We start from the raw sequence: 72,089 nt of genomic DNA on the forward strand, positions 1-72,089 counted from the left end.
ATACAGTAAAATATGGAGGAAAATAAAAATGAATATATCCAAATGTGCCATAGAAGATTTTTTTACACAATCTACCTGCACATTTTAATTTCACAGCTCAAAAGAACACATTTCAAGAATATTTTAATGTTTGCAGCTCAACATGGGTACACAGTTCCCACTGTAACGAAAGAGAGAATAGATGAATGATTGACAACAGCGGTCAGAATGGAATATTAGGTGAAAGAGTATCTGTTAAAGGGGACAGTTGAGAGCGGAGGATATGCCGAAGCAGTAACATCTGCATGAGAGGATCAAACTCTACAAGATGGCATCTGCAATGTTGCAATCCAAGCCTTTGCAATTTGTACATGCATTGATTTTGACTGCCCCTCTGCAGATGCTCCTGGGCTGAAGATAGAGAAGTTGTATTGTAGATGTTAACAATTTGTTAGTAAGGAAGTGCAGCTCTTTGGCTCTGAAGTTGAAAAGGTGCTTCACAACCTTCTTATGGAAGCTGCATATTTTTACGGGATTGGGCATCGTTTGAGTTAAGGAGACACAAAAGCACATATACTCTGCTTCAGAAAAAAAATTGGGGGTGAGGGGCTTTAGATTCCAAGTACTGCATATTTCTAATTATTACCAATAATTATATCATTTGCTTGTTTGCTTGCTTGCCTGCTCATGGAAAACCAGGCTGACTTTTAGCTCTTAGAAACTGTATTCACACAACACATTGACCCCCAAACTAGACTAACACATTACAGCCTAGTGTGTTGTGTGAACCCAAACCCATGTAGTTAGTTTATAGTTTAGTGTGTTGTGCAACTGCAAAAAATGTTTAAATAAATATATTTGTTTAATCATGAACAAATGTGTGCTATGAACATAGCCACAGTGAGACTATCAAAAGATCAGTGCTTCATGATATGCAAGATTATTAACAAATAAGCAAATTCCTCTAGTTAAATTGCAAAAACATAAATTTGTCAATAAGATATGTCTTTATAAAAGTATTTGCTTTTAAAAGTAATTATAAGGATGAAAACATAGTGTTAGACCTCCCCCTGCTGGTTCTGAAAAATAATTCTGCAGAGTGTTTGCAATATTTGTACAGGTAGTCCTTGTTCAGTAACCATTTGATGTCACTGAACAAGGGGACTTATGACTGCTCCTTATAATTGTCACTGTCGCAGCGTCCCTGTGGTCACATGATCACAATTTGGGTGCTTGGCATCCAGCTCACAATTATAACGGTCACAGCGTCCCACGTGATCGCCATTTGCAACCTTCACTGCTGGCTTCTGACAAGCAAAGTCAATGGGGAAGCCGGCAGGAGGTCGCAATTGTGCCTAATGACTGTCATAAGTTGGTGCGGTCATGTGGCATTGTGCTTTACAACTGTGACGGAGTTGCCAGTCCCAGTTACCATCGTTAAGCAAGGACTACCTGTATTGGTTTTGTTGGCTGGTTACTACAGTGGTACCTCTACTTACGAACTTAATCCGTTCTGTGACTCTGGTTGCAACTCGAGTTGGTATCAAGTCGAGGTAAAGTTTCCCATAAGGTTCAATGTAAATATGGTTAATCCGTTCCGCCCTCCGAATTTGGTCGCACCACGAGGCAAATTTCCCCATAAGGTTCAATGTAAATATGGCTAAACAGTTCTGAAACATAGGCATTTTATTTTTAAACCTCAAAAACCTTCCAAATGCCACAAAAACCTTCCAAACGCCACAAAACACACCACAAGCCTCACCGAACGTCTCCTTGCTACCGCGATCTCGCCCACAGGAAGCCGCGACCGCATGGCAGCAGGGAAAATGGCCGCGGATCCGGTTCGTAAGTAGAGGCGGAGTTCGCATGTCGAGGTAAATTTTTGGGGCCGGAGCTGGTCGTATCTTGAAAAATTCGTAAGGAGGGGTGTTCGTAACTAGAGGTACCACTGTAGTTGCATAAACTGTTTAAGAAGCCATTCCACAAAACACTGTATAATCTATTGGACAACTGTTTACAACTTCATTGGGCTCATTCATTTGTTTATACTGTATTAGTGGAAGAATTTGATGTTTTGTAGAAGTTTTGGAGTACAAATACCACAACACTTAAGTTCATGGGCAGAAATAGAGTAGTCAAAAATATCTAGAATGGCCTAGATGTATACCTCTGCTAGAGGTTGCACATACACTAGAACAGTTTTTTTCCCCTCAATTTCCTTAGTAAGAATTAATTATTTGAAGAAAATTGGAAATGTATTTCTTATATGTTCCCCATCAAGTTTGAGGGAAGTGTATACCAACACACAGGCTAGGTTCACACATTATCTAAGTCATATGATTTGTTTCATTTTGACTGAATGCAGTGTAGTATGTGAAGCCAGCAGTTGTGACTTATTCATGGCTTAACACAATGTGAGATTAACTCAGTTACAAAGCTCTGTCTCTGATTTTGACATGTCTGTTTTCTTTACATAATCTGGAGCCCTGAGCAAGAAGGAAAAGATAAGTCATTTTGTCTTAGTCTTGAACAATAAAATTAAAACATTTTTCTTTGCTTGCAAAATATTAAAAACAGAAACCAGATTAATTGGGAAAGGGCCAGCTACCATCCAAAGCAACTTGAAATGTGATATATTTTTACCTTATGTTTGTCCAAGACTTAGGTCCTATTTTGATGTCATTGATGTCCCTCGATGGTAAAAGAACGATTGCTAGAAACACACATAAGCTGCCAGACTTGGAATCTGCAATTATTACAGTAGCAATTGTAACTAACTTAACTAACTAGAAATTAGCCTTGCAGATGAACTTGGGGATTCTTCCAAATTGAATGAATTCCAAATTAATTCAAAGCAGCAGCATCTGCCAGGAGGATGGGGGAGGAACCGGCAAGATGGTAGTCAAAACTTTGCAACTGAAGCCTGCTCTTTTGTATGTGGACAGGTCCAAAAGGCTAGCGCTTTGATCATGCTGCTTGTCTCTACCTTGTCTATTTTGACCCCCCCCCCCCCCCCCGTGGACCCTGCTGATTCAAAGGCTTAATAAATTCTGATTTTTGTTCTTTCTGTGTCAAAACACTGATTACACTTCAGATTTAGTCACTTCCCTATTAGCTTTGGAAAACGTGTTAGGATGTGGTGGTATCAAATGTATCCTTTCTTTTCTGCAACTAATACATGGTTCATACCTAGCCCTGCTTTCATGAGATAATAGTACAAGTAATGTACAGAAAGATGTATTTATGTACATTACTTGTAGCTTTGCTGACAGCATCCTAAGTTCATGTCCAGACAGTTGTATGGCTGGCTAGCATTTCTGCTTAGCACATTCTTGGCAGTGTGGGTATTCCAACAAGGACAGCTTCTCCTCACTTCACCTTTGTTTTTCACAGTTGGATATTCTCTCTCTATAACACTCTTTGTGAATGGTAAGGAAAAAAAACTGGCTGAATTCATATAACACACTTAACACAAGCATTTGCAAATCTTGTGGTTTCATGACTCTCTAAAATGGCAAATGAATTTGTGAACCCCCTCCCTTCATGAATAAATAAAATAACAAGCACCTCCTTGGTAGCAGTGAGTGTGCCAACTATCTCTTTAGCACTGAATGGGTTCCTCATTATCAGTCATTATCCCCTTTCTGTATGAAGAGGTGGAACTCTTTCAGAACTTGGTCCTGTTGCTTCCTTCTGAGAACAGTACAGTACAATCTTGCACGTGCAAAATGAGAACTCTCACAGGGCTTTGACTTTGCAAGCATAAGGTTGAGCCAGCCAGGGAGCTACTCTCTGTTCTAGACAGAAACACACCTTCCCGTTCCCTGTTGATCTGATGTGTTTGCTGTTGGCTATTTGGCTGCCCCCACATAAGAGTAGTACATCCTTGCAACTCCTGCATGCCAAACAAGTGGGGAAGTGTGAATGCCAGTGTCTTCTGGACTTTAGCCTTACGGATGCAAAGATGGAGTTTTACAAGAACTTGGTCCTGTTCTTCCTAGTCAGTTTGTCCAGGCAAAGCAGGTCTGAGTTCTCACAGAATTTTGCTTTGCATACATGATACCTCCACCCCCACCTACAACTATCCTCAGATTTGGGGCTTATGACACAGAGTTTGAAAACTTTTACCTCAATGCATGGAGATTGAAATCCCCCAGTACCATATGCCCAGAATCCTTAATGCTAGCTTTGAGACAAGATCAAGAAGACTAGAAATGCTATCAGGTAGCAGGGTAAGCTATACGTGAGAAGCACCTCTAGCTTGTCCTTAATACCTTCAGCTTTAATTACAGGAGCCTGCACCTAATTGTTTGCAGAGCAGGACATCTGACCACCTTCAAGGTTTCCTATATTATAGAGGTATATAAAAAACCATGCACGGAATGAATAATGTTACATTGAAGTTTTTCTCCCTTTCCCCCAATTCTAGTACTTGAGGTCCATTAAACTAAATGCAGGGGACCAATAGAAATACCTTTTCACACAATGCATAGTTAAATTGTATATATTGCTAGCAACTTGCATGATTTAAAGATAACTGGAAATGTTCATGGAGGATACTGGTTACTGGAAGGTGACAGGAAGGGGCTATTTCTTCCTAGTCTTGTGAGTTTTGAAAATGAATGTAGCTGGCCACTCTTGTGACACTGAATGCTGGGACAGATGGATGTATGGGTTCAGTTCTTATGTTTTTATGAGAGAAAAGGATGCTGATTACTTCTGGTGAAAGGCAGGTCAAAACCCCCAACTATTCAGGGAAAACCTGAAAAGAAAATTCTATTTTCTAAGAGAGAATAAGCAGTGTTAATTACAGTTATTGAAACTAGGTCTTCTGCATTTTAGATTTAGGCAGTGGTGGAAAATTGTTTTTCAAATCCTGCAATTTATGTTTGATTCTTCCCTTTTTTCCATTCCCCTTTTGACAGCACTCATTCCAATTTTTTTTTTTTTTTACTTTCTTATTCTCACAGATACCATGTTGTATCTTGTTAGGGAAAAATGTTATTCAAGATGAAACTGAGTCTGTAAGGTCTGTGGAGGAGATAAACATACTGTATAGTTAGGAAGACTATCATGCTTAGCTTGTTCCCTAGATGTACAGTACTGGAATTCCACTTCCAGAATTCTTCACCAGGCTGCCTGTTGCCATGCTAGCTGAGAATTCTGAGAAGTAACAAGCATGCACTATTTTCCAAAAGCGACCCATCCCTGCATGACCTATCTCCAATTAGCCCTAGAAGATACAAAATTGGTGAATCAGACTTGGCTATATTTCTGAACAGTGTGTAGATGGGTTAGACATTCAATTTTTACTATAAATGTTTATAGTAGGCAGGCAGAATGTCAGAAACTAAAAACTGAATGATGTAGGCCATCAGAATGGATACCTCAAGTCAACTTTTGATGAAAGTGTAAAGTTCTTCAGCCAAAATAGGTATATAATTAAGCAATAAGGAATGGAGCGCCTATACAAGCAAAGGTGTAGAGGAGCAAACTATGCTAATGAGCCATAAACATTCTGCTGGTTTGTTATTTATTAACACTAATTACCGAAGTCAATACCAATTAAAGTATTTACAGACCTCACACCAAAAATGTCCATGTGACAACCGTAATATAGTTATATTGTAAAAACAACAGCCATGGTCACAACAGTAAAGGATGTTTTGTTAACCAATGTTTAGATTTACTAAAAAGCAAAGTTACACTAATATTTTAGTAAAATTACAAGTATTTGAAAAGTGCATGACATCTGAAACAAAGTTGAAAATAAGTCCACTTTTTAAATAAACAAACATTAGGGCATGGGACAAATTGTGATTGATATCCATTTGATTGCCACAACAAAAATAACTTTTCACTTTAATATTGATTGAAAAGTGAGAAGACTCCAATTCTAAAAGCTGTAATAAATTTTTCTTCATTTTAGGAAATAGGTCTTTACCAAAGTGTGGGAGTTTTTACCTCTCACCAGCTATGAGCAAATTCCTCTTACCTCTCACCAACTATGAGCTCATCTTTTAATATATACTGTGCTTACTATTATACTTTAGCAGTAACATAGATAGTTGTTTGAACGACAACAGAAATACTCCTTAAAGAATTAAAGATTCTATATGAATCTTGGATTTCCAACTATCCACAAGCAAAGAACTGTACTGAGGAAACACAAGACACACCTGACTGTACATTACTTTATGTTAAAGGTTTATCTTGTAAATGAAAGAATGCTGATTAGTAATTAAATTAGCAATTTCATCAGTTTAGCAATTGATTTGATGATCATGTGTACACAACACACTATGCAGAAAAGAAAAACAAAACCCTAGCCCTTTCAAAACAAGTTGTAGAAAAATTCATAGTCACAGTTGCTTTCATAAGCATTTTGAGAAAGGGCAGTGTGGAGCATCTAAATTGTACAATATAAAACATTGTAAGTAATGTGGCTGAAAACAGAAGCAGAGTTCTTTAAAAACAAACAGTGCTTCCTTTACAAGTGATTTCTTTTAAAATAGGTGAATACTCTAGTCAGAGAACTTCTGAAGATCACTGAAGCCATTGTGATACAACCCAATTCAAGCCTCTGATGAGCTGAATGCCATTTGCTACAAGATCTAGATCATTTTACTTTGTATGGACATTTCACTGTGGGCATTTGTAATGAGATCCATCTGTCAACAGTCTCCTGAACTGCAACAAAGTCTCAACCATTGCTAACAAAGGTAGAAAAAGTTCTGTCTACTGCTACCACCTGCATTCCCCCTTTTTGTACTGGATTGTGCAGGTTTTGGTAATGAGATCCATCCATTTTAATTTTATCTTTTGTTCAACTGGCTTGCTCACAAGATGCAATTTTTTTTTTCTGACAGGCTTTTGCAGTTGGAAAATATCCTACAGTTGTCACTGTCAGTCAAATTAAAACATCAGCTTTCTTTTTTTGCTGCTTCCTCCTGGGCTTCCCCGGTTTGTTCAGTGGGATTTCTCTGTGCATCTTCTTCTCCTTCTGCAAGAAAGAAAGGTAATTTTTTAGTGAAAATAGTATGCACCAATGCAATTGAAGTTTGTATATTCCACTGTGTTGATATCTGGCAGATAAGACAGTCTGGGGTGGTTTTAAGCAACACTAACTTGTTACCTAAATTATATATTATAAGGACAATGAGATCCGAACTGTAAAGGCACTCTGCCTCTTAAGTAATACAGAAATGCTGCAGAAGACATTAGATGGGGCTTTATTATGTTAGCAGTGACTGGAAGGCATTTATTCTATTCTTTTCTTTATGAGCCCCAAAGAATGTAGCATCCCTCACTTTCTATCTACAGAAACTGATTTTAGTATTAGAAATAGGTCAGCTTCTGTAGTATTCCAGGGCAGCAAATTTACAAATGGACATAAAACAATGTGTGGTGTAGCGTGTATGTATGTGTTTTTATATTCATTCTCCCATACTTCACTATTGTGCCATATACCTCAGCATATCAGTTTGTCTAATGGTTGACTCTGAGAGGTACAAAGGGGATAGGCTATCATCTGTACCACTGTTCTTGCCTTTTTTTAAAGTAGCTAAAGTAGCTACACACACACACACAGATAGATCGTTCAGAAGCATTTTATAAGACATAACCAGAGGGATCTGGCAGAACTCTAAGTAGGGAGAAGTTACTAATTCAAATTGTGCTATAGGATCTCCTGAGTTAGCCTTGGCTTACGATCATTGCCTGTTGACCCTACTTAGCTTATAAGTAAATTTGCCTATAATCTCCACCATAGCCATGAAGCCTATTCTGTATGAGACACTTTGTCCCCTCTTCTGGAAATATGGACTAAACTGCTCTCATACAGCTGGGAAACATTGCATCAATTCATCACTGGAAGTGCATTTTTTAAAAATTCAGCAGTAACCATACTTATTCTAATATTGGCCTGAACAGCTTGTGACCCATCATATCAGCCAAAATTTACCAGTAATGTAATAGGCTTAACAGCCCTTGTAAAGCCTTTACCCTCTCCTTCGGCCTCTACAACTATAAAAACAAAGGACTCCTGAGGATTTAGCAGATGGACCATAGGTACACCAATTTAAAAAGATTTTATCCTTTCTAAGCTATGAAGTTTATATATATGTCAAGTATAAATTTAATAGTGCATAGACATTAAAACCTAATACACTGTTTTCAAGAATGATGCCTCTTATATAGTTTTCTTTGTTAAGAGATGGATGCTTACCAGTTTTATTTATATCAAGTTCCGATAACTTCAGGGATAGTTCACTAGAATTCCCACTTGTTGAAGACACAAGTATATCATGAAGAGCATTTCTTCTCCCAGTTCTTCCTGAAGCAATGAAATCTGCATATGTAGATTCCACATCAGTCATTGCTAACAGGTATCCTCATAGCAGTGTCTTAAAAGAAAACATACAGAAACACAGTCTCTTTACTGGAAAGAAGAAGGGCATGCAGTTAAAAGATAAATACGGAAATCTTCAAATATTTCTTAATATAAAACTGATATACTTGATTTACAATGGAATTTCACATGAGATGAAGGGTTTAGAGGACTTCTCAAGGAGGAAACTGGACATGAAATGGATTGTCATGCCTAAGCAAGAACAGAGCAGAAACAAAAATTCTGATTCTACCATATACAATTACCCTCAATGCTCCTAGTGACTATACTATTATAATCTGCCCTTCAAAATAAAAGCTGAGACTATCACAAAATAAGTGTCAAATTAAACAACATACTGTAAATGGTACATAAACAGTACCAAAACACACCAAAATAGGGGAATGCTATATAACTTACAATTTCATTGCCCAATTGCCTTTTAAATAAATAGTCGTTATTAGTTTTTAGAACATGGAAGATTTTGGCAGACCTTTGTTGGAAAAGGTCCACACTGATGATGATGCCGCAGCTGAAAAGATTGTCAGCCTCTCTTCATAGAGCTCACCTGAGAGGTGAACAGCAGTGGAAACCAAATCCCCTCTACAAACTACACTGACAGTTGTCTATAGAGGACAACAGAGCAGCATTCCTTGAACTGTATTCTGTGGAATGCCAATGTTCCTGAATAACTAGACAGAGTTCCACAAATTGGTCCAAGTTCCAAATGAAGCATTTATTTATTTAAATGTATATAGCTGCCCAGCAACTCTGGGTGGTTCACAAGTAAAAATAAGGGGGGAAAATACAATAATAGACAAAAATGAATAAAAAATGGCAAGGATGACAGAAAACTGGACAGGAACAAAAATATGAACCCATACAATCCAAATAAAAGTTTTGTGGGTTTGGGATCTTTTCAGTTTCACCAGCTAAAGAAGTACAGACCCCTATCTACAAATGAAGAGATGTTTGCATCTCTCTTCCCAGATACCACACTGAAAGAACTTAAGGAAAATAATATAATAGCGTTGGATCAAAAGTCCACAGGAATATAAGCTTTTAAATGAAGGAGCACTGAAGGTCCTATTCTTTTTTCTTCAACATATCTTGATAAAATTAGATTTTCAGTGTTCAATAATTCAATACAAATATTGAAATAGGCTGAATGTTATCCTGATTCTAGCAAATCTCCAGACTTTGGTGAAATATGCTGTCATTAAGATTTATAAACATATTAGCATTACATCATGTTTTATTTCAATAATCTTCCTCCCCTCCTTTTTAAAAATGTACATATATATGTTGATGCAGTCATTAGTCAGGTACAATAGGAGGGAATTTAAAACTGTATAATTTCCCAATATTGTTTTAATTGATTTTTCTCTTTTTTTAAAAAAAAATCAATATTTTTTCTTTTCCCTTTACATGTTTATGTGCATTTATCCTTGGAACAATAACAAATAGTGATATCAATATTAATATAATGTGTAGAATTTTATAGGGATTTCTTAAGATGATATAGTGAACTTAGCTCTATACAATTAATTAATCAATCAATTACTGGAATAATGAATTTTAAATGTTATAATTGTTTATTTACTGATAGCTTATTCTTTAATCAGTATGTCTTTTTCTGTCTTCTTTTTAACGTAGTCTTGTTTCTTTAAATGTTTTAATAACATTACAACCAAAAAAAAAAAAGAGGAAAAAGTTTAAGAAATCCACCTGCAGGGCACTTAAGGCATTTGGTACCTAGAACTTTGCACTGTGTTTAAAAGTGAACAGCAGGTCAGGCTAAGATATTTTTGTTACCCAACCCCCCACCCGCCCTTCCCCCCACCCCCAAATTCCTGCAACTGCTCATACAGGCGTTTATCTCAGTGGTGGTAATAGTGGTGTCTAATAAGCATTTGTCTAACATGTTACAGCTGTCCCTCCTCAAATGAAGGACTGGTTGAATGAAAATAGTGGAAATGTTGGTCTGTTTGGTTCCTCTCACTCAGCTTCTATAACCCTACTGCTTTCAGATGAAAGAACACTCTTGAGGCAGACCTGCTCTTAACAAGTACTTGGCTATTTTTAGCTTAGCCTCTTTACTTGTGTGTTCCCCCCCTCTTCCTTTCCTTTGCTCTGAACACAGCCAAAACTAAATAACGGCAAGAGCCTTCCTGGAGCCACTAGAACAGTTGTTTGATAAGCAGGCGGATGGGGATTAGGCACAACATTTTATGCAAGCTAAATATAGCCATATTGAATATCTCCAAGCAACTTATACATGAATGGCATGTGACATGGCCATCTGCTCAAACACACTACTTTAATCTAGTAAAGAACCTAAACTGGGGCTCATGAATTCATTAAAGCTCTACACAAGAGAATTACCTCCAGAAATCTTAAAACTGACAAGAGCTTCTCTCATACATCCATAACTCATATCTGACATTTTTCTAGACAAGGATGAAATAAAATGTTCACAAACTGCAAAACTGTGATCCCAATGTGAGCCAAAATTCATCATCGTTAGAAGGAGCTAAGCTTAGAAATTATAGTTTTACTTTTACCAGCTCAGACTGTTTTATCCCTTACCAGACAGTTTGAGACTGGTTTTACTTGTTTGTTTGTTTACTGCATAAAATCCCACTGAAATCCAAATCAACCTCAGGGGATACATGCCATCCTGGTACAGAAAGCACCAGCAAGAACAGTATGGGCATTTTTTTCCAAGCACAATGTTGTTTCCAGGCCTAGAGCAGTTGGTGCGAAGGCGATGATAGCTCAACTTCACAAGATCCGTTCCTGCTGTTGCCTCTGCCGAAATAAATTGTGTCACAACAAAATAAAAAAGAACAGGAAAAGGATACTCAGGCAAACTATCTCTTAAATCTTATTCTTCTCCCACTAATTCAGGCATAGATTTTGCTCCCTCACTTTCAGCAATCATCAGGGCTATGCAGGGCTGGGATTTTGACTCCTTGGACATGAGTAAAATGCTGTTGTCTGCAAAGCTGGGAAATAATTAAAGAGAAGCACCTTCCAGCATACCTATTATTCACCTTCCCTATAACTTAGGTGCTTCTCCCTGGGTTGAGCAGCTGTGGCCTTCAACGTATTTCGGTCATCAATGAGGATGCTGAAAATTGAAGCTCACACTCTCAGAGTATTGTCATTCTTGCCTGCAGGCTATAAGTAGCCTCCCACCACTCATTATTTTTGCAGCCCCCAGAACATTTTGGAGAGGGTGCGCCAAAATGCTTGGAGATTTTGGTGGGAAAGGGAGGCGGGACAGGGATAGTTTAAGGAATCCAACCTGCCTCTTTAAAAACTCCACTACTACCTGCCCATCCAATGATGTGATTACAAGCTACATAGCCTACAGTCCTTGCAGGTAAAAAAAAAATGTTTTACTAAAATAGTGCACCTGTGACCACAAGGAGGTTGCACAGCCCTGGAGAACTACCCAGTAAGTGAAATGGTTAAAGTGTTGAACTTGGATTTGGAAGACCCAAGTTCAAGTTCTCACCACACCATATAGCTCCTTGGCTTGAGCTAAGCTCTTCAAGAAAAAAAGAGCAAGCTATACATGCAATAAACAAATAATAAATAGTTGGAAGCCAAATGATTGCACCAAGAGTGTTGCGAGGGGAAGAGAGATGGATGTAGCTATTTTATATGATTTCATTTCCTCCTATAACAGAAAGATCAACTCTTGACCATAGAATAAATATATATATACACACACACACACACACACACACACACACTTGAAGATGGATACCGTTTGGCTCTTTTCCTGCTGCTCACTGGAAAGCTTAAAAATGAAGAAAGATACCAAGTGAGGATTAAACAAAAGGGGATGGAGCAATTGTGATTGCAAGAGAATCCTTTGGCTCAAGGATTGGGTTTTGTGCAGCACATCAAAACCCACATTCAAAAAATGGGTAGGATTACTTTTATTCTTTACTTGACTTCATACTTTATTGTATTATTTTCATTTTATTATATTTTAGGGTAAGTTATAATAGCACTGTTTTTTAAAAAAGCTGCAGCTAGAGGGCAGTATGATAGTAAGACTGTTTCATGGCCTCTATAAACTTAAAACAGTTTTTTAAAAAATTTTCTTCTTAAAAGCAAGTTGTACGAAGTGGGTGTGAAACAGCATCATGCTGTTATGGCCTTCTACTAAAGAACTAAATGCTGCAGATACTTTTCTCCTTTTGTGAAGCAGCAGAGAAAATACAGCTTCAACAGGTGTGGGTGATGAGGTAGGAAAGGCAGTGAAGGAGGCTGGGGAGAATGGGTGGGTGGGCAGGCGGACAGCAGATGGGCTGGGATTGATGGGGGTGGGTAGGTAGGGGGGAGCATAAGGTGGCAGAAAAGTAGAAAAGCCAAGAGGATAGGCAGAGAGAAGAGATGTGGAGGGTGATAAGCAGATAGAGAGTAGCCACAAGAGTAGAACTAGAGAAAAGGAGAAAAAGGCAGAGTTTGGTGGAAAAAACCAACCACCGAGAAAATACAGTGGGCACAGCGGGAGGGGTATCCTGCCAGGTGGCAAAAGGCCACATGTCTTCACTCGCGTCTTTGAACAAGGAGCTGCAGCTGTGCTACAGGTATCTATCTGAATTGAACCTCAGGGAGCTACAGTCTCCAAGGCCAAACAAATAAGCAAAGCAACAGGAGAAGGAGAAAACAGTATAGTCAATGGCAGATGGAAGGCCCAGAACTAAGACAAGGCAAAATCTTCATTGCTTAGGTTCTGGATAGCAGCTGGGGAGAGGATTAAGTTAAGTTGCACCCTAAGCTGTCCAAAGCTGCTTCTAGAGTTTTAAATTAATTTTGCTAAAATGGTAAAATACAAAACAAGAGTCCATATTAAATAGTGATTATACAGTGAAGAAAAAAAATATAGTAATTAAAATGAGCTAAACATAAAAACCCTAATTAACAGACATGTCCATATAGTAAATATGAATAGCTGTATCAAATTAATTCGGTTAATCTTATCTTTAAATTTAGACCATAGCAACTTCTCATTTTTAGAACATGGAGACTTTTCAAAAATAAGTAACAAACTCATATCCTGGATTGTTTGCTTAAAATCAGAAGAATGACTTTAGTTCTAATTATATACCCTGTGGTATATTGTGGTATATACACCTGGTTCAACAGATCCAAAGCTTATCATGAGATCACAAATTCCATGTTTTAGGAATAGTTGAATATCACATGGAGATCCTTAACTAATATAGTAAAAAATTCTCAACATTATATTAACATATGTAGTAATTTTAAGACAAAACAGAACAAGACCAAATCATATGAGTTAAAGAACCTTTACATTTCTCACATAGCCAATATAAGAAATTTAACATCCATCCCTTTTTAAATATTTTAAGGGGTCCATCAGATCAGAAATATTTTCCTATAAATAAGGAGTGCATTTTATTTTTTTAACACCTGAATTTTCCAAATTTGGATGTTCCAGTTCTTCCTTCCACAGATCTAATATTTAACAGCTAAATTTCATTTTATATTTTATACCTTATCAAATTTATTTTTTTTGTTTCCATTCAAGTGCAGCATCTCTTAAAGAAGCTAGAATTGCAGGTCTGAAACATCTGGACATACTGTTGTTAATACATGTTTCAGTTGTATGTAGTGCCAAATGTATATGGAACATAAGTAAACGTAACTTCTCAAAATCTTTAAATTAAGAATAAAAAAATCAAATGATTTAAAGTATTCATTCTTTCTTTAACCCAAGCATTCCAACAGAACATCTTCCCCATTATGTTCATATTTGAGTTTTACCATAGTGTCAATTTCTCATGTTCTAGATATAATGATTCTGATAGACCATTCCACTACAGGACATTTGGCAAGGAAAGGAAGTAGCAGAAGAAAGGGTGGGGAGGAAAGGAAAGGAAGATTTTTCAAGGATTGTTTAAGAGATTTTGAACTTACCAGAAAAGAGACAAAGTAATAATTCTTACTCAATTTGTCCTCTCTTAAATTAAAAGTAACACAAAAAGGTGTGAGTTTCCCAAATTAAAAACCAAGATACAAGTCAAACACAAAGAGCTTAACATATAACAGTAAAACTGGGAGCAAGTATTTTATTTATTTATTTATTTATTTGTCACATTTATATAGCCACCCATCTCACAAAGTGAGTCTGGGCGGCATACAACAATCAAGAAAACAGCAAATAGATAAAAAACGATCATTTTAAAAAGATAAAAAGTAATTATTAAAATGGAAATATTATCAAAAATTTAAAATTTCCTGGATCAAAATCTTATGCTCTGATCCTTTATATATAAAGATGTATTATTCACATTGTTACTGTTAGATTTACATCCCACCTTTTCTCCAGGAACCCAAGGAGCCTTTTTTAATTCTTTTTTCCAGAGCTGAGTTCTGAGATGAAATGCAAAAGCACTGGGTAACTCAGCAAGTAACTAGAGCAAACAACTCCTTTGAAGTAAACAACACTGGGACTCTTGATACTTATTTAGTCCAATGTTACATACTAATTATCCCTATCAGGCTGTTGATTTACAGCAATCCGTTAAGGTGGAAGCTTACAATAAACCTTGTTTTCATGCCCTACATAAAATTGTAATCACTAGGTGGCAATGAATAAACTATTCCATATTTAACAGTTAAACATCCTTTAAAGACTGTTTCTTTTCATGCTAGCTGCATTTTTTTTTTTTTTGCTTTCCATACCTACATGACAATGTTAATTAAATAATAGTCATTTAAACAAATAACAATGATAAATCCTAATCTAATATTAAAGCAGTGGGCACAGTGAGTCTTGAGTATATGAATTTCTATAAGCACATACAGAAATCAGGAATCATAACCCTATGGATTGTGAAGATGTCCTACTTCCCTACCCCAACTACAGATTAGCCACTTTTTGTCTGGATGGCAAGCTGTAATTAATAAAAAAGCAAGTGAAAACTTCTTCCCCTGTTGTGACAAACTGTGGGAAGTGGGGAGGGAGTTCGATTGGTACAAGAAGATGTAGCCTAGACCGCTCATGGGGGACATGGAAGTGACCTTCCCTTAACTGGCGTGCTATAAGTGTGTCTGGGAATTTACTCTTGCAGTTTTCAAGATTATGTTTTTACCCTGCCCCGCATTAAAGATGCCTCTCTGAAATCTATGTGGTATTCACTTCTTGGTGTTGTAAGCTACTGGGAGCTTGATACCTCTGACTTCTGAACAAGTTCTGTAATAGACTCCAGATAACATACTACTGAGGACAGACATTAACTGCATGTTAAATCTTTAAACATGGAGAGAAAAGGAAACAATCAGAACTATCTTTACCTAAGAAATAGAGCTTATTTTTTGCTGGTTCTTCAAAACACGGGTAAGATTTAGAAAAGTATAGTTCCATTAGGAAGAATACAATTAACAAGAAGAATATAACAATAACAAAAATACAATCCTTGAAAAGACAGAAGGGGAAGCTGTAATTGGGAACATTCTAAATAATGAAGATAATTCCTCCTCTACTTCTAATATTATACTGATATTTGCTTCTGTATTCATGATGCATTTCCCTATGTATATTGACTATGTATATCAATGTGTGCCTTGTATGTCTGAGAAATGGTATGGTACCAATAAGTAAATATATTCACAGTATATAGCAATAGTTAAGACACTAGTTACAAATCAGTAGACACAGCAGCATTATCAAGCACAAGATAGACTTTAGCAAGAAATAACTATGCTGTAACCTGTTCACACACATCCCTGCTAGGTAACCCTTTTCCACTCTGTCTTTGAGCAAAGAGCAACAGAATGTCAAACAGCAGTATAGTAACAGTGCAGGTAGATCAATCTCCAGTATTATTCTGCTTCAAATAATATTATCTTGTGGAAAGAATTTATCTTCTATATAGTGATTGAGAAGATATTCATCAGTACTTTGGGATCCATTGTTTCTTATCAGGAAACATATATTATAGGAAAGGTCTGAATTAAAAAATCCCTGCATTAATGGTATATTGAGAGCCATCCAGTTAAAGGTATTGGGATAGAAACCAGACCATGAGTTGTAGTCTTGTATTAGGCACAAAGCCAGCTAGGTGACTGTGGGCCAGTCACTCTCTCTCAGCCATAAGAAGAAGGCAATGGCAAGCCACTTTCCAAAAAAAAATGTTGCCAAGAAATCTGCATGGACTTGTCCATGTGGTGGCCAGGAATCAAGACTGACTTGAAGGTACCCCTCCACACCCCTGAAAAAAAAGCTTCATGCTGCAGACTCAGTGATAAGAACTGTTAGGTATATATGAAACTATTTAGACAATTTTTAATCCCCTTGAACTCTTGTTCAAGGCAGCTATGGGGCTACATATGAAAACTGAAATCTCACTTGCTGAAAGTTCAGTGACACCAGCAATTTTGTACCTGACTGCTATCATAGCATCTGGCATCAACGATTCAAGAGGTGATACATGCCACGTATTAGACAAAAAGACAATTCAGTATCATGAAATTTAGGGAGAAAAGCATTCTAAGTAATATGTGAATTAAAGGACTCAGAGAGTTCTAGCTCATTTGCTAAAATGCTTAGCATAATTTCAATCTGTTTCTGTTTCAGAGAAAGCACAGCTAGAGTCCTGTTGATAGTTACTTGGAAAAGGCCTACTTGAGGTCATTAGGAGTTATGCCTGAGGCATGTTTAGAACTGTGCTGCAAATATTCTCTTTGTGCAAGGAAAAGGCTATTTCTGAAAAAGAGTTTCTGACTTTCATTTAATGCAAATGTTTGCATATTCAAACCAAAAGAAGAGAAAAAAGACAAAATGAAAATAATACTATTAAAAACCTGAATGCTTACAAATAGGTTCAGTATCCACAATATGATCTGTTCTCATTAGCAATTTGTCACTGCACCTCTCATTCACATATTTTTGAAATAAAACTAGGATCATCAGATATGGATCACTATTTTAATTCTAACATTTGAAAACATCTGCTGTACAGAGGATTAATCTGCAAATATTTTCCTAGTACAACATACTAAAAATTGGTCCAATCTGGTTTTACTGATCCAAACTGACATATTACAATATCTGCAAAAGGAAGCAGATGCATTTAAAAAACCGGCACTCTGTACAGCAGGCATTTTTATATCAGGCTCATCTTTCAAAGCAGCAATAAAGAACCAAAGCTTTGCTTCAAAGGGAAAGTTAATATACCAAAAGCTTAAAACAGAACCATTAAGGAAACAGTTTTCCAATTATTTCCAGAGACCATCTCATTAGAACAATAAAGTGGATTTCAGCAAGGATATGGAACAGCAATTTAACTTTCTAATATGACCCACCTCTTTCACTTATTCGGAATTATTTAGCAAGCTAGTTTCAGAGAAATATAATTCATATTCAATTATTGAATGCAAAGGACTGCCTAAAGCTTGATACATAAAACTAACTGGTTTGCTGCAGTTTTATGTTAGTTTTCCAACTATGGTAAATATACACAAAATTAGGAGAAAAAAATTCTGAAAAGGCTACCTAAAATTATTTAAAATGGATATAATTTATAAGTTTAATAAATATATTAGAACTGTATGAATTACTTTAAATATGGAGCCCTTGCATATGTATCTACAATTTTTCCCAGCATTTCCATGTCTTTCCAGAAACACATACTAATTCTTCATACCATCCCGAAGGCTTCCCAATTTCTAGAAATGTTACTTTTTGGTATGCATTCAAACCCAAGGGAGACCAAACGCTGTACTCACCAACAGTGTTTCTGCTTTGGCTGGACTCAGTTTCAATTTATTCTGGTCCACCTAGTCATTTGCAGTTGATTACAGCAGAATTTCTTAAAAATCAGTGTATCAGAGAACTGCAGAGCCTTTAGAGGAGTTCAGATATGCTAGCATTCCGTTCATATATTGTTTAGCACCTTGGATTTTGCTTAGACACCATCCAAAAGATTTCCATAACTTTCTGGAGAGCTTTGCAAAACTGCCAGAATCAAAAGGAAAGAATAGCCTATTTCTAAAATGTTGATATCTTTCTGAAATATCTTCATAACAACTCCCCCCCCCCCGTTTTAAAGAACTATAATGGAACTCCAAATATTGTTAAGTCAGGATGCATCACATACACTGACCCACCCTAAAGACTGTTAAGTTCTTTCCAGCCTTTATCTGAAACTTATCCAAGAATCCTGGAACCAGATGCCTTTGCTTTGCTGCCTACAGATCACATTACCTGTTGTTGTTAGTGGTTTCTGATTTTCATGACCCAGTGAATATAATCTTACCAGGATTGTCCTGACAGTTAACTACTTCTTTGAGATCTTATAATATATTTGTGTAATCAATGATAGTGTCTTGCCACCATGCCTTATGTTAATCAGCTCTTGGCCCATATGTATATACATGAAAGTTTATGTATACATGTGAGCAAAGCTCATCTGGCATCAGTCCATAAAATCCCACAGGATGACACTGTCACTGCTTATTCCCTGATGCAAGTTACTTTCTAGAGCAACTTAAACCTAGCTAAGTCAGACAGGAAAAATCCTTCATTAGAAATTCTTAGAGATACATTAACATAACTAAGCATGAAATATTTAAGGAAAACTAGAAGGACAGCGCTTATATACAATACTTTACAAAATGGTTCTCAACCAGTGATACATTTGTTGAAGTTGGGTCTTGCAAATAAGCTTAATGGAACATAGGAGTAAGTTACGGAAGGTTTAATTCAATATTTGAAACTCTCCTTAAATGATAAACAAAATAACAGAATACATGTAAGTGTATACATGTTTTTCTCTGCAAATACAGGTGAAGACTGAAATTCTTGGTAGAGTGACTGGTAGTATTTACAATAGAAAATATTGAAAACCACAATTTACAGCACAGTTCTATATATGTTTACTCAGAAATAAAGCCCAATACATTCCAAATATAAAATCACTTAGTGTCACAAGGAGAATTGCCATCAACAGATACATTAAGTGTATACAACAGCACTAACAAAGATAGCACTGGAAGTTCAAGAATGTGTAGGCTCAGGTTGATTTCTTTTCATCCATCTTTCCTGTCTAGAAAGAAGACTGGAAAAGAAAAAAAAAGAGTACTGTATTGCAAATAAATAACCTGCTACACAAATGGTATCAATTTGTGAACATGTATTTTGGATTTTTAAAAAGTAGATTTTAATAACTCAAGATTTATGAAAAGTAGGGTTACATAGTAGGAGAAGAAAATGAGAAAAGGAATTCAGGATAGGTAGGAGATGCTCAAGGACAAAATTTAATAAACAACAAAGAAAAGGCAGAACAATCTGTTTTTATGCCTGTTTCTTTTCCAACAAGAAAATATGCATTCCACCAGATAATTTTAAAGAGAATGATAGGGCAGGATTGAAGTTTGTGATTAATAAAAATATGATTAGATAACATTAATATAAAATCACTTAGTGTCACAAGGAGAATTGCCAACAACAGATACATTAAGTGTATACAACAGCACTAACAAAGATAGCACTGGAAGTTCAAGCACTGGAAGTTGTTTGTTCAATTGTTGTGAGCTAACCAGTGTTGTTGGGAGTTGAGTGGCATACAAGTTTAATAGTAAATTATTATTACTATTACATACATGTATGTATGTATGTATTGTGCCTTCCAGTCAGTGTTGACTCCTGGCGACTGCCTGGACAAGTCCCTGTAGTTTTCTTGGCAAGATTTTTTGGAAGTGGTTTGCCATTGCCTCCTTCCTAGGGCTGGGAGAGAGTGACTGGCTCAAGGTCCCCAGCTGGCTTTGTGCCTAAGGTGGGACTAGAACTCACTGTCTCCCGGTTTCTAGCCTGATGCCTTAACCGCTACACCAAACTTGCTCTCTCTATTTACTTTGAGGAGGTTTAAATCTCTAGAATGAAAAGATATTTGTCCTAGAATAGTGAAGGAATTGGCTAATGATCTGCCTCAACCTTATACAGTGGTACCTCGGGATACGAACTTAATGCGTTCCGTGACTCTGGGCGTATCCCGAGTTGGTCGTAACCCGACGCAAATTTCCCCATAGGGTTCAATGTAAATCTGGTTAATCCGTTCCCCCTTCCGAATTTGGTCGCACCCCGAAGCAAATTTTCCCATAAGGTTCAATGTAATTACCATTAATCCGTTCTGGCGTCCGCGGACCACGCGTCAGGGGCGGGAGAACTGCCGGGCGCGGCGTGGCAGAACGGCCGGATGCGGCGCGGCGGGAAAACGGCCGCGGACCACGTGTCAGGGGCGGAAAAATGGCCGTGGACGTGTCAGGGCGGAAAAATGACCGTACCCCAAGGCGGAGTTCGCACATTGAGGTAAATTTTTGCAGCCGGAGCTGGTCGTAACCCGAAAAGTTCGTTAGTAGAGGCGTTCGTATCCCGAGGTACCACTGTATATTATTTTTGAAAAACTCTGGAGAATGAATGAAATACCAGGCAAATGGAGAGAACGCAAATGTCCTCTCTACCTTCATAAAGGGGAAAAGAAGGATTTAGATAACTACAAACTACTCAGTCTGCTTCAATAACTGGGAAGATTTGTTGGCCCTCATCCCATAATTCAGGGCACAGAATAATGTTTTTAATTTACAGTAAGGCAGACTTGAACTGAATGTTAAGGGGGAAAAACTAAGAGCAGTTTGGTATAGAACAAATTGCTGAAGGAGGTGATGGGCCCGCTTCAAGAAGGTGCTTAACTGGAGACTAGACAGCCATCAATTAGGGATGCTTTAACTTGGATTCCCACATTAAAAAGAGGGTTGGATTCAATAGGCTAAATGGTCCCTTCCAACTCTATGATCCATTGATAAACTAAGCCTTTTTTTATAGGAATGTGAGTACACACGGATATGCATAATACATTTCTGATTTGAAGCTAAAGAAATCTGAAACTGAAAATGATACCATATGTGCACAACATTCTAGCCCATGATCCTCGCTTAACAGCGCCAATGGGACTGCAGGGATTGCCATCGATAAGCAGTCACGTGACATTGTGCTTTATGACCACATTCCTTAGTGATGGAAATTCCAATCCTAATTGCTGTCATCACTCGAGGACTACCAGTAAAGCTGCTTCTATCTGAACTAGATTAACCAGAAAACCATTGCTAAAATATCACAGTTATAACAAAAATGTTTCTTACATAGACTATTCTTACTAAAGAGTTATAAAACTGTGGACAAGGAAATAAATGTCTCCTCTTTTATTTGCTCAGTCCTACAAATGGGAAAATAACCAAGATCAAAATCTACTCAGCTGTTTGTCAATAGCTGTCATTTCTTTGACTTCAAATGCCAATAAAAGAGAAGAGCGGGGGAAAAACAGTTAAATACTTTCCATGTATTTATTTTCAGATCATTATCAGCCAGAAAATACATAGACAATGCTCTAAGAGCAGTATTTTGCTCCAGTTACTCACTAGTCTATAGGGATGATATTATTAGCAACATACAAATTATTTGATATAGATTAGCTATAAATGATTATATTGAAATAAGGCTGTTTATTTTACGTAGAGTATAAATATATCTGTATCTGTATCTGTGAATACAGGCCCTGGATGTTTTTGTTTCTTTTCTTCTTTAGTTTTCTTTCTTTCTTTATAAGGTTGAATAAGTATTTTTTTTATTTTGTTTTTTTTAATCTGTTAATAAAAGAAAAACAAAACATAAAACATAAAACAGTTTTGACATAGTTTGATATATGACCTGCCCCAATTATTATATCTCAAAAGTTGAACATTTTGGAAAATCTCTAGTAGACATCTATTCAGACTAAAATGCAAAAATGAGTAGTTTACACAAGCAGAAATATTTTTTCTTACTTTAATCAATCCCCTTACAGTTTAATGTGTGCAGTGACATTATAGAGATTTCCTCACTCCTCATGACCCACTTTCCAGTTGTGCAGGAGAACGTATCAGTCCATCTGCACTGGATCCAACACTATATATCCAGAGTTCTCAAACTCTGCAGGATCACTACCCTTCAAATGAGAATTGAACTTGTGTGGCCCCGATGAATAAAACCAATTATTTTATTATGGTTAGCAGGGAGATATACGTGTATTACTTATTTCTAATCATTAACTTCTAATCCATATATCACACATTTTGTAGTACAACTGCCCGCTGTGGGTTTTCAAACACCCCCTAGGTTGCTTGGAGAGGCATTCTGGTGTTCAATTAATCCTCGACTTACAACCACAATTAGAACTGGAACTTCCATTACTAAGTGATGTGGTTGTGAGTTGCACCCAATTTTACGACCTTTTTTTGCTGCTGTTAAGCAAATCACTTTGGTTGTTAAGCAAATCACTGTGGCTAAGCGAATCATGTAGTCATTAAATGAACCCGGATTCCTCCAATGACTTTGCTTGTTGGAAGACCCCTGGGAAGGTTGCAAATGGTGATCACATTACCCTGGGATGCTGCAACCATCGTAAATACATACCAGTTGCCAAGCGCCAGAATTTTTATCACGTGACCACAGGGACGCTGCAACAGTCAAAAGTGAGAGGATTGGTTGCAAGTCACTTTTTTCAGTGCTGTCTTAACTTTGAATTGTCATTAAACGAATGATCATAAGTCGAGGACTACCTGTAGTAATTAAAAGCACTGAGCTAGAAATGAGGAGACTGTCATACTCCTGCTTTAAGCACAAAGCCAGCTGGGTGACTTAGGGCTAGTCACTCTTTCTTAGCCATAGGAAGGAGGCAAGTGCAAACCACTTCCAAAATCTTGCTGAGAAAACTGCAGGGACTTGGCCAGGCAGTTGCCAAGAATCAAATACACATACTGCTTGCAGCCCACTGGTGTGTCCTAACCCTCAATCTGAGAGCTCCAGCTTTACATCAAGCCCTGTACTAGGAGCGGTGGACCTGAACTAAGGAGATGCCATCTCTTTATATTTTGTTGTATAAATTAAGTCATACAATGCAGCATTCTCTCCTCATTCACTTGCTTCACTGGCAAATGCCATGTACTTTCTAGGTTAGTGAGAATATAAATTAAGAGGATTAAAGCTAACACAAAGAATAATCATCCATAGTGCTGTACCAAAAAGGCAATGAATCAAAAGCTATGTTTATTTTTTATTGATCTCCTGATGCAGCATTTGAGGGGAATATACTCTTAAGTTGGGCTCAGTTTCTAGTGACTACATGGATAATGCATGTAGTTTTCTATAAGAAAGTGATTCTTCAAGGTTTTTTTTTCCCAACTTCCCAGTATAATATACAGCCCTTGGGGTCTTTCCTCCAAGTACTAATTAAGTCTGACTTTCCTGACCTTTTCCAGATCAGCCATAATCAGCCAAGTACTAAATAATGGGCATTACCTGTAGTTAACAAATCCGCTACCTGAAGTGATTTAACTTCTTTGTTAACTGGATTCTCTGGACAAATTACAAAACAAAAGAATAGAATCAGGGTTAAAAGCCCACACACAAAACAACAAAACAGAAAAAAAAAAAAACAGCATTGGGGAAAAATACACATATGGATTGTCTAGGGATATGATATAAAATGCAAAACTCTCTGGGAAATGCAATTAACTAGTCTGACTGGGATACCATTAACATCACCCTCTTTCCTCAGCCAGCATGTTCAATGTACAGCTAAGTCCAATACATTTGGGAGGTACTGACTGAAGGAAGGCTGGATTGAAGAAGCGGGTGGGTATGTTTGCTCCAAGAATAAATTAATGTTATAGTCTGTTACTAAGATAAGAAGCTTCTTTGTCACTTATCTCTGCAGCTAAATCCTATGTACTCTTCTCAGTCTTTTTCTAACTCAAGTATTTATGCCGTTGAGACATGTATGTATGTATGTATGTATTGCTAGCTGTAGCAATGTCTAAAGCTCTTTGCTTCTGTTGCTATGCAACCCTGTAGTCTAATTTAGGCTATTATTTCATCAGGAACTCCTGAACAGGCCTTTTGCTGTTTCCAGCATTATTACATGGATCATTACAGTACAAAAGCCATTCTGAAATTACACGTAAATCACTTTGAAAAAATTGGGGTTTCTTTACGTCTTTCAGGAAACAATGAGAAACCAACATTTTTTATAAAGTACAAAGTTACAGAGGTTTCATGCTTATTTAAATACCATATTCTGGTAAGTATACTTTTGTGAGAATGCAAGGAATACTTCATTAGAGATTTTTAGCAACAGTTACCAAAGCAGAAATATTCTAAAAAAATCTTGACCATTGTTGAAACACATCTTTCTCCCTCTCTTTGATACTGTCAACATGGAGAAAAGAAAGAAAATCAGCTTCAAGTATTTCATGCACAGCTGTTTTCTCACCATTTTCAACAGTGTATCTTAAAATTGATGTTTGTTGATGGGTATTTAACTTTTTGCTCAGCTACAGTCCAGAATTGGCCTCTATATAGCTCCATGATTAACAAATATTAGTTGATTGTAGTTGGTGAATCATTTGTAGCCCATTATTTTCAGAAGCTCAACATAGATGATAAAAAGTTATATATCTCTTCTGGCCCTTATGTATTGCATCAATTGTGTTATCAACCTGTCTTGCTCTAAACAGTTATCCACTAAATCCTGGCAATAAAAATAAAAAGTTTGCAAGACAAAAAATAGATCACAGCACTAGGACCCTAAAGCTCTAACAAGTGTGTAGAATGAGGCTGATTTGTTCCCTTCCTCCTGGCTACCAAGATACAAGCACTGATTGGTTGAACGCATTTTCAGTCTCTCACTTAATATCTGCAGAAAAATCTCCTTCATATCTTCTTGACAATATCCAGATGCCCTCCAGGAAATAGAATGCAAGAACTACCTAACTGGAAAGAATGGCCAGACTAAGCCATGATGTGACTTTGTCTGGCTGTGTTATGCAAAACCAGCTATTTTATATTGTAAATCATGTTTATGGCATGTTTTGTGTGAACACAACCAATTGTGATTTAATCAGCAATCCTTGATGACCCAAATTATGGTTTAGCACGTATGAACCCAGTAAATTATTTCCTCCACAAGGCAGATATTTTTAAAAAATGAGATTTGTACCATGTCTTAATATGTAGCTTTCTTGTGATGGTTCTGCCCAAAGAAAAATTACTGCAAAAATATTGTGTGATCTGTGTGTTTATTTATTTAATGCTCTCTGAAATTGACTTGAAATGGGTTGAAGAATCAATTCTTTAGCAGAATAGGGAGTTCTGAATTGGACTAGCCCTTTTTTTTCATGTAAGAAAATTTGCTGCTTTATGAGAAATGAGCAGGTTTCAACCTAAGTACCTGGCTTTGTAATGTAACATATTGTATTATCACATTTAATATGTCTTGCTCTCTTCTGCAGGCCAGCATTTGTGAACGATTCTGGCTTTTTAGAACTTACTGGAAAACATAAATTATTTTATAAAATATATTGTCAAGAGCCCCATTGTATAAATTAATTTAAACAGACACATACTCAAATTACCCACTTTAATATTTTCCAAGTCTCAGTTTGGGGGCGGGGGCAACATAAAAATTAAAATAAACAGATGACTTTATACTTCAGTGTTCAAATTTGGAAGGATAGGAAAGAAACTTTATAATATTCAAATAATAAATATTGTACAAGTCCCAATTCTTCTCAAACTCCCAACCACCATTAATTTCTCCTTTTCTTCTACTCATTCTGAACCCCCAATCCTTAAGCCCCATGTACCTGGCTGGGGTAGCAAGCAAGCATGGGAAAGCAAAGGAGAAGATATCCTACCCTTCTTTGTCATAGGCTGTTGCAGTTACTAGTAAATGAAAAGATTATAAAGATTCCTAAAGTGAGAAAGGAGCCTGATGGGGTACCTACTGAAGACCCCAGGTATATCATTTAGTTGTAAATAAATCTCAGGATGTTTGGATGCTGGTTTTCCAACCCCTGAAAAAAAGGCAAGTTAGCACTTATTTGATCAAACTTGTATCTATAGTAAAGCAAAGAAATCCTGGTCTCACCTCTTTTGGTGATATTATGTCATCATCTTGCCCACTACATTCCCAGGTGGCTGAATAATGCAGAAAGTTTGCCTGTCCTGTTTACAGCATCAATAGTTGCTGATCAATATTAATTACTGAATTATTACCAGTTCATATTGTTAGTAAAAAAATCAACCTTAATCTCTTGTTAAAGGCATGATAAAGAATTTTAGTGTGTGTATACTTGTGAATGCAAAAGAAATGGCACAAAAATGTCAAGAAGAAAAAGCCATCTTGGTTAGAAAGGACTAGAACCTCTCAGATAGGAATCTCCTGTGAGAAAGATTACTTACAGTGAGTAAGGAGAGTACTAGTTTCTAAAAACCACAGAAAGGCAAAATGCAGGAAAGTAAACATAAGGGACAAAGCTAAATGAGATATAGGTTTGAGTTCAGCGGCTGGCTGTGATAAATGTCTGAAGATCCAAGGGCTTCACACCATTCATCTTTAGGAACAAAGAACACTTCTAAACATTTGTTTCCACTGCATATGCTCCTTTGCTCTTCCTACTGATGGCCTTATAGAGCATACTGGAAAGTGTTCCAGCAATCAAATCTTAAATATTCATATTCTGAGTATGCATCTTACCACCTGCTCCAGAGGAATTAAAATAAAAAAGTAAATGTATTTTTAAAAGATACATTTAGGTAATTTAGATATTTTAGGTAATTTCATCACTGTTTATACAGTGATACAGTAAAATTACCTAAATATATTATAGTTATTAAAATAAACTTAAAGGTGAAAAATAAGAAAAAATGTAATAACAGAAAAATATCCATGTAACTATAAATAACTGTAAAGTTAATTCAGTTGGTAAGCTTATAATTAAATCTAGACATAGTATGCCATCTTCTCATTTTCAGAACACAAAGACTTTTCAAAAATAGAATTTTTGAAACAAACTTATATCCTTGATCCATTCATTAAAATCAGGATAGTAAGTTTCTTTCTAGTTACCTAAAATTATCCTCCCTGCCATACCCTAGGCTTGACAAGCTACAAATTGTCATGAGGTGGCAAAATCCATGTTTTAGGAATATAATTCAATATCACACTGAGATCATTAACTATAATATTTTATCAATATTATATTAACATATGTAATAATTTTAAGAGTTGCACATTTGCTCTCCAAATGGACCCAAAGAGGGTATGTGTGTTTGTATGCATGTATATGTATATGTACACAAATGATATAGTTGAAAATCTTGTTGGTTCAATCATTCAGTAGACAAAATTTACCAAAGGAGTCTTAGCCTGCTAGAAAATGTTTCTCATTAACTTATCTAGCTGCGTAAAATATCTAATGGGAATTAACACTGGAATCCCTTTTAAGATACACATGAATCTTGAGGTAATTTTCATGTTGATAATATTAATTTTACCCCAGAGACTTAATGGGAGTTTTAACCATGTCACAAAATGAAACACTAGTGAATCAGATATCTAAAACCACAATAGCTAAGACTCAGAATTAAAATTCTTCTATGCTATATGGAATATAACAATAGCAATGTGAGTAATTTTTAATATACTGTATAGAAATGGATACTATATTAATTTCTATAATTAAATCTAATTCACTTGGGAAATGGACTCGCCTATTTGTTTGGAATGGCAAAAGGTTTAAGTGATATGTGTCAGGCCCAGCCCAAGAACAACAAGACAGTCCAGTACAATACAGTTCCTTATATTGCTCCTTATGTCGTTCCTAATAGACAGATTCTCACCAAACTAAACCTATGCTAAAGCAACTAGTGGATATACCCTGTGAGACTCTAGGGAGGAGCTGTCCTCATCCTCTTTGCCTTCCCATGCTCCTGCTGTGGACTGAGAAAGCACTTGCTCTGGAATGTTCCCCCTCCCTCCTGATAACCTTGATCCTCCATTCCAGTATCTTCCTCGCTCATGCTATCCATTACGTATGTTATATAATTACAGGTGTTCCTTGTTTAATGACCACTTGTTCAGAAACCATTCAAACTTATGATGGTGCTGAATGAGTGGTAATTATTACTGGACCTCGTACTTATGGCTGGCGCAGCATCCCTGCGTTCATGTTATCACAATTTGCGACCTTCCCCGCCAGCCTCCCTCAAGCAAGTCAGTGGGGAAGCTGGCAGGAAGTCGGAAGTCCCAGTCATGTGAGATCCTCGCTTAATAACCCACATGGTCCTCATGTATTGATGGCAAACAGGACTGCTGGAACTGCCACCACTAAGCAACACGGTCACATGGCTTTTTGATTTACAGCCACATCATTTAATGACAGTTTCCAGTCCCAATTGGCATTGTTAAATGAGAACCTGTATTTATAATTTCAATTTATAAACACCCTCCCACTCAAAATTGATTCAGAAGGGAGTATACAATTAAAAAACAGTACAGTATTGAAAAACAATACAAAACCATAATGGGGGGAAACATGTATCACAACCCAAACCAGCAAAAGATATCAAATAGGCATATCATCAACACCAACCTATCCCAGAACCTGGGGGTGGGGGGAGCCAGTTTTTAAAATCACTTTTAAAGACTTGCAAGAGAACCAGTTTGGTATAGTGGTTAAGGCACAGGGTAGAAACTGAAGACACTCAATTGTCGGATGCCTTAGGCACAAAGCCAGCTGGATGACTTTGGGCCAGTCACTCTCTCTCAGCCCTAGGAAGCAGGTAATGGCAAACTTCTGAAATCTTGCCAAGAAAACTGCAGGGATTAGACCAGACATTTGTCAGAAGTCAAGACTGACTTGAAGGCACCTTCCCCCCCAAAAAACTTCCAGGGTTGGGGAGTTTCAAACCACTGGGTGGAGAGATGCTACTCCTGAGGACAAGTGCTGCAACAGAGAAGAAATATTGGAGAGTGGCAGTTCCTCAGAAAAGCCAGGCTTTATAAAATGAAGAGCTTTATAGGTAGTAACTAGCACTTTGAATCGCACCTAGAAGCTTACTTATTTAATGGTTTCATGTAGATGTAAACAGAAAAGGCACCCCACAAAGTCTAGCTTTAGGCTAGACCTTTCTCTGCCGTCACCACATCCTGGAGAAAGGATAACCACCATTACAACATGCCTCCCACTTCCAGACCCCATAGCTGGTCCACAGGATGCCATGACTGATGGTACTGGAGGCTGCTGAGAGTTCAAGAAGATCTAGGATGGGTGCACCACCCCAACCTGTCTCCACCAGAAGTCATTAACAAGTATAATAAATGCTGTCTCTGAATTGTGCCCTGGCCTGAACCCAACTGCAACAGGTCCAGATACTTTCCTCCAGGGCCCTCTGGAGCTGTAGTCTGACCACTTTTCAACAACCATACCTAAAAAAAAAAGAGACTGGAGACTGGACAAAAAACATCTGGAATTGCTAAAAAGCTGTACAGAACTATACATATAAAAAGGACATGAATATATTTTTAACCCATTGCCATCTTTACTCTTTCCCCCTTTATCTCTATGCCTGAAAAAAAAAACCTGCTTTATCTTTATATGCCTGACAGATTTGCTGGATCTAAGAAATGAATAACCCTTGAAAAGTCACAAATTACAAGTGGAGTCAGTTCAATCTTGTCCATAGTCACAGATCCTTCTTGAGCCCTATCAACTACTCCTGGCCTAGCCTCCTTCAAAGAAAATGAAAAGATTTCTGCTATCTCATATGAGAGTGGTTCTCTCTCTTTCTTAAGAGCTTTCCTTGCTTGTGATAAGTACTTATACAGTACTTATCAGAGAGTTGAATCCCTTAATCATTGCCTCTGAAGCTTCAAGAACTAGCCAGGAGAAGCCTGACAAGTTAACCATATTACTTTCCAACTCTAACAAAACTCATTTACTGATGTACTCATTTTGATTCATATGCTTGCTATCTTTTGTTCACTGTTTTGCTTTAAACTAGAAATGTGCTGTTAAACATTTTTTTAAAAAGAAACTTGAATGTATTGATGTGGACTGGTACAAATGAATTGAATTACTAACTCCAGAAGCATGACTTTGCTTAATTCAGGTCTAAAGACATAAGAAAATGATTAAAATCATGTAAATGTCTGACCTGGTTCAGAGTGAAGTATAAATGCATAATCAATGTCAGAGTTCTTCTACATAATAACAAATGTATGCTATTTTAACAAATGATACACAAAAAAAACTTAAACCAAGTCAGAACCTAAAAATATACCAAATCTTCTATCCAGACAGTAACTATTAGGATAAAATAATTTATACATGATCTACTCCCCAAGCTCAAAAGAATTAACACCATAAAAAGCCTGAAAAGAAGTGACTAAGTTATACAGAACTTGTATATTCAAGTCTATTCATATAATACCTATGAATACATTCACATATACACACATTAATACACAATATACCATTGTCACATCATTTTTTTAAGAAAAAAGGGGTAGCTGAAAGCTTAAGACTCTTTCCAATACAGGTAGAACTCGAATCAATGAGGGTTTCCGACTAAAAGTCAATTTGAAATTCACTGAGTAAACAGAAATAGACCAAACACTCCTACCAGGTATATAGCTCCCTGCAATTATTGAATTTTCCTAAAACGATGATCATGACGTTATCCGTTCAATTGTGTCTGATTCTCAGCAATTCTATGGATCAGCTCTCTCCATATTTTCCGATCTTGTATGGCTTCTTTCGGTTGTTTTATGTTCTTGTCAGTATCGCCTTTGAAGGTGTCTAGCCACCATGTTTTTGGGCGGCCTCGTTTGCTTTTACCACTGACCATTCTGAGCATAACTGCCTTAGTAACTCTCTAATAATACATGTTCAGCAGTGCTGGCAAAGACCATTTTTACTTTGAAATCAAGATGATGGTTTTTTTGAGTTTTTTATTAGCTCAGACTTCCTCAACCATGTGCTTTCCAGGTGTGTTGGGATAACAATTAAGAATTATAGGGTTTGAAGGGTAGTATGATAAGAGGAAAACTGTTGTACCCTTGGAATCTTTAATCTCAAAAATTAAAATTCTATAACTGAAATATTTTAAAGGTGGTCTGGGATCATCCAGGGTATTTATAATACTGAGTCTGGAAAACAAATTATACTTAGCCTCTAATAATTTTTAAAACATTGCTATACCTGGAATTTATCAATACCTGAAAAAGTACTCTTTCTCCAAATAATCTCACCCAACCATACATACTTTTGTAACCAATGAAACCCATGAATTTATAGCTCTTTTGTAATAACTTATAAATTATGGCCTGTCAGGAACTTAGCCAACCTGTTTGTGTAGTGCCAGATACCTAAAGTAAGTGGTTTCCTGAAACAATACTACAGCTGGCTTGGTGGGCTACTAGTTCTGCAATTTGTACTTATTTATATGTATACCCTGCCTTCTATTGAGAGTTATAACTATATTCTATTGCTTATTGCGAATTGGAATCACTGAGAGGTGGGCTTACATATTGCCCGTATTAATGTAGGAAAACTAAGTGACTCAAACAGAATAGTAGGGTTGAGCATCAGTTTTGCTTTGTTATAGCTGAATCTCAGATGAGAAAGTAGATTCCTTTGGACAGCTGTGCAGGGCTTGCTAGTGAATGAACCTTTAAAAGGAAATAGTGGGATTAAAAGTCACCAACAACTATGGTGATTTTTACCTAAAGCTAGAACTTCAGAGAAGCTATCACAGAGTGAAAAGGCATTAGCTAATAGAGATGCTGGGTATTTGAGCATAAGAAACATTCATACAGTGCCAACTAGGGATGTGAAAACACTCTAAATATGAAATGTTTCAAATTAATGCATTCTAAGTTTGAAACAGACATTTCAAAACAGCCCTTGCTTGGAACTTAAAAAAACAAAACTATTTTGGAAACATTTCCAGAACAACCCATTTTAAGCTTATTACTCATTTTGAACTCTGTATTTTTCAGATTCAAAAGTTTACCTACCCCGAGTACCAACTTCCATCACTCAAATGATTTTAAACAATGTACCACAATTTCTCATTTTTCTAGGTAATGTACTAAAATTAATACAAGTATTAAAACCCCAGACTCCATGCTCACTATTTAATGCACAGGAAAGAACAGCTATCAATACCACCTATGGGAGGACATTTTTTTTAAAACCCAAATGAGATACAGGCCTTGCTCTCTTAATCTCATATTCTATTTGTTTTTCTAAGCACATCCAGTGCTTAGAAAACTTGCCTGAGGAAACTATTACAAAGAGAGGTTACTTAAAATTCTGAGCTTAAGCTTGTTGTTTATTTCACATTCTCTATGTGTATCCTTGATAACTTTAAAAAGAGAAAGCAAGACTGAATTTTTCACATGCTCCACTACTTTATGATTTAATGAGTCTTGTTTTGTTTACTGATTGTGATCTGAAGTTTGGCAACACACTCCCAGTGATCCAGAAACTGCACTGAAAGAAATTCAGAAAGAAGAAAACAAGCTAAACTTTCTCACAAACAAGTCCTTGGAGTGACTGATCCTGAAGAGATATTTTTCTGCTTCTTACCATCAATTCAGCCAGCTTTTGAGGATGCAACACTGCCTTTCTTTAACTTTGGTTCAGAATTATGAATGGACTGAATGATCCCATTCTCTCTGTTTGCTCTAGCTTAAGGATCTGGTTGAATACATATTAAGTACTAATTAAGAAGTGATGTAAATTTGTGCCTGTGTCCCAAAAGTTAGGTATGCCCTTTCCACTCTTAAAATCATCAGTGAACTGTAATCTTTCATGTGCAGATGAAGGAAACTAAAGCAAATTCTACTTATTTCATACTTGCCCATCAATGAATTAAAACTTCTCCTTACCAAATGTGAAAGTTACTATTTTGATAGATTCTTCAGGGAAGAAGAATGGTGTACAGGTAAAAAAGCAAATCATATGAAAATGCCTACTGGAGTAGAACAAGATAACAAAAATAACATTTATATTTTATTTGTTCAAAGGATGTATAGATTGTGTTTCTGCTCAGAGCTCTCAAAGGAATTTAAAATTTAAAATACAATACAATCACAATCAAATAAAAACAGAAACATTATTTAAAATAAACCAAATAGTATTATAATCTCTCAAAGGCTCTGTAAAAATACAACATTTTTAACCCATCTAAAATTCAGTAGAACCAATGTCTCTTCTCTAAGAAAGTTCTACCTTCTGAATGCTACTTCAAAGAAAGCTCTGTCTCATAGATTCACCAATTAGACTCTCTTGATAATAAGATGGGGGGGCAGTTTCCTCGGACAACTGCCTATTATGAACTACTCTAGTGAATACAAAGATCCCAAGGGCACTCACCAACCACCTTCCTATCATGTCTTGAATTCTCACCACCCTGAGGAAGCTGACACTTACAGAATAAGGCTACTGGTTCTCTTACAAACAGGTATAGCACCTCATGGGATGAATCTTCCAGCAAGGTTATTTTGATCTGTTCACAGAATCATTTCAACTGTACTAGGCAATGATGGACTAGGTGTCTGCTCTCCGAGGTCCTGAATCCAAAGCCTGATACAGGAGTTGAAGAACTGGATATCTCTACCTCCCTATTTGGCAGCCTCTTGTTGTGTCCTATTATCTGAACTGTCATCTTGAGCAAATAATGAAGTACTTGATAAATCAGGACAGAAACTAGTATAGATAGCTCCTAAAGCACATAATGAACATGATCACCTCATTTTAGTAGCTATAATTTTTAAGAACTACTGAAGGGCAATTCACACATGGTGCATTGTCAGGCCCAGCCCAAGAACAACGGTGAAACAGTCCAGGTGAGTCAAGTTCCTTTATTTGCTTATACCTTATAGACAGAATCTTGCCAGACTAAATCTATACTACTGCAACAAGTGGATATACCCTGGGAGATTCTAGGGAGTGGCTATCTTGAATCTCTTATGCTTCCCATGTTCCCCCAAGGACTGTGGTATCTTTTGTCTTTCTTTTCCTGGAATGCACCCCCTTCTTCCTGATAGCCTTGATCTCTCAAAATTATGATTGTCAAATGAGAAGTAATTAAGGGATGGATATCTTAATTGTTGTACGCTGTCCAGAGATGAGATGGGCAGCTATGTAAGGATGATAAGTAAATATCTGTGGCTGGCTTTGTCTCTATAAGAAAGGAGGGTGTCTAACACACAGTCTGAACCTGTGACCATCCTAGACCAAGCTAAATCCAAAGACACTAGGGAATTCCTGGAAGTTTGGCACCCAGACACATCAGCCATCAATAGACACACAGAGATAAACCACATTTACACACCATTCAAAAGAGACAAGAAGGCTAAGAAGTAAACAAAAAGACCAGAAAAGATGCTCTTCAGCAGCTTACACCCAGATAAGCAGGGATTAACACCAGACAAACAATCAACCAGAAAAGAATACCCTAATCAAGGAACTTCCAAGGAGACAATCAAGCAGACAAATAATCAAGCAGAAAACAATACCCTAATCAAGGAACTACCAAGGAGAAAACCACACCCCCACCAACACTGGCAGGGCAAGCTACTGTATATAAACAGGTAGCAAAGCCCACACTCACAAGCACTGAAGATGTTACCTAGTTGGGTAATGTAATGTCTGCAATCAAACAACCAAGCTCAGAGAGCACCAAGGTCTCCACAGTATCATTCCTATCCAGAGAGCTACTTGACTCTAGTAGTACTGCTGAATTCAAGGACACACTTAAATTTTGAATGTAGTTCACAGTTCCAGAGGAAAGGCAACCCCATCCTAATCCTGGTTGCTTTCTCTCTCAACAAGCTTTGGTTACTACCTGAACTGAGTCTTGATTTGTTCTTTCATCTCTGATGTCTCACTGCTTCTTTGGCATCACTTGAAAAAGAGAGCCAATCCACAAAATCCTAATGCTTCAAGTACACTTGCTTACACTTTCATAGTGAAACAATTCTCTCCATGCTCTCTGATATCTATAGCTATATATATATCTTTCACAATGGATTAACAAACTTGTAAGTTTGTGATTATACTGATGAGAATTATAACTACCAGGCTACCATTATGCACCCTCATTTTTGCCATTTCTCTAGTTACAGAACTGTATCTAAGCTCTTCTGATTTCGCTGGAATTATCTCTGGACAGACACGCAAAGGATTACACTGTAATTCTCATTAAAGGATTTTTGGTGCAAACTCTGTTATGAATCATTAGTTTCTATTCTCTAGTGAACACAACAATTCCATTGACTGCCCAAATGCTGCGTCAACATCAGCACCTACAGACAGCATTTTACACAAAGAAAAGAGAAAAGTATTGCAACAATGTATTGTGGTCAGCAGAAAACCAACTGAAATATGCACAATGTGTGAACAATATGTAGGAATGGATAAGTGAGAGATATATTCTAGCTATGCTCTCCTTAGACATCAAAAAAAATCTTTAGGAACAGCCACAGGACAGAGGGAAATAAATAATATACATGTAATTAAAACTTACTGTACATTCGAGGATAGCACAGGAACAGCTAGGTGAGAAGAAGTTAACTAATCTGTTGTTAGAATACTAGAAAATACTTCAAAAGAACGGTTTTAGAGCAGATGGGTCATATTTAATAGCTATGATTTAATAATCAACATTTATCTCCATTAAAATAAGATTATAATAGAAATCATGTGTCATGTTTATTACAAACATGTAACAGGAGATAACTATTTTTGACCCCAATGATAAGAGTTCCTAAAACATCTAGGAAGTGTTGTTACAGACTTAACTAGTACTGAAAGAGTAAAGAGTTCAGGATATAGTATTGAGCCAAACTGCCCTTTCAAGATTCACACTGAAGCAATTTCCTTGGGCTAAGTTGATGCTGCTTTCACTTCTCCTCCTGCAAAATGACTTTGTCTCTTTGTCCTCCCATAAACATCTCTATATATTTTTCTTCTCATTGGATGAAGTAGTTTTTCCATATCCTTTATAACTGTCTCCCATACTTATATCTGCTTTTAAGGGACAACAGTATCCTCTCAGATATACTGGGCTCAATGAACAATTTTTGAGATCATATATTCCTGATTTAATAATAAGACTAAAAATTGATTAAATTTATATTCTGCCAGCCACTCTGGGCAGTTTACAATTGTTAAAACATTGGAAAAACAGAGAACAATACGAAAAACACAAAAACAGCACAAGACAAAGGAACAATGATGTCAAAGAAAATAAACCCAGAGGGGAACAAAAAGGAAGAAAGGGGCATCAATTGTTCTCTCCAAAGGTCTGGGCAAAGAGCCAGGTCTTCAAGGCCCTTCGAAATACCAGTAGGGTGGGATCCATTCAAATTTTGGGGGGAACCTCATTCCAGAAGGCAGGTGCCACTACAGAGAAGGCATGCTGCCGGGGTTTGTATAGGTGGCATTGTTTAACTGATGGAACCCAGAGCACTCTAACCCTACTAGATTGAACTAGTCAGGCAGATACTATAGGAAACAGGTGGTCCCTCAAGTATCCAGGGCCTATGCCATGTAGGGCTTTATAGGTAGCGACCAGCACCTTGAATCGCACCCTGAAGCTAACTGGCAACCAGTGCAGCTCACAAAGCAGAGGTGTTACAATTTTTGTACATGTAAGCTTAGACTAGTTTTCTCATTCAGAGAAAATCCCTTGCTTCTGAGTCAAACCACATGGTTTAGCACTAAATTGTTTTTTTCTAAAAATACAATCAGAGAACCTGCAAGGCTGAAGCCCTAAGCAGCAGTTCTGTATGCAGGGTAAGCAAAACCAATTTACAGTACTTCTGTTCCAGGATTTTTGTCAGCAAATATTATTTCCCCACCTTGAATCCTTGCTAGTCCATGAGCAGCTTCATTATTTTGAACTGTACATTTTTCTCCTCCCACAAACCACAATAATCTGCAGACATACTGTAAATTCAGCAAAAGATGGCGGTATGCCAAGACTTCAGTGGATTCCTCTTTAATATTCATATGAACCCTGGTCACATTGCCCAACTAATTGCCTTTCTTCTACATAACAGCCACATTATAAAGCATTTATTCTGAAACTATTTTACTCACAAATGACTTTCTGTAAAGCTGCGGGTCTAAAACTATAACATAGTGGCTTTTGTAGCAAGCTATTTGTAGGTAGAAATAAGGAACAGTGCTTAGTCCAATCTCAAAACATATATGTACAAGAATTGTCATATTTTTGTGTGGTTGGACTTTCAGAACAAACTTAAGCAAGGTTTAATCCAATTGTATGAGAAACTATTACAGTCCTTCTACAATTTTCACATTTACTCTACTCAAGGAGTAATGTATGAACATTTATGTATTTATTTATATTTTATAGCATCATTTCTCCTTAAAAAAACTCAGGAGAAAAGTGCTGATCAAAATAAAAGATAAAAGAAAAACACAAATACCAATAAATAAATAAATAAATAAAAATGCAGAAATTCCACATTAAAAGAAGTGAAGACTTTGAATGTAATTTAATAGGCCAAATTAAAGAAAAGCTTCTTAAAGATTTTCATGAAAACTAAAACAGAGGAAAGTAGTAACTCTGAAGGAAGCATATCCTACAATGAGAAGCACCGAAACAGCCTCATATCCAGTCTGACCATTAGTTCATTGTCATCACTGACAGATCTTCAGGGTTTCAAACAATAGCACTTCTAGCTTATTGGCAATGCTAGGTGCTCTACAGCTGAGCTACATCTTCTCCAATTTGACAACAACACAAGAGAAAACCATCTCCAGCATGCCCATCAAATGTGTTTCTGCAAGTAACAAACTTTATTAACTTGGCATGTTCTTACTACTACAGGCAGTATTTTATATAGCCAGGCTGTAAGCCATTGAGTATTTTAAAGAGTTAAAATCAACACCTGGGACTTGAGCCTGGGAATCAACTGGTAATTAAAAGGCTACTGTGAAGTTACCTGAGCCCAAATCCCAAGTTCCACAAAAGTAGAAGTAACACAATGAAATAAGTAGGCTGGTAAATCCAGATTGATAGATCACAATAATGTAAACCCAGAAGGAAAACTAGCAGAACATTTCCTGTACTTGCCTGCAGTTGTCTAAGTTTCTTAAGCAAAATGTATGATATCTACATATAGCTGACAAAGTAAAATAACTCTCAGGCATGACTTAAGATGCCACCTTCAGTTAAAGATACCAAGAAAAAATGAAACTACTTATGTGCGACCGCATTATCTGCTTTATAAGAACAGAGATGAAGGAATAACAGCTTTCTACACTTCTTCCCTAACCTCTCTTTCCCAATGCTATTATTGGATTTGGCAAGCATAAACTGTACTCTGAATCTGTAGCTTACCCACCTGTCCACAAGGATCATGAGATGAACTGTCACCTGAAATTTAGTTAGACTAAACTTTTAGAAGAAATAATGCACAATCCTTCACCTTAATCTCTGGCTCTGTAAATTAATCAATGTCAACAAATGACCAGAATATGTGAGAAAGCTCAAGTTACTTAATTTGATTTCTAAGAATCTAAAAAGACATAAAATAACTTCACTTGTTTGCTATGATATTCAAAATAGCTTTTGTATTTCAATTTTGTGGTATATTTTCTGCCCTCATTGACTTTGATTTTGGCTTCTCCTTAGTTGTATTTTAACTTGTGTATTTCTATAATGTAAAATATAGTTCAATCAAAAAAATATTTCCCTTTTGATATTTAGAATTTTTGTCTATCTTTGACACTGAATACTATCAGAGCTTCTTATGAGTCCTAGTAACATATGAAGAGGGTCTGAATAAACAAGTAACACTAAAGTTTGGTGCCTGTTTCATTTCAGTGTGAAAAATGTAGTTGCCCTCTAGATTTAGTTAACTGGTTGCATCACCTTTAGTTACTGCAATCAAATGTTTTCTCTAATTAGAGATCAATCTCTCACATCACTGTATAGGAATTTTGGTCCATTTCTCCATGGAAAAATGCTTCAGCTCAGAAACATTAGAGTTTTTTTAGCATGAACTCATTTCAAACTCTGCCAAAACACTACCATGTGGTTTAGGTATGGACTTCAACTTGGTTCTTTCAAAACGTTGGATATGTTTTTCATCCATTCTCTTATATCTTTCTTATATATTTAGGATCAATGGCTTGCTACATGACCCATTGTGTTTCAGCTAAAAGACAAATGGCTTTTCTGTAGAATTTTCCAACAGAAAGCAGAATTCACACTTCCTTCAATAATGGCAGGTCATCTGATCTTCAAACCATGCATGATTGAGAGTTGGTATGAGATTATTATTGTGGAATGCAGTGTTTGGTTTCTGCCAATCATAACACCATCCAAGTAACTGAGAAACCTCCATTTTTGATTCATTAGTCCATAAAACATTCCTCCAGAATTCTATAGAATCACCAAAGTGCTTTTTGCCAAACTTGAAAGAGCATCTATGTTCTCCTTATCAGCATGCTTTCCGTCTTCCTGCTCTTCTATGAATCCCATTATTACACAGCAATATTTTTAATAATAGAATAATAAACATTGACTTTAGGCAAGATGTGAGAGGTATGAGGATCCTTGGATGTTACTCTGGGGTTCTTTGTAACTTCCTGGACCTTTTTATGCTAAACTGCTGGAGTGATTTTGACAAGATGGACAGTCTTCAGAAGATCCACTAACATTCCAAGTATTCTTCATTGCAAGATTGTTTCTTTTCTAAATAAGTAAGCATCAGTGACTTTTTGATGGAGGTCTTCAGAAGTTTATTTTAAGCATGACATATTGTGTTTCTAGATCTGTGTGGTAAAACCTTTATTGTGATGATGGGACCCCAGATTAGAGCAGGGCTGACCCAAATAAGACTTAATTGTTTAATGACAACTGAGTCAGCTGACCCTAGTCAATTTTTAAATGAGTGGACTGAACTAGTGAGGAAATTATTTTTTTCACAGTGACACATCACATACTAGATGACAGTTTTTATGAAATAGAAGCAAGCACCAAACTTTGGTGGTATTTGTTCACTTAGGACCTACATGAAGCTCTGATAACATTCAGTGCTACAGATATGTAATCATTCAGAACATTCAAAGTGGGCAAATGCTTTTTCAGAGAACTGTTTTTGGGCATTTCTGACTGATTAGGTACTGAATTGTTCAGAACACTTCCTAACAATGCATTAGAGGAGTCTTCCCAAAGTTGGCACATTCCAGATAGGCTGAAGTTCAATGCCCATAATTCAAAGCCAGCATATATTATAGAGAGTGCCAGACTGGAAAAAGATATGTTAGGATCTAGAGGTTTATTTATTTAGTTTTTAAATCCATTTAGTCCTGGAATTATATTTGTAAATTTTTATTTCAAATATGTAGTTAAAATATTATCTTTGTCCAGGTTGTTCAAAGAACTGGAATCAGACATTCTGCCTTTTTTCTGGGAATTCAAAGAGGGCCTCGAGCAGTTTGTTCTAATTTCTGGTTTTAATTTATTATTCTCCACCCAGAATCACAGTAGTGAACTGAGTGGCCAAATAAAATTATTTACATATGTAAACAAATACCTAAATCACCTCAACAACCTGGTGTAATAGGTTGGAGTGAGAATGAGCGACTGGCTGCATAAGTGGCTCAGGAGAGTACGGGCTTGAAGCTGAGTGTTCTTTGTTCAAGTCTAACACTTAACCCCTACACTACACTCACTCTGCACATTAGCTGGGTAGGCCAATTATAAGAAAAGGATAAGTCAGACACTTGTAAGTCTCTCCTTAGAAACTGGGGAACTCAGCACAATGGATGAGGATGCCATGAGAGTAATGGAAAGTGAAGACAGTCCTTTCGCTCATATTGGGCATGCTGCCTGATCTTCTCTACAGGTAACAGTGTATTGATATGCTCAACTATGGAGGGAAACCTTAATGCAAACAAATGCTCGTATGTAATCTTCCATGAAGTCAATTACATAAATATCCTTATCATGGAGAGGAGGCCTAGACAGAAGAAGTTACTTTCTCAAGGGCTTTTCTCTGCAGACAAAGGTATTACTGCATTAATGTATATAAGTGGGGCTAGGCAGTGTATCTAATATCGAGAGTTAGGCCATGACTATTATCCTCACCTTGCTCAATGCCCCCTTTACGTTCATAACACAGTGAATTTCCAAATGGGCAAGCTATTGTTGGATTCCCATCTCTAGCTGTTACTGTGCCTGTAAAGAACTCTTTTAGTGCTGGCCAGGCTTCCTACCCCACATGATTTGTCTTTTTTTTTTTTTTTAATGGGAAACTGGCATGGTATAAAACAAAGAATATCTGCCTCCAGGATTTCCCCCCCAAGAATTCCTCAAATGGTATACTTAAAGTAGGAGACTGTTTCATTTGGTGATATGTCCACCTATCCAGAAATAGGGCTAAGATATACAGAGATAGATGGGAACATCCTGCAGGAGAAGCTGACCAAGGGAGTCACCTGGCATTATAGTAACTTTGTACTTTGTAACTTCTTTTAATTCTCTGGGAGCATTTTATGAGAGTTCTCCAGATGTGGTCTCAACATTCCTAGTCTTCCCACAACTCAAAGAAGTTACAGATCCCTGAGCTATTCCAGTTTAGGAATCTGGACTTGGGAGATGCACTGTAATAGTCATAATGCCTTGTGCAACATATACTCTAAATACTTTGAATACTTCCAGAACACTTTTAAAACTACAATTTGGCACCTACAGACATGTAAGACACACAGAAAACTAGTAAAATCTGAACATGCTATTTTTTTCATGCTCAACCATCAACTTGGTATATCAAGTTTAGCTCAGAACTGGTATTCTAACCCAGATCATACTTAATCTGTGTGCATGTACAATGCACATATCATCTTTCAATCATGCTATCATATTTTCGAAATAACCTTAGTTCACCTCAGTGATGAGGCTGCAGGAATTTTCTGTATGCTATGCAACAATTAAAAGCACAAAAGGGCCATACAAATACTGACAGCCCTAAATGATGGATTTGTTTCTTTATAGCTTCTCCTTTCATTTTTAGATGCCATATTTGCAATTTAGTATGCTTCCTTCTATTTGAGCCTCAGTTATGCAATACTATCATCATCTTTCCTCACCTCCTTTTGAAATATAAACCCCTACAGAAAACCCTAGTACCAACAAGACTTTGATTGTTCAACTACCTCAGCTAATATTAAATTAATCAGATCAGCTGAACCATGGTGCATATTGAAGAACTGAGGACAATCAGGCACTTAACCAAGATTTATACTTGTCAAATATAAGTTTCCATCATAAGCACCTTTCTATTTTAAAACTTTTCAGTTATTTAGAAAACACAGACCTATATTAAGGAAAGTAAATAATAAACAACATATTTTTGGTATGAGACCAGTCTATATGTAGAGTCCCAGGAATTACAGGTCTATGGCACCATATGAAGAAGGACAAGACACCTGAAGCATATATCTATGAATATGAATCACTTCTGCACCACATTATTCCCCATTTTTATGAAAATAAGATAGGTAATCTGATTTACTATTCCCCCTGGACTAAAGAGAGTAAAAACTATGAAAGGAGGTTTCACCAATATTTATTAACCAAATAAGTAAATCATACTAGGAATGCCTTCCAGTTAGAATATAGGCAGAACTAGGAATGCCTTCCAGTTAGAATTTTCCTCTTTTCTAGTTTTGCTAAACAGAACAAATGGTGATTATTTATTCCTGGTTAATTGCTTTCAACAAACAGAGGAAGCTTCCTTGATGCTCAACAGACTATTGGCATAACACATTTCACATTCTGGCACAAAGTGCATTTTCAAGCTGGAATGAGTTTCATTTATTGGAGGGAAATTATCTAGACAACCACCAGTTTGGGGAGGGGGATGTTAACCCAAATGCTTCCAATACTGAAAGCATCCAACAGCAAATATGGGGGCTGCTTTTTGGCACGTTTTCTGTAACTGAGGAGCACAGCTAGAATCAGGAGTCCAGAAACCTTTAAGGAAGCTGGTGGGAATCTCTGTGGACTGAATTATCATGATTTTGCTGAATAAATGTAAACAGTTACCAACCCAGCCTAGACAAAAAGTATTCAGCTAAGATCTAAATGAGCTGAATGAGGCAACCCTATATCTGGCAGGGCTTCAGGGGCAGCAGATTAAGGCTATAAAAAAATAGATGAACAGTACAAGGCAATGAAGAGATACACAAGCCAACTCTTTGCTGCTGTCTAGTGGTCATCTGACTTTATACAGCCCAGATCTGGTAGTCCTATTCAGCACCAAAGAGCACAGCTTGCACAACGTATAGCCTCCGCCAAACACTGATCCCGTGTGGAATTGTGTAGGTGAAGTACTGCATATCTAATAAAGGAGGCCATATATTGCATGCTCACTCCCATACAACCATTACATTTAAAATTATCTTACCGAACCATGGATCTGGGGACCAAATTTTTGAAAACAGGTTCTTGAATGCAGGCCATCAACCATTCACGGATACTTTATATCAACTAGCTTGCAAATTTATGTGTATGATATTAAAATGGCTGCTTGTGCAGGAGAAAAATGGAGGTAAGGTAACCTTTAAGAGCAACTCTCAGTGTGGTAGCAGGAAAAATGGAGAAAGCAGTGGGGCACGCAACCTTGGGATCTAGGAGGAATGATTAAGATTAACTCCGTCTCTCCCCACCCCCGAAACTTAAACCCAATCCTTCCACTGTCCTTAGCCTACCTTTCTTATCAACGTAGAGCTATCATAGGTCACATATTTTAAGCTTCGTAGCCACCACGATGGAGCTTATTTCTGCCTGCGAGATCCCACGGACCACCTCGGGTGCCTTTTATTTAAGCAACACGCGGGTTCTGAGAAAGCGCAATCCACCATTCGCCACTGACCTTCCTCCTCGCTCTTCTCCCTGCTCCCACCGTCCCTCCGACTCGCGACTATTTTTAGACGGCTGAGAAAACAAGCGCTGACCCTCGGGCGCGGGGAGGCGTCCCTCCGCGCGAAGGGCAAGGCTCCGAAATCCGCTCTGCCCGGGGCTCCTCGCCGCCGAAGTAAGGGACGCGTCTCGGCAGCACGGGCGCGCGCTGCTCTGCGGGTGAACAAGCGGGCGTCCCCTGCAAGAGCGGAGGAGGGCCGGCCCGAGGGAGACTGACGGGGATCCCGGCTTGGGTTCCAACAGAGGAACCCTCCCCGGTCGAGCAGCGATTAGCGCCTGCAAGCGGTTTTCCAGCAGCCCCGCAACGCGTCTTTCAAGCTCGGCGAGCCCATTACCGAGTCACACTCACACGCCTCTGGCGAAGCACGTGCTACGCCCGCCCTCCCGTCCGCCACGGGCCCTGTCCCCCCCACCCCGCCGTTTTGTTAACGGCGGTGGGCGAGGCGGGAGAAGAGCAACGAGCCCATTGACTCACCTTTCCGACGACCGATTATTTAACGCATCTGCTTGCCGCCGCTGGGCTGTTGTTTTCAGCAGTTTATGGCCCAGCCACCCCCCGTGGTTGCGGTTTTAACAGAACGCTGGAGAAGGAGGGCTCGCCAGGCAAATGCCCGGGGGTACTCCCGCTGTCAGTCATTCCCCAGCATGCAGCTGCTGATTCCAAATTCACGGCAGTCCTGCTGCATGAAGTCATCTGCTGCTCCTCCCCGGATTACCGCATTCAGCTTCTACGCACGGAGAGGAGGGGTGACGAACAGGTTTTTCCTCCCCATGGAAGACTGGATGGTCGAGGATGCGTTTTCCTGGGTTTCAAGGAGATGGGGAGCTCGGCGTTGCTCTTGAAGATCCGCATGTACCAACGGTCCTCCCTGGAAATAGGGGCGCTTGGAAGGCCAAGGGAAATTCCCGACCTCCCCTGGCTCCGACCCCGGCTTAGGAGGCTGAATGGACTCTCCCACTCACTAGAACGCCTCTTTCCCCCTCCCCGAATTTATCTCGAGGGCCGACGGCGCTTATGCGTTTATGTGGAGAAGGAGCTCCAGCGCGGCCGCTTCTCTTTGGACTGGAGAGGCTGGAGAGGCGGCCAAACGAAAGCCTGCTCTTCCTTTTGCCCTGCATCCCGGTCTGGGGGGGAAAAAAAGCAGGGCAGATTCCTCCCCCACTGAAAAGTGTCCTGAAATCTCTGCACGACTCCTTTTCCTTTTTGCTGGTTAGGGCCAGAAACAGTTGTGTGTATGTATGTATATATATATACACACACGTATACCTGCATATATAACATACACACTCATGCAAGAAAAACTAATGAATATTCTAAATATTCTATTTTTTTCTTTTCTGAGTGTTTCTTCTCCACTTGCTCACCTGGATACTATCTGATATAATAGTGCATATTTGAGGGACCATCAGCCATTTCCTCTGCATGCTCTTTCAACTATTGCAGAAAGGATTGTTCAGTTCATGGTGGCACATCTGCATGTTGGCTGTACCTCCTTGCACATTCCAGATGATCTTAGGCAAGGCAGGAAGGACTTAGGCAAAAGCACCAGCTATAGAAGAGGTCATCTCCCTCTTGGTGTGGAAGCCTGGACCTGTGTGATCATTCGAAGGGGATAGCAGAATGAATCATCTAACAGGGATATTGATTATGTGCCATCAAGCTGGTGTCAAGCGACCACACAGGTACATTTTCCCCATGATGATCTCTCCCTAACCTGGTCCTTCAGGGTGTACCCATCACCACTGTAAACTGAGTCCATCCAACTTCCTGCTAGTCAACTTTTTCTTCTCTTTCCTTTTACCTTTCCCAGTATTAGAACCTTCTCCAGATATTTGCATAATATGTCAGAATAATTTGAACCTGGTCATTTGTGCCTTGGGTGAGAATTCTGGGTTAATTTGTTTGATGATCCATTTGTTTTCTTGGCTGTCCATGGTATTCTCAGGATTTTTTTTCCAACCCCCAAATTCAAAAAACCTCAAAGTTCAATACTCTTTCTACCCTACTTCTTCAAAGTCCAACTTTCACCTCCATAGATTATCACAGGGAATACCACTATTTTGATCTTTGTAAGTATAGATACATCATAGCATCTGAATATCTTTTCCAAGACCTTCATGGCTGCCAAGTGCTCTGGTCTGCAGTGTATTTCTTGAGTGCTTGTTCCTTTATTGTTGATGGTTGATCCTAAAAGGCAGAAGCTGTCTACCAGTTTAGTATCTTTGTTGTCAAATGAAAGATTTACACCTTCCTTATCTGAGCTCTCAGGCTAAGAGGTAGAAGTGTTATGCTATGTCTTGCCCTCATATTAGAGGTTCCATGACTGAGATGGGAGCCATTTCCCACCATACACTAGAGGGGGACTATTTCAGTATACAGTGGAACCTCGAGTTACGAATTTAATCCGTTCCGTGACTCTGTTGCAACTCGAATTGCAAATTTTCCCATAAGGTTCAATGTAATTACCGTTAATCCATTTCAGCGTCCGCGGACCATGCGTCAGGGGCGGAAAAATGGCCGCGGACCATGTGTCGGGTGGAAAATGGCCGCGGCCCACGTGGAACGGGCGGAAAAATGGCCGCGGAGCACGTGGAACGGGCGGGAAAATGGCCGCGGACCATGTGGAACGGGCGGGAAAATGGCCGCGGACCATGTGGCATGGGCGGAAAATGGCCGTGGACCACGTGGCACGGGCAGAAAAATGGCCGCGGATCCGGTTCGTAAGTCGAGGTGAGTTTGCAAGTCGAGGTAAATTTTTGGGGCTGGAGCTGGTCGTATCAAGAAAAATTTGTAAGTAGGGGCGTTCGTAACTAGAGGTACCACTATATAAAGTTTTATACATGACCACCAAAAGGCAGTGTATGAGCAGCTCCATCCTCACTGGGACTCATCAAGTATACACACAGCTATTATAGATAGTATTAGATCTTATATGGTTCAACCCCCTTTACTAAGGATTGAACTTTTAGGCTTCTGTGCTTTATACAGTGCCCCTGTGGTGCCTGCAGATCAAAGAGTAGACAGACATATTGGGTTTTAATAGCAGACCAAGGGGACAGTTTTGCTACTGGGACTGCACAAAGTTTTGCATGTCAGATGGCCATATGCTCAGAGTGATGAAAGATGAAAGATGAAGGACTGCCCCTCTTCTAGGGTTCCAGCCCATTCTACCAGATCTGACAAGATGTGTGTGCTCCAGGTTCCCTCTATTAAATAATGGGATCTCAGAGATGTGCCTTCTCTGTCATGATACCTGCTTAATGGGACAACTTTTCCCCTGAGATCTGGAGGGCCCTGATCCTCCTGGCCTTCTGGAAGGCCATGAAGACCTGGCTCTTCCCCTAGGTAAGAATGTTAGTTGAGCCTGATATAGGTGTGGTTGTGAGTCTGTTATGGCACCTTAGTTATTGTAGTATTTAATTTTGTTTTATATTTTGTAGGTAGAGATTTTATTATATTGTTTTGTGGATTGTAGTTAGCTACCCAGTGTTTGTATGTAAGATGGACAGCCATACACATTCTTGAAATAAACAAATTATCTCTCTAAATAAATTACCACAGCCAGCGAATCCTGATCCAGGTAGGGTCATAATTAGCACACCAAGCAACCCTGGGCAAAAGCCTCACTGATCGCAGCTTTTACCTGCTTCTTGAACAGGCAATACAAGTCCAGGAAGACCCCCTCCCAAGTCATGAACCAATTCCTTTGGGGACAACATGACCGTGTCAAAAGTAGATACTGGGATGAGTTTACTGATTAACAGCAACTTCTTCTTGGTGAGATTTAATCTGAGCTACCCAATTCCGAACTGCTCCTAGATACTGGTTCAGGTATTCCATGACATCACCAGCTTGGACTGAGGTGGTGATGTACAGGTCACTCCAAGCTGATGGGTAATCTTTCCCAATGACCTCATACACATGTTAAATAACATAGAGAACACCACTGAGTCCCTAGGAACCCCAGACTCTGTCAGATCTGGTGAAATGGGCAGGAACCCTAGAAGAGAGGCCGCCCTGCAAGTAACCAGTCCCTGTGCCATGCAGGGATTTAACGAAGGCCTTGAGTGCTTCTTTCCATAACTATCAACTAGAACTGCTCATTCACATAAGGGCAGAACCCTCACAGCCTGGTGCCCCCAACTCTCAACTCATGTAGGTAATCACAAGGATACTACAACTGATCATACTGAATGCTAAGGAGTCTAATAGGATCAAGAGGATCAGTCCCCCATCTAGATCCAAACAAAGATAATTGACCACAGTGACCAGTGATGTTTCTGTCCCATGCCTTTGCTTGATTCCTGACTGACAGAGGCCCACGTAAACTATTCTAGGATTCTCTGTAGTTGACTCCCCATGACCTGCTTAACAGCCTTCTTTAGAAAAGGAAGGTTGGATACCAGGCTGAAGTTTCAGAAACTACCAGATCCATGGAGAGGCCTCTTCAGCAGGCTATGAATTTCCAGCTCCCTCAGTGCTAGTGGCATTAACCCATCCTTCAAAGAAACATTGACTATCTCCCATATGAGCATCTACTCTTATTACCACCATTTAGCCTCAGATATGAGTTCTTACTGGGACTCGGTCACATCCACTTCTGGTTTTTCACCATACTTGATCTAGGGCTCTTTTCAGTTGCTTCATTTTCTCTTCTTCCCCATTTGGTAATGTCTCACAGGAGCATCTCATCCAGCATGCTGATCAGGTATGTGATGGAATTTCTCAGCAAATTGTTGGGGAAACTCTCAGCCTTCCGTCTGGAATCATTCTGGGTTCATTAGTTTGGGGTGAACCAATCTTAAAAGTCCACCACATCTGTATTTCACATTTATTGAGTTTGACAAGGAAGTGATCTGTGACCAAGAACAGGTGTCAATGTTTTCCATTTTTAGAGCATGTCTTATTTACTCTGAAATAAAGAGCAGCTCTAGCATAAGTCCATCGATATATAGATGCATACAATTATTTGTGATAAGCCCCTGGTCACCATAAAGGCCATGAACTCATGAGCTACAGTGGATCCTTCTCCCAGAGTATAGAAATTGAAGTCACCCAAGACAAAGCATCTCCAACATGCCCAGGAGCACCTAATTAAGATAGGAAGGTCATATGTTTGCTTGGATTCCCATCATACTTCTCAGGCAAGGAAGCAAATATTCAAGTGTTAGAGGACTTCAAGGCACAAATGACTTGATCAAGAGTTAGCAGGATTGCAAGGAGTTCTGTAGTCATAATCTAACCCTTGGTCTCTAAGAAAAGGCCTTCCTCTACAAGCATGGGACAAATCTAGCTATGAGATTTCACATAGGTGGTTCAGTTCTTCAAATATTCAGGAACTGGCTTACTCAGCAGAAGACTCATGTCAGAATTTGGCAAGATTAGTTTCTTCATTGCCATATACAGAAGATCACCTACAGTATACAGAAATCAAGGCACTTATATAGGTCTGTGTTCCAGGGTTTAAATTCTAGGGATTTTCCTACTACCTTTGTGAGTCTACAGAGATTTGGCCATTTTCCTGATGACCATGGAAAGCAACTGATCTATTTGACATAACAGTTTCCTCTAGAGGTGGGACCTGTCAGCTTTATTCCTTATAGGAGTATTGGGAATTGGGGCCCTAGATATCTATATAAAGTCGGCTGTATATTCTTGCTTTATGTGGTTCCCCATAATGATAATCAGTATGGTTTGTGTCTGGGTTGGAATTTAAATTGACGTCTGAGGCGTGACAGGATGCCTTAGGGTTATCAGTCATGGGAACTTACCCTTGTCACATAGCACTGAACTGCATATAGACCTTACCTTTCTAGAAATTGAGTGGTGGAGCTGAGAAAGTTTAAATAGAGACTTGGTAATATTAGGAATTTGTAGTTGCTGCTTGGAGAAGAAGCAAAGCTGAGGGTTCTCAGAAAGTGTGACACTTCTGTTCATGAAAGGAGTAGGCAATATGGTATGTCTGAATGATGGGAGACCTAAAGGTTCACAGTGTAAGATTTGCCCCGTTCGACAGAGAAACTCTCGTGACACGTGTGGTTCACAAAGAAGGTTTACTCATGCGTAACGTAGTAGTCACAAGCAAAGCCAGGACTGGCTTGGTACAATTGCATCACTTGTTATATTCCCCCCTTCCCGCGCTTTTTCCCGCCTCGTGATCGCGTTGCAGCTGTGGACTATTAGGCCCCCCAATGTCCCCCTTGATCGTTCATGATGGCAGGGTCAGTCAGAGTCCATTGTCCTTGATTGCCAGTCCCCCTCCGGCTGGGTTGGTCCCTCCCTGCTACGTGCAGACCCGCGGGTTCTGTGCTGCGTTGCGATCTTGTTTCGCTGCCCTGCGGCCCCGTTCCTTGCATGCTCGCGCCGTTATCAGTTCATAGTTAAAAGCTTCCGCTGTGGTTTTCCTGTTTAGCTGGCCGCAGGTGGCTCGTTAATTAGCGGCGCTTTCGGTTCCTCTTTTCCCCGCTAGCTACCGCCGGTGGATTCCGCGTGGTCTGGTTGCGAGCTTCCCTGCAGCCCCGTGCTTCCCTGAAGCCTCGTGCTGACCGAACCTGACATGCCGCCCCCCTGAAGACAACTCCCCCCCCTCGGTTCTATTTCGGCTTCCCGGGGTATTTACTGTAAAAGTCCCGCACTAGGTCCGGCGCCCTTATGTGGGTTTTACTCACCCATTCGCTGTGGGACTTGGGGAAATGTTTCCATTGCACTAGGAGCTGGGTCTGCCCCTTGTGCCTCCGGGCGTCCAGTATCCGGTTGATTTCGAAGTGCTGCTCCCCCCCGACCATGATGGGTGGCGGTACTCCCTCCACCTTGTGCCAGGCGTTCCCCGGCTGGTGCAACTTTAGCAGGCTGCAATGGAACACCGGGTGGATCTTCCCGAGGCTTTTTGGGAGCGTCAGCCTGACGGTCACCGGATTGATGACCTCCGTAATGGGGAACGGCCCCACAAACCTCGGGCTGAGGTTTTTCGATGCCTGGTGCGTCTTTAGGTTTTTGGTTGACAGATACACCTGGTCCCCCACTTTCCATTTTTCCTCGGGGAGCCTCTTGCGGTCCGCGTGCTTCTTGTAGTCGGCTTTGGCTCTTTGCAATGCCGCGTGCGCCGCTCACCGGGTCTCGTCGATTTGGGCGAACCAGGCGTCCAGGGAGTTGATCTGGGATTCCGGCTGAGGCAGCTCCGGCATGGGGACGAAATCTCTCCCGGTGGCTACTTTGAACGGAGAGAACCCGGTACTCTTGTGGACGGCGTTGTTGTATGCCACCTCCGCGAATGGTAGTAGCTCCGCCCAATCGTCCTGTTGGTGCCCCACGTAGCAGCGCAGGTACTGTTCGAGCCCCCCGTTCAGGCGTTCCGTGGCTCCGTCCGTCTGCGGGTGCGCCGCGGAGGATAGGGCTTGTTTCGTCCCCACCCGCTTCAGGAACTCCCGCCAGAACCGCGCGATGAAGTTGCCGCCCCGATCGCTGACGACACGTCGAGGTGCGCTGTGGAGTCGGTAGACATGTTGCACGAACAGTCTCGCCAGCCCCTCGGCCGTGGGGACTCGCCGGCATGCTACAAAATGCGCTTGTTTGGAGAATAAGTCCGTGACCACCCAAATGGCGGTCTTCCCCTTACTCTCCGGGAGCTCCACTATGAAGTCCATGGCGACCTCTTGCCAAGGGCCGTCGGGTTCCGCTACCGACTGGAGTAGGCCTCTAGGTTTGCCTTTGGCTCCTTTCGCTGTTGCGCACACCGGGCAACCCCCCGAGTACGCCTCCACGTCCTTCCGGAGCGTGGGCCACCAAAACTGGTGGATTAAGTGGAGTGTCTTTACGAAGCCGTAACGCCGGATTAAGTGGAATGTCTTTACGAAGCCGTAATGCCCCGCGCTCCGGCTGTCGTGGGCTCTCTCCATGACCTCCCGTCGGCAACCCTCGGACACGTACAGCTTTCCTTCGTGCCACCACAACCCCTCTTGGCCGGTTAGCGCCTCTCGGTTCTGCTTGAGCCAAGCGTCCCGCTCCGCCGCCTCCGCGAACCCTTGCCTTACTTCAGGCGCCGCGTCCCGTCGCTCCCCCTTGGTCTGGCTTCGGGTCACCGCCTTTGCAGCCAGCCTGCTGGCGGGGATGACGGAGTCCACGATCTCCCGTAGGCTGGCGTGTTGGGGCATGCGAGACAGTCCATCCGCTAGGAAGTTGCGCTTCCCGGGGATGTGTTTCAGTGTGAACCTGAACCTCCCGAAGTATTGGGACCACCGTGCCTGTTTGGGGGATAGCTTACGTGGGGTCTTCAGGGCCTCGAGGTTCTTATGGTCCGTCCACACCTCGAACGGTTCAGTTGCCCCCTCCAGTAGATGCCTCCACGTGGCCAGCGCCCACTTGACCGCGTACGCCTCTTTCTCCCACACCATCCACCTCCTCTCCGTCTCGGTGAATTTGCGGGAGGCGTAGGCGCACGGGTGGATGGCCCCCTCCGGGCTGGGTTGGAGCAGGACTGCTCCCGTTGCCACGTCTGATGCATCCACTTGGATTATAAACCGCCGGTCTGGGTCGGGATGGCGCAGGATCGGCTCCGCGGTGAACCGCCGTTTTAGTTCCTCAAACGCCCCCTGGCATTCTGCAGTCCACGCGAGTGCCATGCTGGGCTTGGGGGGTTTCCCAGTGCCCTTGGTTTTTAGCAGGTCGGTTAGGGGAAGGGCGATTTGGGCGAAGTTCGGGATGAACTGACGATAGAAGTTCGCAAACCCTAGGAAGCTTTGGAGTTGCCTCCGGGTTCGCGGCGCTTCCCAGCCCAGGACATCCCTTACTTTCGCCGGGTCCATCTCAATTCCCCGGCTGGATATTCGGTAGCCGAGGTAGTCTAGTTGCTCTCAATGGAACTCGCATTTCGAGAGCTTTGCGTACAGCTGTGCCTTCAGCAGTCTCTGGAGCACCGTGCGCACCAGGCTCACGTGCTCCGCCAGGGTCTCGGTGTAGATGAGGATGTCGTCCAGGTAGACCAGGACGCCCCGGTAGAGTAGGTCGTGCAGCACCTCATTTATTAGCTGCATAAATACCCCCGGGGCCCCTTTTAATCCGAACGGCATCACGGAAAACTGGTAGCTTCCGAGCGGGGTGTTGAACGCCGTCTTCCACTCATCTTTTGCGCGGATCCTTACTCTGAAGTAGGCTTCGCGCAAGTCCAGTTTTGTGAACACCCTCCCCTTCGACAGATGCGACATCAAGTCCTTCATCAGGGGGAGGGGGTATTTGTACTCCGTGCTGATTGCGTTCAGCCCCTGGTAGTCTACGCACATACGGAGCGAGCCATCCTTCTTCTCCCGGAATAACACCGGGGCCGCTAATGGTGACTTCGCGGGTTGGATGAATCCCCGCGCTAGGTTCTTGTCTATGAACTCGCGCAGGGCCCCCATCTCCCTCCTCGACAGGGAGTACATTTTCGGCTTAGGCAGGGTCGCTCCTGGCTCTAGCTCGATGGCGCAATCACTGGGCCGGTGTGGTGGGAGCTGGTCGGACTCCTTCTCCCCGAATGCTGCCGCCAGGTCTCGATACTGCCTCGGGATTCCGCCGCCCGTCGGGGGTTCCCCGGGTCCGGCCCCTCGCTTTGCGGTCGCCTCGCCAGTCGCCGCTGCCTCCCTCGCCTCGGGATCGTGGCGGGTCTCCGGGGTCCCGGCGCTGCTGCTGCTGCTGTTGCCGCCCGGGTCTCGGGCCCCATCTGCTCTCGCCCCGTCTCCCGGTGTCCCGGACCCTCCGCTTGCCCGCCGGTGGTTGCGGCTGCCTCCGTCTCCACGGCTCGGTCCCCTCTGCTCTCGCACCTCGCCGGTCTGTCGACCCCGAACCGCACTGCCTCCGCCGTCCAGTCGACTCGTGGATTCCGCCGCCGCAGCCACGCCAAGCCGAGTACCACCGCGTAGTCGGCCACCGGGACCACCACAAACCTCAGTTCTTCCCGGTGACTCCCGATCGTCATCTGGACCGGCTCGGTGTAATACTGAGCTGCCCCCCCCCCTGCCAGCGTGCCATCTAGCTGGCTGAATGAAATGGGCTCCCGGAGGCGCCTCAGCTGTAGCCCGAGCCCCGAGACCACCGCTGGGTGCATCAAGCAGTGGGTGCAGCCCGAGTCCAGTAGCGCCCGTAGCTGCGCCTCCCCTCCGGATCTCACCCCCCGGACGTGTATCCTCACCCGGAACGGTGGGCAGTCCTCGTCTCCTATTGGGTCCGCGCGCCTCGACTCCCCTGCTCGCACTGGGACGCCGTTCAGTGCGAGCGTGCCTCGTTTCCCGCCGGCTCCGAGTCCTCTCCGGAGGATGCTGTCTCCGGGGTCGACCACCCCCCGCGTCCTTTCTCGGTCACCGCCGCCACTGCCCCCTTCCGCGGTCGGTCACCGGTCCTTTTCCCGTTCGCACGCGGGGTTTTGACTTCGGGCCGTGGTGGGGCGCCTTCCTGCTCCGTCGGGCACTGCGCCGCTCGGTGGCCTCTGCCTCCGCATCGGAAGCACAGATTCGGGGCTCTGGTCGCCTCTCGCCTCCCGGTGGACTGCCGTCGACCGCTCCGCCTCTCCTCGGGGGTCCTCTCCCTCGGCTGGTCCCTCGGCTGGTCCCGTCGTCTTGTGCTCTGTTGGATCTGCCGCCACGCCGATTCCGCCGTTCCGGCCAGCCAGATCCAATCCTTCACTGTGGACGGGTCGTCCCGCCCCAGTGCCCGTTCCAGGATCTCTGGGTTGAGTCCCCTCTTAAAATACTTCACCTTCAGGGACTCCGGCCAGTCCGCAAGCTTCTCGGCCAACCTCCGGAACTCCAGGGCATATTCCGATACCGATTTGCCCCGCTGTCTGAACTGTAGGATGTCGTCCTCCGCCCGCTTGGCGCTCAATGTGTCCTCGAATCTGTCCCGGAGCGCCTGCATGAAGTCCGGGAAGCTCCGTAGTTCCGCCGCGTTGGCATCGTACAGCCCGATCACCCAGCTGGCTGCTTGGCCATCTAGCAGCTCGGCCACGTAGGATACCCTGTCCTCGTCTCTAGCGAATAGGTGACCACCCCTCTGCATGAACCCCCTGACGTGCGTCAGAAAGTGCGGCAGCTGTTCGGGGTCCCCTGAGAACTTTCCAGTGATACCTCGAAGTCTCAGGGCGTCTGCCGCCCGTTGGTCCTCCGACCGGGGCGCCGTGGGTGGTGCCGGCGGGGGTGCCGGACTGCCCCCCCTGTCGCTCGCCTCCTCGTTCACCGCCGGTGGTCCCACTCTCTGTAGTAGGGTCTGGAGCATCGCCTCCACGGCGTCTAGGCGTCGCTCGACTCTCTCCTCTAGTCGGGCGAATTTCTCGCTCCACTCACGGTTCCGGAACCCCGAACCCCGGGTCATCGTAACGCCTGAACCGTCTGGTCCTTGGTTCACGCCCATCGACCACCGCTCGGATGGAGGGCGCCTGGCCCTGGCCGCTGCCCCGTCGCTCCCGGGTGGCTCCGACCGCCCTTCCGCGAGCCTGGATTCCTCGCGCTCCAGCTGACCCACGGATTCCTCGTCGCTGGTCATGCCTGTATTGAGAAAGAAAACGCTCCTCGGTGGTACCGGGTAGCGCTGACGGTGAGTCCTGGCTTTATGTAAGATTTGCCCCGTTCGACAGAGAAACTCTCGTGACACGTGTGGTTCACAAAGAAGGTTTACTCATGCGTAACGTAGTAGTCACAAGCAAAGCCAGGACTGGCTTGGTACAATTGCATCACTTGTTATATTCCCCCCTTCCCGCGCTTTTTCCCGCCTCGTGATCGCGTTGCAGCTGTGGACTATTAGGCCCCCAATGTCCCCCTTGATCGTTCATGATGGCAGGGTCGGTCAGAGTCCATTGTCCTTGATTGCCAGTCCCCCTCCGGCTGGGTTGGTCCCTCCCTGCTACGTGCAGACCCGCGGGTTCTGTGCTGCGTTGCGATCTTGTTTCGCTGCCCTGCGGCCCCGTTCCTTGCATGCTCGCGCCGTTATCAGTTCATAGTTAAAAGCTTCCGCTGTGGTTTTCCTGTTTAGCTGGCCGCAGGTGGCTTGTTAATTAGCGGCGCTTTCGGTTCCTCTTTTCCCCGCTAGCTACCGCTGGTGGATTCTGCGTGGTCTGGTTGCGAGCTTCCCTGCAGCCCCGTGCTTCCCTGAAGCCTCGTGCTGACCGAACCTGACACACAGCTCGAAAGGAACATTGGAAGACTTCCAGAAAGAGATCTGCAGCTCTAGCAATGGAATGGTTGAAGAGAAATACTATGAACAACAGAAGAGTCAGAAACTGATAAGTCTCTGTTTTTGCCATTATTTAATTTGAAAAGCTGGGAAAGAAAGGGAGAGAGAGAGAGAAAGAGAAGGAAAAACAGCCCCAAACCTATTTAGTTAAATGAACATTAAAAAAAACTTTCCCAGGCCAAGTGAGAGAGAATAACTAAACAAAATAGGTAGTTTGTTAATAGAATGGGGATAATGAAAGTAAACAGAATGTATAAATAAGCAGTGGAAGAAAAACACTAGTTAAATGTAGAATCCTTAAAATATGAGAAGAACAACTTAAGAAAATAAAAGTTTTTTTTTCTTTGTAACATAAACTTGCTGTAACCAATAACTCATGTAGTACTAAACAATTGAAGGAATAAACCTTGGTTTGTAAATAGTCTGCCTTGTTTGTTGTCATCTCCAAAACATTTGAAATGGAGACATACAGAAAATGTAAATAGGGTGGACTGTTCACTACAAGCAGCTGATCACATTTGTGTGTACCTTACCTTACATTATACTTTCCCTTTAATATTGAGCAACTGACTTTGAACAATTGAGCAGTGGAGTTTTCAGGGCAGATTGTTTAACTTGCATTCGTTTTATTCCATGACCTAATGGCCCTTCCAGTGCTAATATTCTATGCACATAAGTGGAAAACTTTATGGAGTAGGGAACCCTGGTAAATCAGGATTCCGCAAATCCTCAGCCAACCACTCTGTTCAACATGTGGAGATTAGGAGTGGAGTAACATTTCCCAGTATTTACTATTTACGATGGCTGTATTCTGTCTTCAGGATCAGAAATAGTGTATACTGTACTTCAATTAGAATTAACTGCAATTGCTAAATTGTCTCATTATAAAGCAACCTGAATGGCTGAGGCTAGATCTGGTTTCTTCTGGGTGCCTAGAACTCACAACAGCACTTCCAGTCTGTTACCTACTAGTTGTTTAAGACTAAAACTCCCATTGCACAGCTAGCATGGACAGCACCAAGTTGAAGAAGAATAGTTCAGAGTAATGTTATTCTGATGCTGGACATGTGAACATACTAATGAATATGTTTCAACATGTTCAGAGTTATTGTCTTTCCACATAAAATAACAGCAACCAGTTCTACACATCTGGAATAAGATACCAGGTTACCAAATAAGTTGTAGTCAGTATAAGCATGATATCTTCCAGGTTACTATATCACATAGCTTTCAATACTGATCAACATGCCACTCCTAAAATAAAATAAATTCAGTCTTTCTCTATAGATTTTATCCCATTATACTACCTGAAGAGAATAGTCCATGTCTCCTACTGGCTACACACTATATTTATAGTGTTTTCTATCTTTTCTCATTCTCTTTACTACCACACCTATAGTGCGGGTTTGGTTATAAATGTCAGTGCTCCTCCCAATATGACTTTTTACAACTGTTTTTTATTGCATGCAAAAATAGCAGTTGTACATGCTGTGCATATTCCACGTTAGAATTCAAGTAATTCCCAGTGATTGATCATATGGATGGGGTTTGACTAAAGCATCAGAACAATCAAGGAAAGGGTAATCTGGAAGTACAGCAAACTGACAAAAAAGAATTTAACAGGAGATTTAATTTTGAACCAATTTTGTCTTCAGAAGTTCTGGAGGCCTTAATCCTTTAATATCTTCTTCCAGGAAAAGAAGTCTGAACATTTTGGTCTTGTCCACTCCAGTGGCATAATTATGTCACCAGCTGCGCTTCCTTCACCCCCCTGGTAAAGCAAAAAGAGACAGTTCAGTCAGAAAAGTTTACCTATTCTGTGGAAGAGTCATTGCCAGTCGAAATAGACTCTACCGAGTCACATGGTATCATAACATTTCCATTGGGAATAACCATTTTCAACCACGTTACAGTTCTTAAAAGGCCCAAATGATCAAACCTGCTATTTTAGTGGCTATTTTTAGAATTCCATGTTATTATTTTATTGTTGGATCAATATACAAAATGAATCCTGACAAAAAGGGTTTATGAATTTCCTCTATTTGCTGCTGAAGCAGGCCTGGAAGGGCAATTCAATCAAAATGAGTGTTTATATGTGTGTGAGTGAGAGAGAGGGAGAAGGAATAACAGAAATAATAGTTGTGTGTTTCAAATGCGTCTTGGGGACTTCACTGCTTCTCATAAATGAAATAGGTCAAATCTGGTGAATAACAAGCAATAGAATAACAAGCAATTAGAAGCAAAACTCATATGAAAACCAAAGTTATGTGAATGCAACTTTTCCCTTGGCTGCTACATGTAACACACTAGTTCCACACTAGTTCCATAAAGGTAAAAACAGGGAGCAGTTGTGTTTGGAATGGTACCTAGAAAAATGAAACAGGAAGAAGAGTGTTTAGCGAGCATTTCACTGGTGCTATAGCCAAAAGGCAGAATGAGCTTGTTATGTACCTCAGAGGAACGTCAAGCCACACAAGCATACCTAAACACATTTTTTGAAGTTGTTCAAATGGTATAGATTAGGTCATGATAGTTTTTGATGGTCTAGTTTCAGACATTGTTGTGAATGACAGTTATTCCCATATTTTACTTCATTTTTTCAGTTGCCTCTTGTAACAGGATCCATCTAGAAATGCAAAAACAAAATGGCTGCCATAGTAGAAAGCTTTCCTTATTGATAGAATATTTATTTCTCAGAAGGCAAATGGGTGGGATCAAAGACACCAGACTAGACTGTATTGACCACAGCAATAAAAGCTTACCATGCATGTATACAGCTTTAGTTGAATCTGGAATGAACCAACCCAATTTATTTCCAAGCTCAAAAGTATTTATAGGTTGGGTTAAATGAATAAGCTGAATCTTTTCTGATGCATTTTTATGATATATTGCCATATGTCAGCTGGTTAACCATATATGATATGTGCAAAACAGTCTGTTTCCAGAACATTATGCTTTCCTCACAGAATGGGCTGATCTGATCACTTTGGAAATGGTTCAGCCATTTCTAGAAACGTGTCCTCCAGACCAGGAGATGATTTGTGATGATCTTGAAGCATTTTAGGGCTGGATCATCAAGTCTGGTACATCAAAAACCACATTATTCTAGAAGACATGCTTCCAGTCATAGACAAAACATCTCCAGAACATTTGGAGTGGCACATTCTGAGTGGAACAAGAAAATTCCAAGAAAGGATCACATGTGTTTTGTACTTTCCTACCGAAACAACCCTTCTACAATATGTCATATTACAATATTGAATGTTTCAGATGTCTTTCAAAATTTATTTTTAAAAATTTTCTTATAATTAATTACCTCATTTTTAAGGATTAATGGGATTGCTAGTTATGAAAAGTATATGCATTTCTAAAAATAAATAATTCATAAAATTAATACAAGATGAAGTATAATTTTTTCTGTAAAATTGATGCTTTAACCATGGAGATTTTTTTTAAAAAAATTAGTTTAAGTCATTTTGTGTTTCAGCATCTACTAGAAGAATTAAGCAATCATATCTGATGCTTCCATCATATGGCACCTATTAAACTGGAAAAGTTCAGTGCAGAATATACTGTATACATACAGCATGTAGTGATACTATTCTGGGGAAGGAAAAAAAGATATGGAAATGTGCTAGAGCTGATAGGAAACAAATAATTCTGTGTTGAACTGTTGGTTTCCTCTTAACAATCCATTTGAAGAGGTGGAGAGCAACTTAAAACGAAAACAAACTAAAAGGATGGTGAGAGTATGAAAACTCCTTTGAAATTTTCAGTCAGAGAGGCAGGAAGGAGAGGTTAATTTACCTTGAAAGACATGGTTGAAGATATATCTGTCTTAATGTTCCTTAACTTTAGAGAGCCCTAGTATGGATATTCGGTGACTCATCAGCTTCTCTTTCTCTTGCAGAGTGTTCCACGAAGGATCAGGGTCAACTTTATATAGTCATATGATCATTCTCAGAAAAAGCAGTAGCAAGATACAGAAGCTGTTGCAAGTGAATAGCAAATTTGTAGAGAGGGCTTCTTAAAATGAAAGATTGAAAACAAATAGAAAAACTTACCTTCACTGCCAAGCTAAAGCAACCTCTCCTGCCCTTCCTATAGTGAGTTTTTATAGCCCGCAAAAATAGCATAACATGCTTTTTTCCTAAACAAATCTTTGAATGGAGGGGCTGGATTCAGCACAGCTTTGGGAGGAATCAAAATTCAATCTCACTACTTATAAAGTACATTCCTGTCCCTTAGATGTCCAGGGAAAATGTAGAGTGGTAGTATTAATTGGAATTCTTCATAGTTGCAATGAGAATGCTTGGGCATTGCTCTGTTCTTCAACAGTTACACAATTTATCATGTTGCCAGTACTGTCAATGCACTTTAAGCAACATGCCATGACTGAATTTTTAACTGCTGAAGGAGCTCTTCCAAGTGAAATTCACCACCAAATGCAGTTAATGGTGATGATTCTGTTGACGAGAGTACTGTGTATCAGTGGGCCAAAACAATGTAAAGACAGTGAACTGGCAAGAGCTAATTTGTGTGATCAAGAATAAAGTGTACGAACCTGGCCACAACCAATGGGTTTTACATGAGAAAGGTTGATGAACTGATTAAGGACCATTGGCAGATTTCTCAAAGGGAAATTACTCTCATTTGGTATTTCACAGATACATGTAGGTCAAATTATTGATATTCTTTGATATTTATTTGTTTATTAATCAGGTTTGTATCGGAAAGTTTGTGCAAGATGGTTTCCTCACATGCTGATGGCAGAGATGAAAGCTTCAAGAGATGAACTTTGCCAGCAATTGTTGTCATGCTATGAGAATGAAGGTGAGGAATTTCTTCACAGTGACAGTTGATGAAACAGTAGTGTATGGAATATCATTACAAAGCTTCATCTGTGAAAAAAATAAATATTCATGCTTCAGGTGGAAAACTCATGGTTACAGGTTTTTGGGGAAGCAGATACAATAGTGTTATTCACATGGATTCCCTTGAACCTAGCATCACTATCAACTCATAAGCTCTCATCCACTGTTGTTTCTTAACAGTTGGTTTTATGTTGCCTTTCATATAGAAAATAGAATACAACTCTCAAAATTATTAGCCACTGACAGTCCTATATTTCACTAATTTTTCTGCTGTCTTCTGGCCACCATCTAACAACATCTAGCAAGAAGACACGATAAAGAAGAACTCTTTTATTGATTCTAAAACTCTGCATTTAGTTTCACTGGATGATCCAAAGTTTTTATATTATGAAAGTAGAACAAATGTCTCTGTCAACATTTTCTGTTCCAGATATAAATGTATATACATCATGCTTACCACCACTCTTACCACTATTTCCCACTGCCCTCTTTCCTTTTTTGAAATATAATTTTATTGAAAGTTTTAAAAAGAAGAATAAAAATTAATATAAACTAAAATAGAGTAAGGAGGAAAAAAGAAAAAGAAAGAAAGAAAAGAGCAAGCTAAAGTGCAAAAAAAAAAGAAAAGAAAAGAAAAGAAAAGAAAGAAAAGGAAAAAAACGTAGAAGAAAAAAAAGATATAAAGAAGTGGCTTCCAATCTTCTCTATAGCAGTTGTAAGTACAACTGTAGATGTACCTCTTTCTCTAAAGTTACATCGCTGACTCTTCTTTCTATAACCTATGCAAAAAGCCCATAAGGAGTTTCCAGTCAGCACTAAACATAGTTATTATCTTTTTTCTAATCAAACAGGTCAATTTGACCATCTCAGCAAGTTCTATCATCTTCACCAACCATTGCTCCATTGTCGGTATTGCCAGATCTTTCCATCTTTGTGCGTACAATAGTCTCGCTGTGGTTATCATATATAAAAACTAAGTTCCATGACTTTTTCCCAACTCTTTATCCATCAGTCCCAAGAGGAAAAGGTCTGGTTTCAGTTGTATATTCATCTTTAAAATCCTCTGAAACAGTGTATGCATTTGAACCCAAAATCTTCTAGCTTTTTTGCATGTCCACCAAGTATGTTCTTGTTGTTCACATTTCCAACATAGAACTGAAGCACCTTTATACATTCTAGATAATTTTTCTGCTGTCATATACTAATGGTACATCATTTTATAAAAGTTCTCTTTAAGATTATAAAATAGTGTACATTTCAATTCTTTCAACCACATATTTTCCCATTGTTCCAACTGTAGATTATAACCAAAATTTTTAGGCTACTTTATCATCCATTCTTTCGCATGTTCTTCTTCTGTTTCAAATTTCAATAGAAGTTTATACATTTTAGCAACCACATGTTCATCATTTGTACACAATTCCATTTCAAAGTCAGTCTTACAATATTCAATACCGTAAATTCTTTTGTCTACTTTCCTGTTATCTTTCTGATAACTGTAAATAGGAAAACCATTGACATCTATGTCCCTCTGCCATCAGTTGTTCTCTTGATTTTATTCTGTATTCCCCTTGACAGAATTCTAGCATCTCACCGTATGTTAACCATTTGTGTTTGCCTGTTATTTCTCATCTATAAAATGCTTCTTGTGCTGAGAGCCATAAAGGTATTTTCAAGCATAACCTGGATTTGTATGTATTCCATACTCTCAATATGGCACATCTAACACAGTGATTTTTAAAATCTACATTAACGTTGACCTTATCATACCACAAATATCCATGCCACCCACATTTCAGGTCATGTCCTTCTAACTCTAAAAGTCTTCTATTTCTCAGCAACACCCACTCTTTCATCCAAACCAAACAGCAAGCTGCAAATCCTCCTCTTTCCTTTGCATCTTGTAACACCTTACATTTAACTCATGTTTTTTCCCCTTGCCATACAGACTTAGCTATATCATTTTGGCACAGTTTAAATGGTGGATCAGTTGTCAAAACCGGTATTTTCTGAAACAAAAACATCATTCTGGGCAAAACATTCATTTTTATCACAAAAATTCTCCCCAACAATGAAAGTTGTAATTCCTCCCATCTTAACAGATCTTTTTAAATTTCATTCCATGCCTTAACATAATTATTTTGAAATAACATACAATTTATATTTGTCATGGTGAAACCCAGATATTTTACTTTTTTCTCAATCTTAAAACCCATTTTCTTCATCAGTTCTGTTTGATCCTCTGTTTTCATGTTTTTTGTTAACATCTTCATCTTCTGATTATTAATCTTAAAACCTGCTAGTATATCAAATTCTTTTAATTTTCCCATTAATGTTTCTATTCCCTTTAGTGGATCCTCCAAAACCAGCACCAAGTCATCAGCAAATGCCCTTAACGTAGAAGTTTATTGTTTTTTGTTTAGTCTTTATTCCCACAATTCTCTCTTGTCTTATATCTCTATTCAATATTTCAAGAACTTAAATAAACAGGAGAGGAGACAATGGGCATCCCTGTCTTGTCCCTTTTTGTGTCTCACAGGGTTTTCTTAGATCTCCATTGACAATTATTTGTGCTTTCTGTGAAGTGTAAATCGATCTTATCCATTTAATAAAACTCTCTCCAAAATACAAATGTTCTAAAACTTTAAACAAGAAGGCCCAGTTCAAATTATTAAAGGCCTTCTCTGCATCTAAGAAAATCAAGGCTGCTTGTTTTTCATGATGTTGCTCCTAGCATTCCAAAATGTCCAACATATTTTTTATATTATCCTTTAACTATCTTTTAGGTAGAAAGATATGCTTTATACTTTATTGATTAGTCAGTTGACCATATCAAGGCATGGGCATCAGCCACAATAAGATACAATAAAATTAGATAAGGTGAGATACAATAAAATGAGATAAAATAGACTACAATGTTATAAATAGAATAAAATATGGTACGGTAAGATAAAGTAAAGATAAAAGAGTATAAGATAAAATAGAATGCAGAGATATACATAATGAGGTAAATATTAAAAATAAAAAGCAGTGTGTGTTTAGGTAAATTCATCACCTTTGCATGCAACCCCGATGTGTTCTATAAAACATGTCCTCTGTTGGCCAGCCCTGACTATAAACTTAGCAGTTCTAGTGACTATATATATGTTTGTGCCCTGAAGGAAATAAGATAACCTTTTGTTAGAGTCCCAATGTATGGTTCTGTTAAGTAGTATCTGTAAGTACTGAGCCCTTGCTGAGACATATAATTGATAGTGAATAGGACATGTGCAAAGTCTTCTAATTCTGATGCTCCACAAACATGTGTTCTCTCAAAATATGATACTTGGTAAAATTGTCCATATTTGACCATAGAATCTAGCTGCTTGAATCTTGCTCAGGATAAGGACTATCCTGTGGTTGAGTAAAACCACTGTCAGATATTTTTCAGAAAAATAAGTATACTCTCTTGAATTGCCATTTTTATGTCTCCATGCATCAACAAGGTCTAAATTGTCCATCAGACTGAAAAAAAAAACCAAAAAATGTTTACCTGATATAATTTTAATATTTTTCTCAGAAGTTCTGTCTGGGATGATCACTCCTTTTCAATTTCCCATTAAACACCAATTTTCATAAGAAAAGCCCATTAGTCTGTCTGTCCATAAGTCCTTTATAGAACATTGCTTTATCCTCATTTGGGGCATAAACTCCCAATATCAGAGTCTTAACCCCGTGCAAATTAACTTCCCCCCACATATCTACCATGCTAATCAGTCAGTACAAATTCTGGTTTTAGATGGGGGTTTATATAAAAAATAATCTTTCTTTCTTTCTTTCTTTCTTTCTTTCTTTCTTTCTTTCTTTCTTTCTTTCTTTCTTTCTTTCTCTCTCTCTCTCTTTCTCTCTTTCTTTCTTTCTTTCTTTCTTTCTTTCTTTCTTTCTTTCTTTCTTTCTTCTTGCTGAGATAAATTCTTACACAAATTTTTGTAAGTCAAATATTTTATAAACTTTTTTTCCAATATGTGTTTCTTCTAAGCAAATTATATCTTGTTTTTATTTTTTCAAATACTTTTTTTTTCTCTTTTGAGGAGCATTTGATCCTCAAATAATCAGGCCAAAAATTTAGAAAAGTCAGTATCTGTAGCACCTAAGTCAGTATCATTCCTTTCACTTTCCTGATGCATCTGTGAAGGCTTTTGTGTCTCAAATGGAAAATACATCCATTTGTATTTTCTCCAGTTCTTCTTTGAATTTTTCTAGAAATTCTCTTGCTTTCTTCACAGAATTCAGTCGAAACCTTTGCTATTTGAAAGTAAAAGTCACTCCTTCCAGTTTGTCCCATCATTTATGGATGACCTCTGGCAGGAGCGGGATGGTGGAAGTGTGACCATCCTTGCTCTCCTTGATCTCTCAGTGGCTTTTGATACCATCGACCACAGTATCCTGTTGGGACGGCTCAGGGAATTGGGGGTGGGCGGCATGGTCTTGTGCTGGTTCGCCTCCTTTCTCCGGAGCCAATCCCAATCGGTGGTGATAGGGAGCGAGAGGTCCCATCCTCGGCCCCTCCTTTGTGGGGTGCCACAGGGGTTTGGTTCTCTCTCAGCTTCTTTTCAACATCTACATGAAACCGCTGGGCGAGATCATCCGTCATAATGGGGTGAGGTATCATCAGTATGCTGATGATATGCAGCTGTACATCTCCATGCCTGGTGAAGTAAGTGATGCTGTGGCCATCCTTTCATGGTGCCTGGAGGCTGTAAGGGTCTGGATGGGGAACAACAGGCTTCGGCTGAACCCTGGTAAGATGGAGTGGCTGTGGGTTAATGGCTCCTCTGTATCCGGGATTTTGTCATCTTTGGTGCTGGATGGGGTGGCACTGCCCTAGACAGACCCAGTGCATAATCTGGGGGTCCTTCTAGACTCATGGCTCCTGCTTGAAGAGCAGGTGGCAGCCATGGCAAGGAGGGCCTTTGCACAACTTCGGGTTGTGCATCAGTTATGCCCTTTCCTGGATTGGGTTGCCCTTCGAACAGTCACTCACGCCCTTGTTATCTCCCAGATAGACTACTGCAATGCACTCTACATGGGGCTACCCTTGAAGAGTATCTGGAGGCTACAGCTGGTCCAAAATGCAGCCGTGCGGGCTATTGTTGGAGCCCCAAGGAGGGCCCATGTAACGCCTGTGCTCTGTGAGCTGCATTGGGTGCCAGTTTGCTTCTGGGTCCAATTCAAGGTGTTGGTTATCACCTTTAAAGCCCTACATGGCATGGGATCAGGTTATCTAAGGGACTGCCTCTCCCCTATGACTTCAACCCGTCCCACCCGATCTCACAGAGAGGGCATGCTTCGGACCCCCTCAGTGAAAGAACTTCAACTGGTGGGGTCCAGAGGGTGGGCCTTCTCTGCGGTAGCCCCTGCTCTTTGGAACATTCTGCCCCCAGAGGTGCGATTGGTCCCCACACTCCTGGCCTTCCGTAAGGCTTTTAAGACCTGGTTCTGCCACCTGGCCTGGGGTGGAGTGGAGTGGGAATACCTCCAGCATGGGGATGGCTAGCCCCATAGGGGCCTTCTGCCTTCAGCCTCAGATTTTTCATCCTCTTGGTCTCTCCTTCTCCTTTTTAGTAATGTTTTTAATTAGGTTTTATGTATTTATATATTTTATGTTTTTAACGTTTGTTGTGAATCACCCAGAATTCCCCCATTGGGGGGAGATGGGCAGTTGAAAATTTAATAAATAAATAAATAAATAAATAAATAAAATGGATTTTTTTTTTTAATGTTTAAGTCTATCAGTCAGAAAGAAGTACTCTTTTCACTTATGTGGTATTCTAATCAGAATTTCTTTAAGCACAATTATATCTCTATTATCAATCTTCAATCTTGTATTAAAATGCTGCTGTAGAACTTGGTCTCTTGTCTTCTTCCTGATAAAGTGCACCAGAACATCCCTTGGAACATTTCTTAATTTTGCAAATCTTGTATTTATTCTATAATTTTTTTCAGTTTCTTCCTCTGTATCTTCCTCTGTATCTTTTTCATCTCATTCCCAAAAATTTGATAAAGTTTTAATTATCTTTTCTCTAACATCTTCACCAGAATTCTCTGGAATCACTCTGAATCTCAAACAAAATTCCTTCCGTCTGAACTCTAACAATGTCAGATTATCTACATCTCTTTCATCTCTCTATTTATAACTTCTGTCTTACTTTCCAAAATTTCTACTTTGTCATTAATTTGTTTTACATCTCCAGTCACTTGTTTTACAGAGTTTTCCATTTTTTAAACTTCTTCTTTCATTCCTCATTCATATTTACAAGTCTTTCATCTATTCTCTCTTCAAAAACTGTCAATTTGGTAATAAGTGATTTGGACAACTTTTTGCCTAATTCTTTGAACATTTCTGAAGCAATTCTGGTGTAATTCCTCTTTCTGCAGGTTGCTCTAATGATCATCTTCTCCCTTCTCCTGTTTTTGCCCCTTTTCTGGTAGTTGCCATTGTAATATTGTAATCCTAAAGTGAAAGTGTCTCAATTACAAGAGGGAAAGTAAAAGGCAGGCTTCCCTTTTTTTTTCTGCTTTGTCTTTCTGTGTCCTTAATACTTTCATCTCAAATCCATAGTTACAATTACTGTCATAAACTGGCTCAAATTACCTTTATCTTTATTTTGTAAAATCTGCCGGTTGTCTATGCTCTTTAATGCTAAACAAATAACTTTTCCATGCAGGTCAGGTCTGTTTGTCTGTTTAATTCCAATATTTTCAAAAACACTTTCACCAATATTTAATCTTTCAAAATTACTATCCCCTTTATCTGTTTTAAACTTTCTTATATCCAATTCTTGTTAAGCTTTTTGCTGAAAATGTACCATATTTTTCCGTCAATAAGACGCCCCCATGTACAAGACGACCCCCACTTTTCCAACCCAAAATTAAGAAATCAATATTTTAAAGATAGTGCAGAACACATTTTTATTTAGTAATTAGTTAACATTTACCTGATTCACTTGGTGGGAGGAGGTCCAAACCGTCTCTCTGCAGCTCTGTTCCCATGTTCTTTTGCATAACTGATTACATTCAATCACGAGTGAAACTGCCGATAGCTTGTCTCTGCAAATAGACTTCCTCTAATTGGTTTGTTCAGCATCAGCTGACGTCAGTTACATAAGGCTCGTGATTGGAGGAAGTCTGTTTGCAGACTCAAGCTATTTCACTCGTGATTGGAGGCTAGAAGTAGGAGGAAGCCCTTTTGCAGAGACAAAGTATGGACAGTTTTGCCACCATGTGGTTCTCTCCTTGGCTGACTTCCTTGAATAAGACGCCCTTCAATTTTTAGCGTAAGGATTTTAGAAAAAAGTATCGTCTTATAGTCGGAAAAATACGGTAACTCCTTTAAACCCTTATTTTCCCCTCCTTCTTTAATCCAGAAAGGATGTTGACTCACCAAGTAATTTTCTTTTGTCCTACCACTCAGAAAATCTCTCTTAAACTGTAAATTGATTACATCTGATTAGGGATTAAGAAAGTGAGGCTTTCATGAACCTTGTGTCCATATAGGCTGCATCACGGCTATGAGCTTGATTGAAATTCCTTGACCCCCAACTACTCAACTCATGAGTCAACTGCAAAAACCTCAGTTCCTGCAGTCTTCTCATGAGAAGCAGCTGTCCAGAGTGCAAGTAGGCAATGTCACAATCTCACCTTGTCTGGAGAGACTGCACCGGCCAGAAAACACCAACCTCTGCCACAATGCCATCCCTGCTCCTTCAAGGACATCTAGTTCACCATAGAACCTCACTTGGAAGCCCCAACTGCTCTCTTTCCCATAGGAATGTCACTCCGATTCTTTAATAATTTTGGTTGCTCATATTTATACCTTTTCCAACTCTACCATATCTTTTCTGATATGCAGTAAACTGATTCTGAAGTAACTGAAAGGTGTATGCTGTTTAACAATGGAAATGCCTGCTTTAGAAAGTGATGGACTTTTTTTAGAATTTAAGCAGAACCTAACAGTCACCTATCAGAGATGTTCCACTGACAAGAGTTGGACTGGATGTGATCATAACATTTGTTTCATGAATGAACAAGTTAAAATAAATAATTAGAAATTAATGATATATTAAAGCATCCAATTCCTAATCACCGGTACTTTTTCAAGAGTTGAGTGAGCATGGTCTTACTCTACATATCTTTTTCTTATGTAGCTGATAAATTTTTTATAAGAGATCTTATCAGAATAAAAACAAGTTTTAGAGATCAGAATATTGTTTTTATTTTTTTCCTTTAAATATGAATAACCACCTGAAGATTAATAACCTCTGTTTTGTGTGGCAGAAGACTAGCTGGCTGGGAGGGACCATTGAAGGTCAAGAATGCTCCAGCATCTTCTTGTAATCTTGTAAAATGCCTGCTTCTGAAGAATATTTCTGCTACGAGCAGATGTGAACCCCCAGAACTTTGGAGGCTTTTTGCTTTCAAGCCAAGTTTCTAATTCTCTTGGTGATCCATATGTGTCTAGCAGGAACACGCAGAGACCATTTCACATTGCTTAGGCATTTCCTTTAAAACAGCTTTCAGAGCTCTATTTCTCTTCTCTCTGTTTCCTTCACAGTGTGTTTATTGTTACCACAGTGACAATATAATGAATGACCAGACAGTTCCTGTATTGTCTAGAGCTTTGTTGCTCCACTGTGTACCAATAGAAATGATTTGTGCTAAAAGATATGCTTTACATTACTGGTTCATTGTGGCAAACCTCATTAAAATTGTGGATTGACGTTCAAAATGCAACAACAGACACCAAAGGTCACTAGCATCATATAGATTTAACAGGATGGTTTCAGAAAAGAATGTTGTGAATTTGATAATATGTTTAAGAATGGTGTAGTAGCAGAACATGATTTGACTTTTATTTTTAATACAAAGTGGGTCTATAGAGCTAATTAATGACATTTTGCTATCTCTAACAGTTATGCTGCATAATCCAAGAGATATGCATGAAAGCTTTTGCAACTTGTCACAGGGTTCTGGAGACATCTTCTTTGTGCACAGGTCTAGAACCATAGAATAGCAAAGGGCAATACAGATCATCTAGTCTTGCAGGCTTGGTTTCCAGCCCCTTCATCTTCTTGGTAGCCTCCTATGAACTTACTCCAGTTTGCCATTGTCTTTTTTTGAACAGAGGAACTGGACACAATGCCCCAGATTGGGTCTGACCATTTGCCTCCCTGAGTCCCCCAAATAAATCATATTTGCCTCCCTCTGGCTAAATACTTTAAATCAGTATCTCTCAACCTTAGCAACTTTAAGATGTGTGGGCTTCAACTCCAGGAAGTTGCCACGGTTGAGAAACATTGCATTAAATATTCTTAAACATCTAAAATCAGAAAATTGTTCTACCAACGTAGGGAAATGCAATAGACAGCTAGAAATTAAATTAGTATACTGTTTATTACAAAAATATATGCACGCATGCACTAACTGAATAGGGCTGGCAGTTATTCATTATAAAAAGAATTGGGATGGAAAGAGGAAAGAGAGAAAGGATGGGGAAGGAAAGAAAACACATAAAGAAAACACTTTATGGACAGAGAGACAAATACTTAGTCATAGAAAACAGAAAGGAAACAGATGTTAAATCCCTTATTGCCCCTAGAGCAAATAGTGAATGCAGCCATTTTTACTGATCATAAATTACCCAGGGTGATTAAAATAAAAACAGATTGATAAGGATCTCTCCAAAGTAAGTGAATGGGCAATAATTTTTTTTTAAAAACCAAAACAAACCAAAAAAGTCTATTGTTGGTTTAGTCTTACTGTATGTATGTGTTAACGGGTTCTGATTTGATGATTGGACTGATTAAAGAAGGGATTTTGGAATCGTCATGATAAAATAAATGTCAACATGAGACAGCTGTGAAAAAGCAGTCTGGCATTGTTACGATGCTTTTTTGCACATGTATAAGAACAACTATTTATAGTCACTGAGTCTCAAAGATGGGTGTTATCAAGCTAGAAGAACTGCAAAAAAGAGAAGCCAAAAGAAAAGAAAAAGTCTGATTTTTTTCTAATGGGAAAAATAAATTGGAATTTAATATATTTCTTAAAATCTGTGTAAGATAGAAAGAAATGACTATTTGATTTGTCCTTCCCTATTATAAAATGCATTCATTTTTCAATATTTTCTAAAATTCTTATTCCTAAAAATAGGTGTCCATCAGGGAGGGTGCATGTCAAAAAAGTCAAGATGGCAGCTGCAACTGTGGAATGGAACCCCTTCCATTTTATGTGTGTTGTGAATGTGACACATGCAAAAAAGGGGCAGAGTTTCAATCCCACAGTCATACCTGCTGTATTTTGAGCACCCCCTTCCCCCACCAGAATATTCCTGTATATTATGAAGTGGAGATGTAAGAATAATGTAATGAAGCAAATTGCATACTGTGGAGTCCTTAGTACTCTCTGAGTTTGGTTGTTTGCTTGCAGAAATTTCATTACCCAACTGAGTGAGTGTGGGGTTTTCTCCCTGTTTATATATAGTAGCTTGCCCTGCCAGTTTTGGTGGGGGTGTGATTTTCTCCTTGGTAGTTCCTTGATTAGGGTATTGTTTTCTCCTTGATTGTTTGCCTGGTGTTAATCCCTGCTTATCTGGGTGTTGGTTGCTGAGGGGATGTGTTCTGGTCTTTTTGTTTCCTTCTTAGCTTTTTTATTGTCTCTTTTGAATGATGTGTAAATATAGTTTATTTCTATGTGTCTATTGATGGTTAATTT

The 72,089-nt window shown here is 39.8% G+C and overlaps 1 protein-coding gene across 3 annotated transcripts; it reads right to left on the bottom strand.

Moving 5' to 3' along the window:
• Positions 1-5,578: 5,578 nt before the first annotated feature.
• On the bottom strand, positions 5,579-45,077 carry PKIA (cAMP-dependent protein kinase inhibitor alpha). Of its 3 annotated transcripts, none has more exons than XM_088149211.1 (3): positions 44,743-45,077; positions 8,207-8,384; positions 5,579-6,982 (listed from the first exon to the last, which is right to left on the bottom strand). In XM_088149211.1, exons 2-3 carry the CDS (start codon positions 8,355-8,357, stop codon positions 6,903-6,905), a joined length of 231 nt encoding a protein of 76 aa, XP_088005337.1. In that variant the 5' UTR covers positions 8,358-8,384; positions 44,743-45,077; the 3' UTR covers positions 5,579-6,902. The 3 variants fall into 3 exon arrangements, with proteins under 3 accessions (XP_088005337.1, XP_088005338.1, XP_088005339.1); XM_088149212.1 differs by lacking the exon at positions 44,743-45,077 and adding an exon at positions 44,221-44,602; XM_088149213.1 differs by lacking the exon at positions 44,743-45,077 and adding an exon at positions 44,057-44,211.
• Between the last annotated feature and the right edge of the window lie 27,012 nt (positions 45,078-72,089).

Source organism: Python bivittatus, unplaced genomic scaffold (assembly GCF_059951505.1).
Source record: "Python bivittatus isolate LINGU-HERP-01145 unplaced genomic scaffold, Pbiv_v1 ctg000590_np1212, whole genome shotgun sequence".
NCBI classification, from domain to species: domain Eukaryota; kingdom Metazoa; phylum Chordata; class Lepidosauria; order Squamata; family Pythonidae; genus Python; species Python bivittatus.

Excerpts from the sequence above, each read along its gene's own strand:
- PKIA (XM_088149211.1), bottom strand. The coding sequence starts at position 8,357 with ATGACTGATGTGGAATCTACATATGCAGATTTCATTGCTTCAGGAAGA. Across the intron at positions 6,983-8,206 it reads ACTTGATATAAATAAAACTG|AAGGAGAAGAAGATGCACAG; the intron begins GTAAGCATCCAT and ends TCTTTCTTGCAG.